The sequence below is a fragment of the Dermacentor andersoni genome, chromosome 4 (assembly GCF_023375885.2).
Source record: "Dermacentor andersoni chromosome 4, qqDerAnde1_hic_scaffold, whole genome shotgun sequence".
In the NCBI taxonomy this organism is placed as follows: domain Eukaryota; kingdom Metazoa; phylum Arthropoda; class Arachnida; order Ixodida; family Ixodidae; genus Dermacentor; species Dermacentor andersoni.
Genome location: NC_092817.1, coordinates 170,001,518 through 170,073,606, shown reverse-complemented (window position 1 = coordinate 170,073,606; position 72,089 = coordinate 170,001,518). Strand labels below are relative to the sequence as shown.

Here is a 72,089-nt window from a genome sequence, read left to right as displayed (position 1 = left end):
CAAAGGGTGGAAGTTGATCGCGTATTCTTGGAACGTTAGAAGTGAGACTAGGCGCCGGCGCGCTATTTCGGGTCTCCAACTCTTTCATTTTAAGCTCGTGCTCACGACTCTCTCTCCTTTCTTCCTTTTCCTCCTCGCGACGTTCCTTCTGCCTTTCCCGACGTTCATTGATATCCGCCCAGGCCTCTTCGGCTTCCTCAGCCGTTACGTTCCCAGTCCTCATGACCTCAAGGATCGCATTCTTTCTTTTGGTTGAGCCCAACTCAATGCCCAACTCCTCACAAATTTGGAGAAGTTCATTGACCTTGTACTTCTCCATCGTTCACACTGTCCTCCTGCTGTTTACCCTTCTTCAATATACCTGCCGTACGCTACTATAATGCTACTAGTAAGACATCCGCAAGTATTTCACACACTGCCCTGTTTACCCCCTCAGTATCCCCTGGTTTTCAAAACACTCTCACTAGGCTTGAAACACACAAGGTTAACACAATGCAACACCGAATCCTTCCCTAAGCTACTATAACCTGTGTCAGAGAAAGTCTGGTGTTTGAGGTAAACTTCAGGCACTCACCGCGCCGAGGTAGCCGATGCCGGTCGATGCCACCGCTGCCATCACTGTTACGACTTTGCACCGGTGCCACCACTATTACGACTTTGAGGTGGTCCCGTAGCGCTCGTCACCCGTTTCGTGACAGAGCGTTGGTAGCGAAGACTCCGAGTCAGGCGTCGGTGAGAATAACAAAAGGGACTTTATACACTATATACAGGTCATTATACAGGACATGAACGGATCGGCACTGGGGCCGAGAGCTCACAGCAAACGCGACTGTTCCCGCACGGCGACGTCCGGCGAAAACGCGTGACACATCTCACTCCAGTCGAGAGCGGCACTGGCTCCCGGTGGGTCGGCGGATCCGGTTTTCCAGGCGGCGGCGGCGGCCCTTATAATCCCCGAGAAACCATTGTCACTTAAACGGCCCAATAAGAAGCCAGCACTCGACGGTCGTCCGAGAGGTCCAACCAGCGACTGCGCTGGCCCCCCGGTTCAATGTTGGCGGGCGCGGTGACCTCCAGGCAAGGGGAGGTGCGGCGCCGGGCTGTCTGGCACTTGATTACAAGTTTGAACATGTTGCTCGCCGATGCTTCTCTGCAGGACACCGCTGCCTGACGGCTCAGCATCTTGACTTGTCAAGGGAGAATTAGGGCGCTGTGCCTTTCGGCGCAGCCCCGGGTTTGTCCAAAGGGCGCTCGCAGGATAAATTCTGCATCTTGTAGATTCGGAATCCGGGCTGGTGGTAATGGTACAACAGTCGGCGTAAAAGCACGGACGGACAGACGTATGTATGTATGTATGTATGTATGTATGTATGTATGTATGTATGTATGTATGTATGTATGTATGTATGTATGTATGTATGTATGTATGTATGTGTGTGTGTGTATGAATGTATGTATGTACGTATGTATGTATGTATGTATGTATGTATGTATGTATGTATGTATGTATGTATGTATGGATGGATGGATGGATGGATGGATGGATGGATGGATGGATGGATGGATGCATTGATGGATGGATGGATGAATCCGACAGCAACGAGAAGAAGATCCAGAGCTGAGGGAGCGGGAGGCCGAAGCGATCCGGCACCGTTACCTCTGGTTTACTCAACCGTGACGAAAGTCAGGTGCACGCAAAACAGGCTTCCCTTACCCCTTTTTCTGGTAGGGGAAGGGTTGGCCATATAATGCTCTATTCACAGCAAGTAGCTCCTGTTCTCCTGACTCCTTGGTCAAAAAGCATGTTCTCGTGGCAAATGATAAATGTTTAATCTGCGTAGCTTCATTACAGCCTCTGTACAAAGTTCAAGCCTTCTAGAGTGTCATACTGCCGTAATTCGATACACTTTCCAAACTTTAAACGAACTGCACAGCACACCAACTTCAATATCGATAAAAATTGTGGGAATGTCAAGTTTAATGTCTGAGGACTTTCGTGTTGCTGGTTTGCTACAAGCGTTGGAAAGAATGTACTGAACCATCGTTCTTTTTTTTTTCCCTATTTTCACCTGCCAAACCAGGATTGAGGTTTCTTCCTCCATTGTCCCCAGTGAACTGGACAATGCACCTTGTTTATATTTTGTGAAAATAAGGGGAAGTTTATGGGTAAAGCGTACTCAAAGGTTGACATATGTGCCCTTATTATGGTATTTACAATAAGTTACTCATAAATATGCTCCGGAGCGTACATTAGTGTGTATTACGAGCGACAAAAAATTGAGCCCGCTGCCCTGACATGGGTACGTATGCCACCAAGGTAAAACGCAGCAAAAATGGGCGGATTTCTCTCGCAAATTTGTGTGCGAAGGTGCATGCGCGTGTATTCAACACACTTATTGCAAAAAGTTCTGAAAAAAAAGTTTAAATTGTCGTTACTAGCTACGTTTCCCAGTGCCTAGAAAGAACTGCGCCTGAAACATTGTTTATAATAGCAGAAACTAGTGGTATATTAGGCGCACCATGTCCCAAAATTTTGAGGTTGCTGAGCCTATTACGAGTGTTATGAAAAAGTCATGAACGCTTTTTTTTTCGGTATTTCCATTCGTTAAAACTGGTTCGCCCTCTGTCGTCGGTAAACTTGATGTCCTTCTTTCTGTATGGGGAACCTAAGGACTAGGTCATGGGCAATGTGTGGACCAAATTCAAAGTGGGTGAGTATTGTGGCTTTCTAAGTAAATTACATGTGCAAGTGCTCCGGAGCGTTATGAATGGTTTATGAGCTCGCAGATTTTACCCCGTTTTCAAGGCAGAACACGGGCCACCAAGCATTAATTTAGCGTAAATGGGGGCAGCGCTATGGCATATCTTCGAACAAAGTTAAACGCGTGTGAAATAAATGCCGTCATAGCACAAAATTTAAGGAAGCCATAAAAATTGACATACTGCCTTCATCAGGCATGCTACCCAACAACATGAGTTAACACTATTGTACAGCAACTTTATGTTTCCTGGAAACGTGAGTTATGTTCACAGCCCCGTAGGACAAAACTTTACCTTTCCTGACCGGATTAGGAGCGTTGCGAATAATTACTGAACTCTCCTTTTTGGCGCTGATTTTTTCGTTATACGAGGTTTGTATTAGGTTCCTACTGTGCCGATAGCAACCAAATGAACATTGTTTATACTTGTTTGAAATTAGAAGCTGGGTGCAGGTAATGTGTAAACTAAACTCAAAGTGTGTGGACAAATTAGAGGCCTTAGCACTAAATTACATATGTAGGTTACCCGGAGCTTTACAACTGCGTTTCAGCAACAACGTGGAGTTTGATATGCTGCGTTGGGGCAAGTGTGATCTGCAACAATATCACATCTTGTGGAAATAGGGGGAATTAATATGGCCAATATTTTCGCAAAGTAAGATGCCCGTGTACGAGTTACTGCAATTGTAAAAATTATTTACCAAGTTCTTAAAGCTTTATATGCTAGTAATGCTTCAAACGAACCAGTCGCCTACATAGTGGCTACTTTTAAACTGTGTGATTAACTTACAGGCAACTGAAATTTTAAAAGTCACTCGTCGAAAGAGACAGGGTTGGAAATAAGTTTGTGATTCTGCGAGGTCGCGCACCGCTGCAGTTTCCCTATTTGAGTCGCGCTTTTAGTCTGGGAAGCTACCTTTTCCGCATCGTTTTATTTTGTTTTTCTTTCTTCTTTTAAATCTTTTCCTAATGGATTCATATCAGATCTGTGTGAATTTAGACCCTTCGTCAGTAAGCTGTAGCGGGAAAGTTATCACTGACGTTTGCGCGCTTCTTTCTTATTCTTATTATTTTTCGTTCTTCGTTAACCGCCCCTATTGCAAGAACGAGCGTCTTCCAGTGTGAAACCAGCGCGCTTTTTGGCGCTGGGTCGCACTGGGTACGCTGGCACTCGCTGGGAATCACTGGGACAGCAGTGAGAACGCTGGATAAGAGCTGGGTCACACTGGAAGAGACGCTGGTTCCACTGCCATGACGCTGGGGCGCACTGGTTTTTGCTGTACAGGCGCTGGTTCTCGCTGCAGTTCGCTGGTTCGCACTGGAAACTGCGCTGGTTGTGTTTGTGCCGCGCTGGTTCCAGTACGCAAGGACGAGCGCTGCTGAATATTAAATGCTTTATACAATTTCATCGCTTGATACTAGTCTCTTGTCCTAAATAACGCTATATCTTGGGGTTATAAAACCCTATTTCGTGTCACAGCTTGGAATAAAGGTGCGTGAGCTGCCCTGTTTATTCATGCACATTTGAAACTGAAAATCACTTTTTTTTTTTTTCATTTCCCCTTTTGACTGGGCGGATAGCTAAATTCTTGAACGAAACCACGTAAACGCAGAAGACGCCGCGTTTTTTAGTAGTTCGCACGTAACGTATGACTGGGATTTGTCGCCGTTGTCGCAGTGTTGTGGAGTGGACATGAAATGCAGAAGTTCAGACGCGCGCGAACCGACCCCGAGTTCGAAGCCTATCGCTGACTGATATTATCGCACCGATAACAAAGCTGAGGTGATTCGTGCGCTTCCACTTTCCCTATTGTACTAAAAAAAAGTTCTGGGGCTAAAATACACACATTTTAGCTTTCGCCAGCTATATATTCGCGCCGAGATCGGTCCCCACCGAAGCTTAGGCCTAGCGTATCCTCCGAGTCCGTCCTCACGCTATCGGCGCGTCAAGGCTCAGGAATCAAGAACTCTAACAAGGATAAATCACTCTATATTTCAGCTTTCGCATCGGTGTTCTTAAATAAACAATTTTTGCATATCTACAGTGCCAGCACAAGAAGCGATGACCGCCGATGTGACGCGTCATAAACACAAGTATATGTGCTATCGCCGAAGGCTCCCAGCACTACTAGCCTGCGCTTCTCTGACGAAGATATATGACTAGACAGGCGTGTTGACTGAAAGGCATCACTGAACTAAGGAAACGTTGCATATGCTTTGCGTGAAGAACAAAAAACGCCTATCGAAATCGGCAGTAACAGCCCATACACCGTCCCGGGTCGGCGGTTCATTTAGGACTTTTTTTCGAAGTTAAAATAGCAATCGCAAGTGAAAATCGATGTTGTGGCACTTCCAGGCATACTGCTGAATACGGACAGCAACTTTTTCTTTCTGGTGCAGGCGTTAGTTTTAGTTGCTGGGCGATAGCGCATCAACCATGCCTGTACGAGACGTAGCTGTGCGAAACAAACTGCTTCTCGGCTTTGACATGGGAAATTATCGGTCTATTTCTGTGTGTTGGCGTGGCGTAGCGGTAGAGTGCCGGGCTTAGGATCTGTAGGTCGGACGATCGAGTCCTAGTCGCAGCAGCTTTACTTTTACGTTTTTTTTAAGTTTTTTTTTTATTGCACTAAAACGCTCTTTGTTGCTTTCTGTATTCAAAAAAATATATACGGCGCCCAGGGACCGCACATTTAACGCGCTAGAGCTGTTTTTCGCGCGAGTAGTCAGTGCCTCCCAGCACGCTGCGCCTTCCCAGCGCCCCAGCATCCAGCGCGTTGCACTGGGCCCATAATCCGGCGCACTGGGTCCCAGTGGCACTGGGTTTTGCAATAGGGGCAGTTGAAGCAGAAACTAGCTTAGAGCATTAGATTGCTACAACTATGTATTCCCGGGCGCAATAGATTGAGTGCGCAGCGCCGTTTTTTCTTGTTCCATATCTCATTCTCTTGTTCTCATTGTAGACACTCTGACGCATCGCTTTCTCGCATAACGGCTACCAGCATTTCCGCTTGTATCATCTCAAGCCTCGCAAAACGCGCGGCGTCTCTGGCAGGGAAGCTACGGCCAATTCTTTATGCGCTTGAGCGCCTTGACGGACAGCTGCTTGCACGCCCTTCAGTTTCGGTGAGCGCTGTTTCTCGCGTAGATATTTTCCTCCTTGCATTTTGTTAGTTTTCCATTCGCCACCTGGAGTCATCGCTTGCGTTTCGGAGTGAGGGCCACGCTTGTCAGCCCTGCTCTCTGCGCCATTATACTGGAACGGCTTTTCGTCTCGCCTCCGCCCTTTCCTTTCTTTCTCTTTTTTTTCGCTTCGTCTGAGCCCCGAGTTGTTTCGTAACACGGGTAGTGCGACGTACGCCTGCCGTCGGATACGGTGCATCGGTCATTCGTACCGCTCCGTGCCTTCCTCCTGCCTTCGTATTCTTCAGCCGTTTCCTCTTCTGACGTCGGCTGTCTGCTGTCCTTTTTACTGAGCTGACCAGACGGTCTCATTCTCGGCGTAGGATGCTGACGTAATATGTTACGAATGGAACGGTGCAATGAGTTGCGAAGCATACAGGATTTAAAAACATTTATTGAAGAAAAACGAGAGATACAATAGTAGAATTGCCAATAGGCGATTTGGTAAGGTGTCATAATTGAAAAAGGTGGAAGGCAATTCAACCTCTACTTGACGTCGACAAAACACTGTGTCTTTCTGAGCAAGTTAGGCGTAAGAATAGGTTGTATGAACCCAAGAATTTATTCCAAGGCCTGCACTGTCTCGAAGTCAAGCGTCTGCGTCTTCGACCAAAGGAAGAATGCGAGAACGCTATCCTTATCCCAGCTACTACCGGTGCTAACGCAGTGCGGTACCACCACTATGCGGTAGTACTGCATGGTGGCGCCGTCAGTACTGATACTACTAGTACCTCTGGTGCTACCGATACAGCATGGTGATGCCACAGGTACCATCGGTATCGGGCCACACTATTAAACTGCCCTATCTCCAGGATCCGCCCACGAAAGAGGCTAGAAGCACATGAACCCGACACCTAAAAGGGGAGTAGCAGACAGAGAAAGACACTGTCTTTTAAAGCCACATCCTGTACCAGATCCCCCTGGCATGTGACGAGAATTACATGTGCCAAAATGGCCGGTATATTAGCCAGTGCCTTAATTGACCACAACTATTCCTTACAATATCCACTGTCTTCCATTTGGCAACGCACTGCACCGGAAGCCACTATTCTCCTGATTTTCTTAGCACATTTATCGTGGCTAGGGATCGTAATGAGGCACCCCGTTAAACTTTAAAAATTAAGGGGTTTACGTGCCAAAACCACTTTCTGATTATGAGGCACGCCGTAGTGGAGGACTTCGGAAATTTCAACCACCTGGGATTCTTTAACGTGCACCTAAATCTAATGCACGGGTGTTTTCGCATTTCGCCCCATCGAAATGCGGCCGCCGTGACCGGCCGGGATTCGATCCGCGACCTTGTGTTCAGCAGCCCAACACCATAGCCCATTAAACTTTCGAGGCACTTGAAGAAGGGGATACCAACAAGACACAAAGGACACGTACGCAAGAAAAAGGCTTTAGGGACGGACGGATGCTGTTCTTTCAACTGTGTTGAAATTCTCATTGCCGCACGTAGCCTCCGACGCATGCGCACCTTCAACACCTCCATAGACCAGGGGCGTAGCTAGAGCGGGGCGAAGGCTTATGGGGCTTCAGCCCCTCCCCCTCCCCTCCACCCCGAATGTTTTTCGTGCTGTGATGCACCGCCAACCAAAACAACCGCCGGCGCCGTAAATCATTCTGGATTTTGTCTAAAATGACTTTTGCACGCTCGAAAAGACATTTCGGCGTGAACATTGAAAACTCGAACTGGATATTGTGGCTACGCCCATGCACCCGGAGTCATATAACCGAAGTAGCCCCGTCCGTGCACAAAGCTTTAAGGCCGTTTTGATGGCGAGCGGACTCGTTGCGGCATCTCGCGGAGGCTGTGGAATCTACGGAGCACATGGACTTCAATTGCGAAACTTTATGGGTATAAAGTTCTCATAAACTTTCGATACGAAAGATGCATTAACATTTCCAAAGTCGTGCTTCAGGTTTCCAATTCCGCAACTTTGTGAGTTTAATGTCCTGATGAACATTTGACGCCAAGGGTACATTGACTTTTCTAAAGTCGTACATACTACCTTACAAGGAGACAAGCCAAATCAACACACTATCAGACATGTTGACAAATCGCGCAGCGAGGTCCGATGAGACGAGCGTTGAGGTGATTCATTGGTGCCGTCATGTCGCAGAAAAGAATATCAACATTTTTAAACGTGCGCAAAAGCATCCATGTCAAGACACTAGAGCCAGGAAAGGTAACTACGCTCTTAATTATTTTTCTATTTTGACTTTCATTCGCGAGGACACATTGAGCCTTTTCAATTTTCTTGTTCTCGCTACCCGCGGACTTCCAGAGCCAGCCAGAGCACATGCGTTTTTCTCGTGTTGCACCGGCCACCGTGCGGCGCACTTGGGTGCACGTTCGCTTTTCTCTGGCCGAGCGGCTTTTGGCCTATCAGAGTTTTCGACGCTTTCTGGCTAGCAGACGAGAAAAAGAGACAATGGCCGTTCGCCGCCATCACTGTGGGCACTCGACTGATTGCAACGCGTTCGCTTGTCTCGCCGGTGTAGGAGACCGAGGAGTATGCGTATGGTTCTCTGTGGCCGACCGTTGCACGTTTTCTTCGATATTCCTTCCGTGGCCACATTAGGCGCCCAAAGTAGGCCTTCGATTGTGACCAACATGCTTTCCTTCGGGTTTTTTTTTTCATTTCGGTGTCCCCGCCCCACAAAAAAATAAAGACATTGTTGCGGCGCAGCGAATTCTCCCATGCCGAAAGTTTGATTTTGTTACTACTTATTTTGCAGAAAGTATTGGACCCTGGATGCTTCAGTTACAGGATACTCTTATTATATTATTTTGATAGAAGCTACATGTACGCTCCAGGCGCATTCCTGCCATCGCCTTCGCCCTCGTATTCACAAAACGACTCGTATTCACTCGTATTCACGACTCGTATTCACAAAACGTTCTTACGCTAAATACGTTCGTGCTAGCCAATATTATGAACAGAGGCGATCAGTCAGTGAAAAACAGAATTTAGGAAAGAAAATCTTTGTGAATTTGCCCCAAGAGCGATAACATCGTCACCGCGAGCCCCATGCCGTATTTGCGAGTGAAAGTATATGTCGGGGGGGGGGGGGGGGGGAAGCGTGGCATGGGTGAGCTGATGACGGTGGCTCAGTCTTGTGGGCGGAAGGGAGAAAAGCGGGGAGGAAGCGCCCGCCTTCCTTCGCGCGCGATGCATCGGGGGGAGTGGAGGGAAGTGGGCGGGCCTTATGAGTTTGCGAATATGTATCTGTGATTGCGCAACATGTTTATTTGCCTTGCTTGACGCTTTACAATAGTGAACTTTCATTAGATGCGTAGTTTATTGCAGACTTATACGTATATTTAAATATCGTGTTGAGAGCTTTTGTGTATACGTGCAGTGAACTTTGTTTCCATTGACACTCTTTTGTGCTTTATCAAGCATTATCTCCACATTTGTTTATTGTATTGTGTCATCGCATTTCTAATGTACGAGGGCGAGTCAAATGAAAGTGGGCCAACCCATGCCGCGCTATAATGGTTCTGTTCATTGTCTGCGAGGCATGCGCCTAGCACACAGGCACTTAAAGAAGTGACACACAGGTGTGAGAATGTTCTTTAACGCTCTCATGCATTAGGTTGAACATGGTTGCGTGACATAATGGACGCTCTAAAAGTTGAACAGCCTGGTGTCGTGAGGTTTCTGACACCTGAACGTGCTTTCCAAAAAGAAATTAGCGCCGTACGCCTGTCGTGTACGTTAAGCATTACATTTCATTGGCCACTGTGGAGCGTTCGAGCGAACGCTTCAAAGAACGACGTCAAAGTTGCAAAGACGATCCAAGACCGGCCAAAGCCACCGTGCAATCACCAAGGACACAATTGCAAAAGTTGATGAACTGATTAGACGAGAATGGAGGATAAGAAGCTGTGAACTGGCAGAGCATGTGAACATCAGTCACGGTTAGGTTCACACCACGATTCATAAATATCTCGTTTATCGGTTCTTGTGTGCGCAATGGATGCACAAGATTTTGAACCACCGCCAGAAGACGGAGAAGTTCGGAGCTGCCTTTCTCATCTGATCCGGTATCGCAATGAGGGTGACGACTTCTTGTCTACAGTTGTGACCGGTGACGAATCATGATGCCGCAACTACAAGCCTGAAACATTATGGCAAAGCTCACAGTAGACACATTTGAATTCACCACGCCTCAAAAAAGCAAAGGCCGTCATTTCCACCTTAAAGATGTTGACTTTTTTTTTTCGATCGTCAGGAGCAATTACTGACAGAATTTGCTAAACCTGGAGAGACTGTCAATCGCTTCTGATATTGTGAAACGCCTGATCGGCTGTGTATCGCAATCAAGAACAAACGACGTGGAACACTGACGAATTGAGTCTTCTTGCTCCACTACAATGCCTGTCCCTACGTCGCTGATGTTAACACAAAAATGGAAAAGTTCAAGTGGGAAACGCTGGAACATCCGCCATACGGCTCAGACCTGCTGCTATGCGACTTCCACATTTTGAGGCAATTGAAAAAAACAGTCCAAGGGAAGCAGATTAGTGTCGGTCGATGACGACAAAGAGTCAGTTACAGACTTTTTGAAGCAGCAACCCAAGGAGTTTTATGAGACGGAAATCACGTGACTAGTTAGTCAGTGGGACATTGTCTAAATGCTCATGAAGACTACTTTTAAATAAAGTACCCCGTGAGTCATATATTCGCATTCGATCACTTTCATTTGACTTGTATTCGTATATTTTGCCCACCTCCTGCTTTTTGTATGAGCTCTCTGCTGCGACTATAATTTCGGTGCAATTAGTCACATTACACAATCGGGGTCAGCTGCTCCTACGCAATACATTGGAACAAAGGAAAGTGTCATTGAGATTTTTTCCTGGCCGTTGCATATGTACAAAAATGTAAACAAGGTTCTTGAATAACAAAGTTTCATCAAAATATTTGTCCTCACCTTATTCATTTCAGGGCCTTTACATTTTTCATACCAGCGGCATGGACTTCTTTGCTGGTTTCGAACTGATATAATGCGGAAGTTCGTGTGATATTTTCTTTACATTTAAATAAACAAAACATGGAAGCATCATTATCAGTTATTTCGGGCACAATTTTGAAGCATTCTTGGCAATGGCAATTCAGTTATTATTCATGTATTTGATCCCTCGACAAGTTCTATAAGGAGGTGGCCAAGCTGGAACGTGAGCCCCACGTCCCCCCTCCCCCGGAAGAAATTTCTGGCTACGCCACTGCATAAGACGTGTGTAAGACGTGTGTAAGACGTGTGCATGGAGCTTATGGCACAAGATGTAGCGCCAATGCACTTTCGAGGCATTTCACCTCAAAAGGAAAGATCAACCGGCGTCAGCCAGGTGTCAGTTTTACTTTTGATACAGAGGTTGCGCTCGCAAAGATGACATTGTCATATTCCCTGAATAATTCCCAATCATTGTTAAGCTACTGTGTCAACCCTTTTCCTACGTCTATCATAATTCTATATAATATGTATTTCTTCCAATATTAATTTAAAAAGAACTGTTGCTACTAGCACTCGAATCGTCGTCATTTCTTTGTGTCCCGGTTTCGTTCGCGCCCTTTTTTTTATTAAGACTGTACAGGCTTGCTAATTCCTTCCTTCTCGCTGTCTACATATCCGTGGAGAGGGTGGGGGAAGGAAGGTCAAGTCCTCAGTTCAAGACACCGACAGCTTTGGGTGTCTTCTGGACGCGCCACAACAGAACAGCCCTCCGAATTCCACCTGCATCATTTTTGCAAAAGAAAAAAAAAAGATTATGGAGACTATGTGGCGTTAGTTATCATGGGAAGAATTTGAATACGTATTTACTGAATCTCGTACATTTCAAGCACCCTCCAACAACAGCACACTGCGCCTGCCGAGTTTATTGTAGGATTGAGACAGAGGGCGTGTGCACAGGGGTGCAAGAGACGCAATGTCGAAAGTAGGATAGCTTCGCACCCCTCCTGAAGACGCGGTCAATTCCATCTCCATTCCACGCGGTGGGCAGATTCTTCCAGTTCACAAATCGCAACCGTCGGACGTGAAGGCGTATTCAAGGAGAGCGCGCTTGTAGTAAATAATAATAATAACAATTATTCTTTTAGATTACTAGGCTGTTTCTAAAAAGTAAGAACTCAGGTTGGACAGCGGAAATAAAACAAGCACATGTGGAAACAAATGCCACAGACAAGCGCTATCTGTGGTATTTTTTTCCACGTGTGCTTGTTTCACGTGTGATGAATTCACAGTAAGTAAATGTGAAACGGAGAGCTGGCCTTCCCCTGAATTCTTTCAAGTGCACTTTTGGCCACCGTGAGATTAGTCCTTGGCCACCTTGTTAACGTTGTAAGTATCAAATCTGACCACGACAAAGTTCGGGCTTTTGAGAACTTCCCCGTTCCGCAGTCTGTCCACGATGTTCGCAGTTTCCTCGGCCTCCGCTCATATTTTGGAAAGTCTCTAAAGAACTTTGCTAATATCGTCCGACACCTTGCCGACCTTCTCAGAAAATATACGTGCCTGTTTCCTAGGATCCATTACTAACATCCGCTTTCACCATTCGGATCACCCGGCTTACGGCCCACCTATTCTGGCTCAATTTGATGAGTCCGCCCCCACAGAAGTCCGCACCGACGCCACAGGCCATGGCATAAGCACTGTTTTGGCGCAATATCAGCGGGAATACGACCCCCTGATAGCGCACGCCAGCTTTTTTTTCAATTTCGAGCTGAACTATTGCATTACCGATAGGGAATGTCTCGCTCTGGTCGGAGCCGTCGTGAAATTTTGATATTGCCTCTACGGCCGACGGCTCTCAGTTGCCACTAACCTGCACGTGCTATACTGGTTTTCCTTTATGAAAGAACCCCCCCCCCCCATCTCATGCTTGGACGCTGGCCTTTACGGCTTCAGGAATGCTCTTATTTCGTAGTCCACAAATCGTGGCGCTTACATCAGGATGCGGACTATTTATTCCTTCGCCCAGTCTAGCCTATCACCCGCCTTTCACTCCAGCGACACAACCGCATGTATTGTGCATATCTCGCATCTGAGTCTCATCGGAGATGAACAAAGGCTTGATATCGACTTACTCCAACCTATTGCATGGCTATACTCTTCGCCTTCTTATGCCAACCTTCGCATACTTTACTCCACGGTGGCATATTGCGCCGTCGCTGTATGTAGTGCTTGTACAAACTTAACTAAGCGTTATGTACTTCGGAAAAACATACTCCGAAGCGTTAACAATGTTTGCTATGACTATCCTTCAGCTCCACGTTTTGTCAAATGTAATATAATTAGGGTTCATACTGACTATTCGTGTCGCTTAGCTTCATCCTATAAGGACGAAAAAAAAAAAGAACGCAATGTTTTTGTCTAACTTACCTGATATCCAGAGAATAGCAGCTACCCGCAAAACGCGTAAAACTAATGAATGGCATATTTGATTGTGTGAAACGAATTATTGATTGCAAACTTGAAACAAACGTTCCCTAAGTTACTACATATTTGTTCTACAAGTCAGGTATGTCTAGAAAGGCAGCAAATGCAAACCTATGTGCATTTTTTTGTAATACCCCTGCGAATATCTAAACATTTATTATTCGCTTTTTTTATTTTGGACCCAGGTTTTGATGTCAATGACAAGCGTCAAGCGCCTATCAGTGGCAATTTTTCTAGATATAGAAGGAGCATACGAGAACGTCAGCCATGAGGCCATACTGAACTCACTTGAGGCTGCGGCAGTTGGTGGCCGGATGTATAAATGGATTGGGGAATATTTGACTTGAGAGGTGCTTTTTCTTACAGACCAAAGACGGCCAACTTGAGAACGTTACATCTGCGGTGGTGTGCCGCACGGTGGAGTGTCGAGCCCTATTTCGTTCATCCTCGTCCTGGTAGGATTAGCTGAATACTTACCGCGGACTGTTCATGTCTCAATATACTCCGACGACATTTGCATCTGGGCTTCTGCGGTGACTCGCCCTCAGGTACGAGCCAGGCTTCAACGGGAGGCAACCATGATGGTGTCGTTTCTCCCAGAACAAGGCCTCAGCGTGTCTACTGAAAAGCGCGCATTCTTTGGCTCTACGCGCAAACAGATGCCATTGTATCCTGTTTCAATAAATGGCCAAGCTGTATTCTATGTTAAGACGCATCGCTTTCTGGGTGTCAACATTGACCGCAACCTCTCGTGGAGCCCTCACTGCGTCCGTCTGATGAAGAAGAAGTTAATTGCCATTGAGCAGGTATTCAAATTTCTGTGCGGGAAAAACTGAGTAGAACAATCTATTCTATGATTCAGCTGTACAGGGTACTGTTTCTCGGACTCCTACGTTATAGTCTACCAATGCTGTCAAATACATGCAAGATGAACTTTCGCGCTTTAAACAGCATACAAGGTCAAGCCCTAGGCACGTGTTTAGGGCTGCCTCGGTGCACCTCAACAGCAGCAACATTTGCCATCGCGGGAAACCATATGTTCCAGGCACATGTAGCTATCGACTCTCTCAGAGCGCACATCCGCCATCTGTAACGTATGCCCGACCATCATTTGGCCTCCCTACCAGCCGAGAGATCTCAAGCGACCTTTTCAAGAATGATTAGCGCTCATCAGGAGTGCATACCGTCATATTTTACACCGGCTGCGAAGCCTTCATTTCGCCTGTGGAGCCTGTGGTAGCCTGAAGTGATTTTTTTCAAAAAAGGCCAATCATCCATCCCCGGCTCTGAAGCAACTTACGCTGCTATTACTGCACCAGACGTATGACCACATACATATATATACCGATAGTTCGACCTCACCTACCAGCTCAACTGCCGCATTCGTCATTCCAGCTAAGCAGGTTACAGTTCGATTCAAATTGCCACACACGACTGCATCTACGTCGGCAGAGCTTGCCGCTCTCCATGCCGCTATGACGTACGTAACCGAAGAGCCAACAGAGAAATGGGTCATATTTTCTGATTCTAAGGCAGCTCCTTATAGTATCAAGTCTCCATTTCATCACAGAACCTACGAGCAGATGATATCTGACATCACGGAAGTGCACCACCATGCTCTGGAAAGAGGGCACAACATTATATTTCAATGGATTCCTGCTCACTGTGGCATTGTCGGCAACAACCTAGCTGACCAGGTTGCCCGGTCTGCCCACGAAGATACCCAGACGCGTCCAACACCTTTGGTAAGGTCGGACGCTGCCGAGGAACTTCGCTTACTTGCATGCAAAAGGTCACAAGATCTCTGGAGTTCAACTGCCTCCGATTGCCGATTACATAAACTGGACCCCACGCTACGGCTACAACTGCCATCTAGCCTTTCCCGCTACGAAACAATCTTGCTGGGCCGCTTGTGGCTGGGAGTGGCGTTGACGAACGCATACTCTTATCGTTTGGGAATGGCCGAGAGCCCGATATGCGACTCTTGTGGGTGCGAGGAAACCATCGAACACCTATTGTGTGCCTGCCCTCGCTACGTGTACAAGGCCGTTCTCTGCGGGCAACTTTAGACCGACTGGACTCAAAACCGTTCACCGAGTCAAAGATACTCGGACCGTGGCCACACCTGTCACTGGCCCGAAAAGGGATTCGTGCACTAAAACAATACTTGAAGTGCACCGGCTTAAAAAACCGTTTATATTTTCCCTGTGCATAGTGTCCCTCCAACGCGCTTAGTGCTTACTTTATCCTTTTTTTCCTCTTTCGATTGCCCTTTCCCCCACCCCGAGTGTAGGGTAGCTAAACGGGTGCTCTTCTGGTTTACCTCCCTGCCTTTGCTGTCCTTTCTTTCTCTCTCTCTTGTTATTCGCACCTCACTTAATTTTCTCAATAATGTAATGCTTGTTTAATTTCTGTTACCCACACGACGAATTGTGTGTTAGCCCATTTTATACACTAGCGAGAAAAATACATTCTATATTAGGGGAAGCAGGAGTTAGACAAGCTTGTTCTTTGCCTGCTAATGCGAGAAGCATTTTTTGCATACTTCAACCGCTTTGAGCCTTGCTACCTATTGACACGTGTGCTTGTCTTCATCGGGCGACACGTTTCACCGCCTAACAAATGTTATGGCACAGCGCAGGACACGCTTGCATGTGTGGGAAATTTCTGGGTTATCGATGGTTCCATCCACTGTCTGTGAGTGAACCTTGTGTAATCTGATTGCATGTGAGCGCGACGCGAATAATGTAGAACTTTGTGGAAGGTCCGCGGGTCCCAGCGACTAGTCTGAAACATTCGACGATTGATGTATAAAAGCCGACACGCTCGACGCCTGTTTTTGATAGCATAAGCCCGCGCAATAAAATGGTAGTTTCGTCTTTCTCAGTTTGGCTGCTTTCTTCACAGTCAGTACGACGTGACACTATCTATCTAGCCTCTTCAGGTGACCCAGTAGCCACATTTTTCTAATAGCTTGAGCCACTAGATATGCGTTCGTGGTCATGATGCCATTGTGATCATTGCATCGTCGTCATTCAGCTTTGTCATCCGACCCTTGTCATGACGGCGTCGTCAGGCCATTCTTGTCATACTGTAGTCATGCATTCGTTGTCACACCACCACAGTGATAACTTCGTGGTCGTTCAATCTTTGTCATTCCGGTTTCGTGATCTGACTCTCGTCATCCTTCTTTCGTCGCGCCTTCGACTCCGACCGAGTGGTCCAAACTTTCTAATAGCTTGGGCTACTAGTTGTTTGTTGGGGGTCATCGTGCCATCGGGGTTGCTGCATCGTCGTCATTCCAGCTTTGTCATCTGACCCTCGTCATGCCATCGTCATCACGTCACCGTTGCGACACAGTCGTCGTTATGCCGTCGTCGTCACAATGTCAAATTATAGCCGTCTTCACTTCAGTAGAGCCGCCCCATAGTCGTTATGCCATCGTTCATATACAACCTTCGCCGTTCCACCGACGTAAATCCTTGTTCGCCATTATATTACAATTATACTGACGTCATTTATTCGTGACTGTGTCGCCCCTATCATGCTCTCATCGTCAGACCATTCCAATCATGCTGTCATTGTCGGACCGTCTTCGTAATGCCGGGGTGGTCATGCCACCACTGTTACTCCAGGTTGGTGATCCGATTCTCGTCACACCATCATCGTCATACAGGTTTCAGGATACAGTCACCGTCGTGCCATTGTCATCACACACTCGTCGTCATCCTCATGTCATTATGCCCTTGCGATGACACTGTCGTCATGCATTCGTTGTCATACCATCGTCGCGATGCCGTCACCGTCATTTCATCGTCATGCTTATAACCTTTACATCTGCCTTTAGTCCCTGCGTCGTCGTCAAGCTGTCGTTTCACCATCATTATCACTTCAATAACGTCATCCAGTTGTCGTAAGGCTGTTGCGTCATCACATTCGTCGATCTGTAGTCGTCATGCCTTGTTCGTTATTATACCGTGGTCATGCTGTCGTCCTTAAATCGTGATTTGACTATGCAGCCATCGTCACACCATCGTCGTCATTGGATCATCGCCACACAGGCGCTATCATGCGTCCATTGTCATACCGTTGGCGTCATAAGGTCATGGTTATGCTATCGTCATTCCCGCTTCGTTCGGTTCTCGTCATACTACCGTCGTCCGCTAATCGTCCTCGTGTTGTCGTCGTCACGTTGTCGTCGTTATGCCACAGTCATAATTTAAACATTGACATGTCATTGTCGCCAAACAGTCGTTCTTATACGTCTTTGTTGTTCCATCGATATGTGATGTCATTGCACTGCGTCAGCGTCATACAGTCGTAGTCATGCCATCATGCTCATGGGCGACCCCTTGGTAGGCGAGTGTCATTGCACAGTGGGACGAGATTGGAGTATGTTGCATACAGCCGAAGCAACGAAAGACTGAGAATTATTGTGGTCTGTTGCTACATTGCACGAGTGCTAGTGGCATTAGCGTTGACAGCCATCTCGAAATTATTTCTGCTGTTATTATAATAATATTAATAATAACATTTATTATTATTATTAATATTAATATTATTATTATTAGTCTCTTCATGTTAGAATATTCCCACCAACTAAACGTGGACTTGCAGAAGTTAAACATCGCTCCAAGTTTTCGTCACGTGCTGGAAGCGAACTATATAATTGAACCTTTAAGAGCTACATGTATGTCCATATATTTGAGAACAGTTTCCAAGGCTTCGAATGAGTTGCCTGATAGTGTCATCGCTTGCTTTCGTGTGTACATTTCATTGTCGTGACAGGGTGTGAAGCGAGACGCAGCTTGATCCGCCCACAGAAGCCTTCCGCAATTACTCGTGTGCATGCATTTAGGTGCACCTTAGAGAACCCTAGGTTGTCAAAATTATGATGCCTCATACCTCAGAACGGTTTGCCTCATAATTATGTCGAGGATTTGCCAGGTGTACCCGACAATGTGTTCTTTTTTTATTGAAATGAAAATAAAAGAACGAGATGTAGTCACCCTTTAACGGTACTGGCTACTCCTTTTTGCATAGCAGAAACAACAGTATAAACAATGTATATGTAGCAAGAAAATGAAATTAAATAAGGTAATTTGGCTAGAAATCCACAGCAAATAACCCTACAAACACAGCAATATATATAACAGGCAAAGGAAAGTCGCACCACAATGAGTTCTTAAACAGCCACAAACAAACAAAAGAAGCCGCGATGAAGGACACTTCGTCGTGCTTTATTCCCAACTGTAAAAACGTCATTTGCCCTTTGAGTCAGAAAATTTGAACCCTGCTTGCGGACGGCAACCAGTGTTGAGCGTATTCACATGCGTCAGCTCCGAAGCGGAAGAATTCAAACTTTTTGAAGGATAATACAAAAAGAACAAAAAAACATTGCTTGTCTACGTGCCTAGCTTTGGCTTTGTTAGCAAACGGACAAACCTAACTCACAGGATTAACTGTGGCAGTCAACAGGCAAATATTGAAGTTGCACCTAAATGTGAAAATCTACAAGGAATATTTGAGCTAAATTTCAGCGACCAACGATTTTTGAGGCTCAAAGGATATAAGTAGTTGCCGCCCACGCAAGCATTACCTGAGGTTAAACAGTAATTAATTAAATTTAGATATATCGAACACAAAAATACTATATTAGCTTAGCCGCGTGTCTGCTTACGGCATGTTTATTTTGTTAAATTTTCAAAATGTACTTGTTTATGAATACCTTACAAGTCCCCAGGAAGGCATTGGGTAAATGGGGAGGAGGGGGGAGTGATTTCAGTTAGGTCCACATAAAACGAGATTTATCCAACGAGGCGAAAAAGAAACGTCAAGATAGCAAAAGCATTATCCGCACAACGCGATAGCACGCAATATCATTACTGTGATTTTCAATTGAAAAAGTAAAACCGAAGACAGCTGCAAACAGGGAAACACAGATACGAGGAAATAATAGCAAACATCGCACGTGAATTACTGCGCTACAGCGTAGGCGTACAAACGCGATAATGGCCAAATCAATTGCTGGATCACCGCAATGCAAAGTGGAGATAATGGAAAAAACAATCATGGACGATTACAATATTCCTAATGCTAAACTTGAGCCACCTCTATACGTGTTTTCGTTTCGCAATGTATTGGGTGGCGCGGACAATTCGTCTCGTGCGCCACTTTGAAAACGTGGCGAAGCATGGGGGGACTACCTCGCTAATTGGGAGATCGCGAGAGGAAGCGAGTGGGAGACGCGTGGGCATGATTCACAGCAGCCACCGCTGACAGACCTTGGTGGATTCAGCGCTTTTGTTCTATGTATGGCATCGGTTGACGCGCTCGCCGCATGCTATCGGTGAACAGACGACGGCGCGTTACTTTGGCGCCATCTTGTAGCGGTTGTCCCCGCAGAGCCCAGCTTGCGCACTACGCTTTTCTTTCCACGCTTTCTGCACGCCCTCTCCATCTGCTTTCCTCCTCGCGCTATCTTCGCTATAGCCTTCTTTCGTGCTCCGCTTTCGCTATTTCATCCTTCGCTGTGCTCGTTCGCTCGGTTCCGCGGTGGGACGACGCCGACGCGAAACGCAGAAACGGGCCCCTAAGAGCTGCGCTCTGGATAGCAAGGTAGGCAAAAATCAAACTCTGCCATCTACTATAAGCGGCAAGTTCGCAGACAATGAATGATGTGTGAAGCCACACGTGATTTGTGATAGGTACAACAAAATCAATCGATACGGATGAAGAAATGTACAGGAAGAATGAAGGCACGAAATGGCTGTACGGTTGACACGGCAAAATGTCCAACCAGTCGACTGCGAAATGCGTTGTGGTTGGAATGCGAAGCGACGGCCGTGACAGCGTTCTACAGACGAGTAGAACGAGGCAGAGCTGCGACATTGTCTAGCATATGTCCAGTGAAAATCTTCCGCAACACTCGCTAAGAGAGGCAGGGCGCACTTTGACATCTCATGAGGTCTGCCTTCTACGGGTGCCTCAGCGAGAGTCGGAGTCGCTCGCGCCGGAATACACATTTATGATTCGGAACGCGCCAAATGAGACTGCCGGAGCCCTACCTACCAGCGCGCGCATTCTCGGAGGTCATGATCGGTATGCCCAATTTTACTGAAGGAACGCTGGAGAAGAGAGAGAAAGCATATTCTTTCTTTATTTGTTTCCATTGCTAAAATACAATGTCACACCGATACAATGTCACATATGATAACACGATGGCGCAGTCGGCCGGCTCCTTGAGTCGAGCGGCGTCAGCCCCTCACAGGAGTGGCTGCAAATGTCGCCTAACAACAGAACAACGATGTCGGCCTTATGTGTGTCTTTCATAACGCGTTCAAGCACTTGCAAAATGACGTTCTTTACAAAGGCTGTGTTTAATCCGATCGCGGGCATTTAATTTCGCACACAAATGTTTCATAGCGGCCTCACCCCCCCCCCCCCCCCCCTTTCCTGCCATGTTGGCTAAGTTTAATCTCTGTACTAGAGCACTGCATGAGGCGCTTTTTAGGCCCGGGACCTACCAAGGCCCGAAAGTTCCATGCATTGGCCCACTCGACCCTGATCTAGTGATTTCAAACCTTGCCTGTATCTGGCACGGGGCTGAAAGATCTGGGCCCGGCCCGACCCAGTTCGGTTCGACCCTTGAGCCTATACGAAGTATGACCGAATTGTCGGTTATAGTGAAAATACTGTCATGTAATTGACGGGCGCTGGGTGGCATTCAAGCTGCATCAAGCCGCTTTTTGGCCCTTCGTTTCCTCTTCCGGTCGACCTGTGTAGTTTTGGGACAAATAAACGTTTCATTTCATTGCACTTCATTGCATTCCTTTCATTGCGATGCACAGTGATGGAACTCAAGTCAAGAAACTTGGCGCGAATGTAAATTTAAATACCCTGATCAACGGACACTCAGGAATACCGTAATACACGGCCCCTAGAAGCCGCTTTCAAGAACTAGAACTTTATGGCTCTCAATGCTAACGCTCACATGGAATCACATTGTCCCACGGAACATACCATTATTATTGCTTTATTTGGCGTCATTATTATGGGGCCAGTTTTTCGTTAGTCATTTCAGGCACCCTTGTTTCGCAACATCAGAAAATTCACACTGTGTCTACTTTATCAGGTAGGGTGTTAAGCCCAGTGCATGTACTGCGTAAGGAACGTACGCAGTTCTCACTTTTTCATCAATTTGGGGAAAAGCCGCTAGGCGGCACGTGAGTACGGCCGTGTTCCGAGTGCACACTACAGAATTTAAAGGAAATTCGCCGAAAATCGCAAGAAACCACCAAAACGTGCCTTACGACGAACATCTGAACCTCCCAGGACCACGTGGAACCAAAAATTCGGCAAGTCGGCAAGTGGACCTCTTTTTTGTACCAATGTTCATCGTTCCCTGTGGTGACCACGTCTCGGTCTATTTAGGGTTTGCACGACCTCGGCCCCTGCCGGCCATCCCGGGAAGCGCGAAGGCCATCGAAGTGAGCCCCGGTGAGGCGATACCGCCGTGCCCCAGCCGCCGCTCGATATGGATGTCGTAGAGCTGCAGGGCAACAAGGTCGCCCCCGAACAAAGGCAAAATCCGGGCTTGATTGCGGTCCATGAAAAGAAACGCAAGAGCGGGGAGACCAACAACGATCTAGGCGAGCAATAAGTGTAAACGGCCATCGCGGCCTATAAACAAGAGTGTTCTGCGCATGCGCCGTCCACTTACAGCGCCGAAGTAGGCGCAGCTGCCGCGCGACGACTTCAACATCATCATCCGGCCGGGCGGCGGGTTCGACACCGCGCGACTGCACGCATTCGCGGTGAGGGACCACTTGTTCTGTGGGGCAGGCGTGGCCCACGACGCTGCTACAGAAGATACGCTCAGAATCAACGCACGACAAAGTACACACTGAGGATGACCACGCTAGCCAAGAACAGCGCCACCAGCTGCAGAAAACTTCAAGAAATATGGATCGGAAGCCAGAGCTGCGCCACACCGCGCACATAATGACCTCGGAGGATACTACGAAAAGGTTATCCACGGAGTGCCCGATAGTGAAAGCGAAGGAATAATCGAGAAGAGCCTGATCAACGACCAAAACCCCACGATATTCCACGCAAAAAGAATGGGCCGTACACGCTCGATCGTTATAGTATTCAAATGATCATATGTCCCCCACTAGCCTACTACCGAGACGCTGAATACCGTTGCCTACTGTACAACGCCAAGTATATGCCCACACTGCGGGCGCATCGGCCACAGAGAAGTCGTGTGCCCCAATCAAAATAATAACAAATGCTGCCAATGCTGTGAACCCAACCCGACGGAAAAATACCAATCCACGTCAAGCTACCAACTATACAACAAGCAGCTCATCACGGCAGACATGAAGTGCACGGAGATCTTCAAGACTCCATACCTAGTAAATAACGGCAGTGGGGGCAAAACCCGCAAACACAGCGAAGACCCAGCGCCGAAGACCGGCTGAGCCGAACGAGAGAGTGGCCGACCAACAACACCGAAGCCGGCAGGAACAACAACCAAGGAGGAAACCAAGGCGATGGCAACAACGGTGGAGGTGGCGGCAGCAGCAGGAGCTGTTCCCGCTCCTACCCGAGACTGCCCCATGGTGGCAGAAGCGGCGACAGGTGATCGAGATCCCGGCCCTTGTACAAGTCCAGGATCCCGTCTGGGTTGTGGGCGGCACCACCACCGCCGCAGCGGCAGCAGCAAGGACCTGGCCCGCCACATCAACAAGACCAAAGCAAGGTGAGCTGGACAGACAGGGTCTCCCCGCCCACCCAACAACAAGAACGTCATAATAGAGGCACATCTACCCTAGAGCTACAATTACCTTAAAGTCAGGTAACCCTAGCTCAGTTAGTGCAGGAGAATAGAGGCCTCGAAGCCAAAATAGCAAAACAGAAGCAGTAGATACATGGGATCAGAGCCGCACTCGATCCGTCAGCGGAGGAGCAGTGACGCCCAACCCCACACTAATGCAGGTAACCGCTCCGGCGACGGCTCCACCGTAGCAGCGGAAGGCAGAGAACAGCCACATACTAACGGTGCCGCTCATGTCTGGCAGACCTAATGCAGAAACAATTCGAAGTGCTCAATACCGACATGGAAGGAGTAGGACAACGCATAAAAGCAATCCAAAACACAATGGAAAAATTCGAAATCAGAACGACATAATTTGAGCACCCCCTAGGACCTATAATGATAGGGACCTATAGGGACCTATAAAGAATATGAAACCATATCAGGTACCTACCGTAGCGCAAAACAGCATGGCCATCGTGGGGCCATCAGTTAGCAACAAACATTGCTTCAAATGAAATTAGCACTGAATATCGGATCTCGCAATGGAACTGCCGAAGGTCTTGTAGCAAATGTGGATACCTGCAACAGTTCTCTCAGGAGAGCAAACCCCAGATGTAATAACCCTGCAGAAGGCAATGGTACTGGTGAAATTATTGGGGTACAAATCCTAGAGAGCCTTTGACGAGAAAGCACTCGCTGTAGCCTGAGTTAAAATAAACGTTGCAGCGATACAGCACAAAACCGTGGTCTCAAACGTAGAGCACGTCCTCTTAGTAATCATACCGACACGCAAGAAGGACGGCAGCCTCTTTTTTCTAAAAATCTACAGTTCTCCAAGACACGTGAGTAAGTTGGGGCCCCTGTTCCGCAAAACCTTGGACATAGCCAAGCGAAACATGGTGGTGGTAGTTGGAGACTTCAACGCACCGCACCTCGCATGCGGCTATTGCAGAGGAGCTATGAAAGGACAGAATCTCTAGACGGAAGCGCAACACAAGGGGCCCACCCTCATTACGGATTACCAACAAACTACGTACAAGAGTAACGGCGTGAACAATACATAGAAATACATCACAAGAAGTACACAGGACCCTAAGTGGGCCAACACACAACACGATCTGGACAGCGACCACTTCATTATAGCCACAACAATACATGCCGGACCCGCAAAAAGATATAAGGGTAGAAAAATGACGATGGTGAAACGGAATATGTTCTGACAGGCACAGGAACACAGCGACACAACGGCAGACAGCGATAACGCAGAAATTATTGCAGATATTGAGAAATAGACACAACAGATACACAAAGTGGTAAAGCAGGCTACTCAAGATATTCCCGACGTAGCGGACCTCGAAGCAGCCGACAGCAAACTAATCTACCTGTGGGAGCGCCGGATGCTAAATCCGGCCCTGCGGTGGAGAATAGCTCGTTTAGACAGGGAGATTGAGGATCACGTGGACTGCTTAGTCCTACGGCAATGAGATTCCACAGACTATAGTATGGAAAGTGAGCTCGGGATAAGCAAAACGTGGAATCTCCTTTTACGTCTCTTAGAATGTGACGTCAGCATAAGGACACAGACAGAAATTCAACAAGATCACGCACACTAACGCGGCAACCGACGACGATCTCATTCGCGAGATACAGAATAGATACATAGGAAATATCACGCGAGTACCTCAGAACGCGTACGCGGGCAAGGAAAACCTCGCGATAGACGGGGAGATCATGGAGGCAGAGGTGAGTGCCGAAATACTTAGACTCCGCACAAATTCGGCGCGTGGCCCCGATGACATCACTGACGAAATTCACCGAAACCTAACCGACGAATTCCTCACGGTAATCACAAAGTGCACGAACGATTTCTGGGAGTGGGGCGAAATACCGTGGCAGTGGAAAACTGCACACATGGTGGTGATCCCACAGCCGGCAAGAAATTGCTGATTGAGAACCCGAGGTCCATTGCTCCGACCCTGTGCGCGGGAATGCTGATGGAGCACGTCGTCTTACTAGATTAAACAACTCCATAGACGCTGTAGTTTTATCGCAGCCTGCCGTTTTTGTCTCAAACACCGAGTACAAATTTTCGTCGTTTCCATGGGTTTCCACTGCTGAATCTTTAAGCACTCTGGGAAAAAAATTACGGCTTGCCAGAGAAGGATATCACTGCGTTTGGCTCGTGTGGATTGTATGCCAGGACATGTCTGTCACCTGCCTTGTTCAATAATCGACCTGCAGTTTTTGTTATTCTCGAAAAAGCCGCTCGTTCCATTGAAAAAGTGCTAGCTTCGTGCCGGGGCCGCTTGGGACGCTAGTTGGTATGTGTCAAGAAAAGCTGGATATGTCCGTGGAACTCTGGTTGTCCCGAGACTAGAGTTCATGATAAGATTGCTAGCGTGAAACCGGAGGTCGCTGACACCATGTAGCTCTGCTGCTGCGACAGCTGCGACATGGCTCGCATGACGTCGGCCGCCAAGCTGCCAGCTGAGCCGCCCGTTAAGAGGAAGCTTTAGCTCGGGTGCTCCTATCTAAATACATGTAAAAGGAGAATTCGTTTTTCTCGGCAATCACTGCACAAAATTTGATGAGGTTTGTTGCATTTAAAAGCAACACTTAAAATCTAGTGACTGTTGGTCTCGAATTTTCGAGTTAGGTCGTCAATATTTTATTGAAAATTGGCAAAGATCAAAAATTTTCAAAAGACGAAACTATCAAGTTTACAACTCTGTAACTCAATAACGAAAAACGATAATACAATTATGTGAATTGTATTTAATAGTACATCTAAAGCGGACAAAATTGATATGTTACACATGAATATAAAAATATTTAGTAATATGAAAATACAACTTTTGCAGAACTCTTCTAACCAACGTAACAAATTTAGGTAACATGTGAAATGACATATGGAATTTGTCCGCTTTGAATGATTTAATGGATGCCGTTTAGAGAACCGCGATATCAGTTCTCTATGCAGAGCTACGAGTTTGTAAACTTCGCGCTTCTATAGTTTTCAGACGGTCAAATATTTGAAAATCCTTTTAACAAAATTCAAGCCCTAAATCGAAATTCCGCTTCCAACAGTCACTAGAACTTAACTTTCTCTTTCAAATGCAACAATTTTCATTAAAATCGGTCCAGGGGTTATCTCACAAAAACGTTTTTGCCTTTTACATGCATTTGAATAGGCCGCGTCAGAGTTGGGCCCGAGCTAAAGCTTCCTCTTAAGTCAGGGGAGGAGTCCTCGCACCACGAGGTGGTGGCAGTGGCGGTAGTACTTACGCCAGTCGCACTATTGACCAAGGGAGCATGAACGGCATCCATGGAGTGAGGGGCACTGACGGCCGTGGCATTCAGTGCAGCCGGAAGCATCACCAGAGGTGTGTAAATGGCATCCGTTGGCGGCTGATACAGGTTGATGATGTCCCAAAAGAGATCCATCGCAAGGGACAAGTTTACGGCGTTCCATCACCGGAAGGACACAAGATGGCGAAAGCCTGGATGACGCTAGGACTCCACAGTGTGGCGCTTAAGAGGTATTTCGTTTGCTGCTTCTTTGTGAAGGGAAGATGCAGACGAGAGGCCTTGCTTGCAATCACCAGTTTTACTCTGAGTTCTTTCCTGGTGGCCGCCATGGGAAGTGCCGCGCCGAAGTGCCGCTTTTCTTCTGAATTACAATATATACAGGGTGTAAAAAAATGCGAAGAGGAGCACACAGAAACCATTTGTCTACCTAGGTTATGCGGCCAGGCCGTTGCAAACTGTGAGGATAATTGTAATCGTAATATCAGTCAGGGGCCTCGCATGCACAATGAAACGGCTCGGGCTGAAATTTCAGACGTGCATATCTCGGGACACAGGAACATTACTAAAATTATACAAAATTGAATAGTCACCAAGTCGCACTACCTCTGAGTTTTCCATATAAACATACGGGCCAACTGCAGTAAATAAAAATTAATGATCGAATTTCATTAAATACTGACATTACCATGATATTCGTCCTCACAGTTTGCGTCCGCCTGGGCGCATAACGTAAGTTGACAAATGGCTTCTGTGTACTCCTCTTCGTATCTTTTTAAATCCCGGAAAGTCTAACTTTGAACACCCTATATATATATATATACATATATATATATATATATATATATATATATATATATATATATATATATATATATATATATATATATATATATATATATATATATATATCGCCATCGCGTGGCTCATACCCAGTTCGTTCACTGCCTGCGCCATAGCTGCTGTTGCCGCGTTGGTCGCTGGTTCTATACGACCCGAATAAACCCCCTTTATAATTGGTGGAGCCGATTTACAACTAAGTGATCTAAATCTAAGTTGTCAAAAAGCATTAAAAACAGAAACAAATACCTTCTTTGGTCTCACACCTGCAAGCGGGAAAAGTGTGTTTGCTTGCGCAATTGTTGTCCATAAGCAACACATGCAAACGGAAGAACAATCGTTTTAAACCAAGTTTTGGCTTTTTATGCACCGGGCTTACTTTTTATTAAAGTAAAGCTTTAAGCGGGCAGTGTCCACTGGGTCACATTTTTTTGTTAATTGGAAGATGGCAGTATTGTTGCGGACTTTGAGGAGTTGTGTAGAAAACACTTATGGTTCGGCCCACCATTTGTACACTGCGGTTAAAATAATTCCGAGGTTTTTCGTGCAAGAGCCATGACCTGATAAAACGCATACCAAATTTAGAATAACTACGCATAAAGTTTGACCATCGGGGCTTCTGTAACGAGCACCTAAATGAGAGTAATCAAGAACCTTTTTATTTATTTATTTTTTTATTTTTTGAATGCTGCGGACACGTGGTCCAAGCAGGGAGGGCGACATATGGTACATACAAAGAAAATCAGATTGACAAAACAAACAGAACAATGAGAAACAAGATTAGGAAGTAGATTAAACTTATACAATTCCATTCGGTTACAGTTCTAGGAAAAAAAGAAAGACATTTACATTGCGCTTGCAGCGAAATACTGTGGCGCCATCCAGAATTGTACCCCGAACTTCGAGCTGTAGCACTCCATGGCGTGTATGCAGGGCAAGAGTTATACATTAATGAAAAATATTTTCTTCTGTAAGTATACGTTCGCTTCATGTTAAAAAAAATGTTATCCTGAGCGCTAAACGGCTGACTTTGCGCTGAACATGGAAATATTTTCGCAATACCCAAGCATCGACGCGTCTTGATGGAAGAAGGTCTCCGATTTCAAAGCTCAAGCTGGCTGTAAAAAGACCCGTTTTAGGTGGGACCAAGTGTATAGATGTCAAAGCCTATTATATGGGTCGTGTCTAAGGGTAACAGTATTCAATGAAAAAAAATCACAAGTGGTAAAGCTCACGTGTTGTAGGCGCCCAAAGTAGTTGAAGCGTCCTGGGTACCGTCACGGCTTGTGTCGTGGTGTTGCTTTGTCGTTCATGGTTAAGTCAAGAGGGATGTATTCGTTGCTGCTTTCTTCAGCCAGGCCTGATGTTTCGATGTCGTATAACTGGCGCCTATTGTCGACTGCGCGTTGTTGAATCACCGCGCTTGCGCACTCAATACCGAGAAAGAACGGAAACTAATAAAACTTTTGTCAGTTCGCGGTTTCGTACAAAATTATACCGCATAACTGGAAAGAAACTAGACGTTTGAGTCCGTCACTATCTTGACACTAATGTACAAATTTTTGAACGCCAGCAGAGGCGCCCCGATTAGCCGTGCTGTCTATCCGCCAAATCACCTAACTAAACCTCACTTACTACGAAAAATAGTACATTTATCGGATGTTGTCGCTACTTTTATGCTCCTCTCAAAGTAAAGTGCACATCTTGCTGGGCAGAAATCCTTGCTCGTGTAAGTGCTCGTGCAAGCGCAGGAGGTATACGAACTTCCATTGCTTCATGAAAATGGTTGCGGTACAAAAGCTTCCTCCGCTGCAACCGCGAGTGAATATTGAGAACAAATCGAGGAAAGTTAAGACGTCCATCGATTTCAAGCCTATACTAGATCGTGGAAGCTTCAGTGCGCTATATGCATTTGCTGTAGCTGTGCCAGTTGAAGAAACATTATACTGAGCATCACCAGGCGTTATTAACACGTTAACGGTTCAGCCAGCGTTAATTTAATGAAGTAAATTATGTCTCTTGTTATTGCGTAAGCAAGAGTGAAAAGTCTCGCCAACAGGGTGAATGGAGCGCAAGAGCACATGCAGCCTCTCAGAAGGACAGCAGTCTACATACGCACTTCACTCACGTCATATATATATAGCCAAGAGGTGCTCAGTAGGTGAAACAAAAGCAGTGGAGTAATTGATTTCTTCAATAAAGACCGACCGGTGGGCTAGTTGGTAAGGCATAACTTCAAGCTAAGCGCTAGAAGGCACGTACGACCACAGAAGTGAAGCGTTGTGTCTTTGTTCGCTTCTATTGTCCTACGTGCCGTTCTGCGCGTTGCCTCAAGTAATTTATTTCTTGCTACTAACAGATACCGGTTATATATTTCGCTTTCCATACCTTTCGGAAACGACACACGTGACAGTGTGTAGCCTTCGTAGAGCATTATATATGCTTTGTGCTAAACGGAAGGTCATTTATTTCCGTGTTTAATATATTCAATGCTTTCTAATTAACGCTGTCAATGAACAAAAATATCAAATGCTAGCATAGCTGGACATTGGTCACGTAATTCCGTAATTCTCGTGAGGTAAAGTCAATTTTCAATTGAACTTACTGAAGACTTTTCCCACTTCGTGACACTGTGTAGCAAATACTTTTCTTTATGAAATATCTTACCCGAAAAATGAATGATAACAGTGTTTCTACACGGTTGCCACAATGCTGATGCTTGCTAAGCGTGTTAAACAGAGTTTATACTTACCTAGTTGAAAAAATGCTTGGTTGTCAAAGAAAAACGCATCGCACTCAAAGTTGCCATTGCAATAACCTGCCCGAATCAACAAAAACATATATTGCGATAAACCTTCACTTTCCAAACTTTCCCCAGCTTGCTCTTCACCCTCCCACTGTGTCAACTACTCTATGACTTACCTTTCTGATTCGATAATATTTTCAGTGCTTGGCTATCGACGATGTGAGCCCAGTGCTTTGTAGTGTTTCTTTAGCGTCTTGTTGCATTCATCATTTCCCCAAGTTACCGGTATTTTGCGAGTATTTTATTTCGTTTATGGAACGATAAATTTTAACAGGAAAGCGTTAAGGGCGTCGCACGTGAAAGAAAATCCGGTATCGGCGTCAGCGTCCTGCGCCGGCGTCCCCGTGAGGGAAAATTCTCGTAAGTTATAGCGCATCGCAGGCGTAATGCGAAGACGTGGGATGCTTCCCCAGCTGTGGCCAAGTTGTTTTTTGATCAGCTTTTAGTTCCATTTATTTTGCATTTCCTTAATTCAATTGGTGAGCAGAAATTTCTGGGAAAGATTCTGGGCATGTGCGTATGTTTGACAGCAACAGGTGCTTCTCATTCCGTTGTCCCTTTTCTTCCTTGTCACAATATGCTGAAATGTTTTGTTATCGGCACCGAATGGGACGCAAACGGCGGAGTGCGTTTCCGAAGCGGAAGACAAAAGTTTATTGTGCACCTTCTGCCAGTCATCAGCATTGAGAGGCGAACACACCTGGTTTGACCTCACCGTTCGATGATGCTGGTGCTTCACTGCGACATTCTCTCTTCTATTCCGTTTCCCTTTACTTTGAAAGTGAGAAAACAGAAACACAAAGTAAGCAGATACGAAAATATAGCAGTTTAAGGCCAGCATCATCGCCCAGTGCAGTAAGACTAGCCGAGGACGCCCACACTTGTTTCATTTGTGATTCAGATACGGGCTCCGCTGTTCGCGTTTCGTTTGGTACAGATGGTGCATCTTTAACTAAAGCAATGCGAAACAACACAGATATCTTCCACCTTGATAAGAGTTTTGTTTTACTGTAGACTACGTTTCCGCTAACCTTCTAGTGACGGTGAGGAACACAGTAGAGAGAACCGGGAGTCACGAAACCAATCCTTTATTGAGCGAAACTGTGCCTACAAAACAAGTTTCGCTCAGTCTGAACGACAGCACAAAGCACATGCGTCGATCCTCGGAAAACACATCTGCGACCCAAGCACGTCGGTTCTGCATAAATGTTTACTCGAAGATTCCAGCGTTATCGCATGTGCTCAAGCGCCTTACAGAATCTGGAACACTATTCTCGTCACGCATGCAATCTGATTATACAAGGTTTCACTACAACATATACAGCAGATAAACTCAGCGAGGTTGACCCCGAATGATCTGATAAATCCAAGTACGTCTTGCGTCGAGCGATAACTTAGCATTTGTTAACCGGTGAAACGCGTACACCGAATAAAGGGAAACACTAAATGTGTCATTGCGCCCATCTTAAAAGGTATAGTGCGATTACTATGAGCGCCAGACGAGAGCTAAAAACTAAAGACGTAGGAAAGAAAGAAAAATAACGAAATTACAGAGTCCGTTACCTATGGGCCTGAGCTTGACTTGACTATGAGCCTTACTTAAGGGCCTGAGCGGCGCCGCTGTGATTGTATGCCGCCCGGCACTATATCGAAATTACGTGCCCATATTCAGTTAATTTTCTTGTAGAGCGTGTAATAACATCGAATTAGCTTTTCACTCAGTTCATGTCCGCTCATAGGTGTGCAAATCCAAACGTGGTCGCCACGATGGTGTTCCGCAAAGCGTCGCCGAAGATTATAGCGTCGGCTGTCCGTCCATCGCTGGTGCTTGATGCATATAGACGAGCGAGTTGTCTCGATTCCTCGGCGCGCCGCACAAATCTAGCATCGCCGATACTTTCTTCAGTGATGATGTGTGGTAGCGAGGCGTTTATGCCCGCAGGTATGATCCTTTCCCTGAACTAGCTTGAACGTCGCGATCTCGATTGATTCTTTCACTGCTGTGTTGTTAGCGCAGGTTAGGCACGCAAGGGTGGCACCGCAGGATTTGCGTTCGACCTAGGTGCAACGTTCCAGACATCTTTATCAGGTGCCAAACGACTTTCTACAGACCTCAGTGCCAAGAATTACATTGAGAAGACAGCCAGGTGGTAGAACACAGCAACTTGATTCTTGTAAGCTGATTGAGCATATAGAGTTGTTGCCGTCATCGGAATGTAAAGATAGCTTCATAAACAAATGCATGGGAAGCGTCATTATGACTGTAGCATGGTAAAGAACTAATTACCGCAGTTCCCGGCAACCTATTTCCACCATAATTAGTCTACCGTGGATCACAAGCCCCGGAAAATGAGCTTCAGGGAGGCAGTGTATTTGGTGTCGTCAAGCTTATTGTACGCCCCCAATAATGTGGAAGTCATTGAAGTGAAGAGTCTCGTTGACAGTGGAGCTTCGGTATCAATTATCAACAAGACTCGAGTGGATGCCGGTCGTCTGCACGCTGGCAGAACATTGCGTGTCCAAGCCTACGATGGGTCAGTGCCCATGCATAGTGAATGGATAACGCTGGCTATTGAATTTCAAGGGCATGCTATTACCAGTGACGTATCGGCAATTCCCAATGTCGCCTACGATTTTCTTATGTTCCGTCCAGACATGAAAAAACTTAAGATAAATCTCTATTGGGAGGGCAAAGTAATGGCCGAAGACACGATAAGAACAGAAGATCCTGGTGAAGAACCTAGAGTATCAAGGCAAATTTTCTACCAGGAAGACATCAAGACTAAGTAACCAGAGCGTACCCTCCCGCAATGAAATCACATAATGTTCCTTTCGAGCTCGCAAATAAAGCAGTGGTTCGTAGAACCCCCTATAATATGTTCGGAGATAAAAAGGTGTGGCTGAAAAATGAGTTGCAAGAAATGTTGGACGCAGGTATCATCCGGCCTTCTGTATCCCCATTTGCTTCTCCTATAAATATAGCATCAAAAGGAGACGGGACATTCCGCCTCTGCACAGACTAGCGGGCTCTAAATCGTCAAACTGAATTGATACCTTATCGAATGCCGAGAATTGACATAATTGATGAAACTGGTGGTTGCCATTGTTTTTCACGAATAGATCTCTGCAAGGGCTTTTGCCAGATTCCACTAAGTGCAGAAACGAAAAATTACACCGCGTTCATAACCCCATTTGACTTGTTTGAGTACAACCGCCTACCATTTGGTTGGAAAAACTCCACTGCCTTGTTTCAGAAGATTATGACGGATATTCTGAAACCTTAGCTGGGCATATTTTGCAATGTGTACATCAACCACAACATCATCTACTCAAAGACAAAGGAACAACAACGTAGTCATCGTTCAAAAGTTCTTCACGCTCTCTGTCTTGCCCAACTCAAAGTGAACTTCAAGGAAAGTGCGTTCTTTCAAGATACCGTAGTATTTCTTGGCAGGGTGTTTGATGGACACACTAAAAGCACTAAGGAAGAATCGGTAGAGAGAATCTCCAAGCTGGTAAGGCCTTATGACGTGCACTCCTTGCGTGTTTTTCTTGGCCTAGCTGGGCACTTCCAGGCGTTTATCAAAGATAAGGCACTGAGAACCAGGTGCCTCACGCGTTTAACTCAGAAAGACGTGCTTTTTCAATGGGACGAGAAGTGCGAAGCTGTCGATTTTGAGCTTGTAAAACTGGTATCGTCGGACCCCATCTTGCGAATACCGCACTGTTCTCTGCCTTTCGTGCTGAACACGGACGCATCACATTATGCTACCGCTGCAGCTCTATAACAGGAACCCTCCAAACAAGCTGATCAAGCCAAACATTACATTGTGGGGTACTACATCTATACCCTGAAACCCGCCGAAATCATTTGCTGTACCACCGAAAACGAAGCTCTGGCCGCCTTAAAAGCTGTGCAATATTTTCGTACTTACCTGGAAGGTGCCAAAGTCATACTTTTCACTGACCATCAAGCACTGACTCAACTTCTGAGCATGGCCCAACCAAGAGGCCGCATTGCTTGATGGGCGAACTATCTGCAACAATTTGATTTCGTAATTTCGCACCGTCCGGCCCCACTCCTCACTGACGCTGACGCAGTTTCAAGATTACTTGTACCCGAATCAAGCAAGCATCCAGAGACAATCAATCACATTAAGCTGTGGGAAGGTACAAAAGAGCTCAAGTTCATCAATGAAATGTATCACGTACCACCAACTATGATTCCAAGGATTATTTATCTATACCACGACACTCCTGAGTCGGGCGGACATGATGGCTTCTGGATCACTTATAAGAAATTGCTCATGAGATTCACATGGCCGGGAATGAAAAACGACATCAGCCATTACATCCGCACATGCCACCCCTGCCAGGTGAACAAAGTTAAATTCAAGCAATTCACAGACGTTATGACAAACCCTGAATATTCAAGCGTGCCGTTTGAAGTAAATGAGGACTTCGCGGAGCTCAAAAAGAAGGTGGAAGGAGTCAAGGGAACGCAAGATTTCTTGATTTCCATAGAGGAGTGCACAAGGACTATTGTGGCTAAAGCTGGTAAAGAAGACGCAAACAGCGTGATAGATCTCCTCAAGGCTGAATGTTTTAAACATAAAGACGCTCGTCTGCGACAACGGGCCGGCTTTCCGGAGTGCCCAATTATCAAAGTGGGCACAGGAGCACGGCATAATGATGAAGTTCTTCTCCCTACCACCCGGCAGCAAAGGGCCCAGCGGAGTGTGCCATACGAGACATCAAACAGTATCTTAGGATGTATCCAGACATTGCCGGTGGCTGGAAGTGCTGTCTCGAGGCCGCTCTGAAACGTCACAACAGATCGTACACCACTAGTTTAGGCTGCAGCCCTGTCATGGATATCGGGGCCGTGCGGATGTTGGAAGAGATGGAGTCGGGAGACACAGGAGAGCACCGCAAACAGATTTTACTGAGAACAAACCCAAAATAAAACATACTCAACACTCAGTTAACTCCACGCAACACTCCTAAGGAATGCAACGCCATAAAGAGCAATCGGCACCTTTGTCACCCAATTAATGGCGACTAACTATGTCCTAATTGCTGGCAACGTCAGTCCTTAGCGCGTTTCGCGTGAAAGTCCGGCAACCCTGGCCTATGGCTGTGCGCTAACAAAAATGAACGCCCTTGCAAAGTTCTGTCGTCGCACGTTAATCCCAGTACGATGCGCGTCGGCTCTTGGTCCCAGTCGGTGCTCCTGCCGAGTCCGCAAGCTTTGTTGCCTTGGTATCGGCCGGCTAGCTCCTCCGTCTCGTATGTCGGCGTCCCGAACTATGTCGGTGACGCAACACTCCGGCCTCCTTGGCTAGGCTTAACGCTGGGTTCCACCGCTACTTCTCCGAGTGCCGACGAGATGCCCCGTGGTCTATCGTACGTGTTGGTCCGCCTCTGAAGGGGGATTCTTCCTAGAGTGCCCGGCACCACCGTAAGAGGACACAGAAGGTCCAAGGAGCCTCACTCGAACGTCGCCGAAGTCAACGGCCGCACCCCGGATCGCCAGCGTCACGGACTTCGCCGAACCTCCATGGCTCTCGTCGCCAGTGCGAAGCTGACGCTCCAACCTTCTTGGCCCAGAGTCACGTCGATAATTCCAGCTCAGCGCCGCTTCTCTCCCGACCACGGCTCGGGTCACGCGCCACGAGAGCTCGTGCCATTCGGACCGATCGAATAGAGCCAGTGGCAGTTCTCACGTTTGACTATTTCCGATCATGAAACTTGTTCTGTACGCTTCACGTGAATGTCGAAACGGGTATCGCGACACGCTCGCTGAGAAAGTTTCAGTATACCTTTATTTCATGCGCCAATGTTATAAGTCGCTTCATAAGCAACTTCCAGCGACCTATAAACTCCAGCATTACCTAGAGTATGCCGAAGTTAATACGGTTTACAACAGTGGCATGAAGCTACGTGCGAAATTTTCGAAATATCTCAATATAGCATGTTATGCTTACATTTATATTTTTTAAGATCATACATTTACCTTAGCCTCTTAACGCGCCTAAAGTCATTTGATTGCATAATAATTCAGGCTGCTTTTGTTAAACATCTCTATATCACATAGCTTTCCGCATATAAGCAACACCGCATAATTTCTATTAGAGCGCCGCATAAACTTGTAGCGCATAAAGTGAACATTGCGAGGTGTACGTACTATCTGCCACCTGAGGATGTTTACAAGGTAAATATTGTCTTTGACGTCGAGTGCAAAAAAATACAGAAAAACCACAGTTTCGCTCGACAGGTGAAGCATTGATCGCGATAGCAAAGTATAAGACAGCTACACGTAGTAAGGTTAGCCATTTTACTAGTTGAGTAAACTGCTGTAAACGTACGCTTTCCAAATAAACTAACGAGCCCGTTGTCACGCGCGCACAGGCAAATACGATCCCATCTTACACGATGACCGCGTACACTCGCTGTCACAACGACGGGGAGAGAAAACGCGGCAGCAGCGGCGAGCGAATACCCCCTTCGTGCTGCCTCTCGCTTCAACACGAACCGGGCGCGCCAGAAGATAGCGCACACGAAGCCACCAGTTGTCTGCGATCGGCTAGTCTTCGAACCCAGCGCAAATCGCGTAGAAGATAGGGAGCACGCGAGCGTGCTCAACTCCTGGAGCTGGAGGGTAAAGGGAGACGTGCACTAAGTTGCCCCCACCACCCCCGCCCCCCCCCCCCCTAGCATGGGTGCATCTCGCAGTTCCGACCCCTGTGTGTGTGAGAAGATGGCGTAAAGCCTCTCCGCCTTCGTACCTTGTCAGCGCGGGAAGAAACGATCGCATTAAGCAATCATCTTTCACGGCTCACCCTCGCAAGCTTTCGCTCGCAGGTATAGCGCAGGGCGCGCGGCCGAGATGTTATCGCACTTGGACTTTATAGGGAACATCACGACAACGCCGACGCACATGGTGTCGACGGCAGAAGAAATTCGCTTGGAGTGTTCATAAGGCGCACCTTACGTCATCATTCGTGCGCGGGTGCACTGCGCTTCAAGCTGATTTGATCCGTGACCCCCTTTGCCTGTTGACACCCGCCTTTTGGGTGCGTCAAACTATGTTCGCCATTAAAACCCTGACTTGCCCACTTTTGTATTTATGCTAAACTGTGCGTTTCATTTTTAAGCTTGCTGTCATAACACCTGAGCCTACCTCTATGTGACGTCATGAATTTCAAAGCATTTTCTCCATTTGGGGTTTTTCTGGGTTATTATAAGGTCTTAAACCTTCTTAAGTTCAAAATATAATGCCTTCAAAACGCGATGTAGTGCAAATTTGCTCAGAAAAAGTTCCTTAGGCCCATGGAGACGCCGTCAAGGTTCATGAAGTCACGATGGTCTGGCGTGCGAATAGGAGCGTAGCGTCGCCACCTGTCACTTTCTTTTTTTTTTCCTGGCTTACCAAGCTTCTTCTTATGGTAGGAGTGGCGTTTTTGTTGTTCTGAAGGGGTAACTTACTAATACACGTTGAATTAGTTATCTCCTCAGTATGCCATTAAAGTCTGTCATGCAGGCCCGTAGACTTTAGGAACTTGAACACTATAAATGTAGTCCTTTTCAGAGTTACTTAAGGAGCACGCCCGTAGGATTTTTCGGTATAAAAGCAATCGATTGCCCCTACTCTCCAGCTCTGTATACATCTCTTGCCTCTGGCCACGACCGGCTTCGTGCGTGAACATTACTCTGAGCGAGTACGCGAGGGTCTGCGCATCTTTAGAAAAAAAAAAAAGCACGATCGCTGGGCTCATTTGCGAAATTTAGCATCGACTAACCGGCACCGTGGTTTAATCGAACTATTATATTTAGGGGACGATTGTAGCCACTTGATGTTGCATAAATTATACTTCTCCCCACAAAAAATCTCTGAATTTCACTGACAAGTTTATCTTGTCGAACATTAGTTGCACCAGGTTCTATCATGTTTCTGTATTGTAAAGTATGCTTTACACACTTTTCTTCGAAATGTATGAAGTATTCTTAGTACTCTAATGCGAAAATATTCCATTTAGTCAGGTTAGCTTGAGAGTATTTCTCTGTCACGCACTTTCAAATTTGCGGAGATTGCTCAGAAAACATCAGTTTGTCAGCATATGAACAAAAATACCATGATTTCTTAAAACAAGCGCAAGAAAAACTATAAGCAATTCATTGCGCGTTTTCACGTACCCTTCTGCCCCACTTCGTTTTTCTGGTGGTCGTGCCTAACCTGTTTGTCGCGAAGATGAACAGGTCAGCAGAGACGTGGGAGTGAGGGAGCTGTATTCATAAGATATCGAGGCATTCTTGCGCGAGATTTGAAACAGCGTCACAGCTAGACAGGCCATCTGCATCCTCAACCTAATTATCATGTATAATTTTTTTCTAAATGTAAATAAAGGCATGCAAAGAGAACGAATTTGGAAACGAAAAATTTTTTGATCGAATACGAAGCTTTTTTTAGGTAAGTGCTCTGCGTTTGGCTGAGTGTCGTCGCCCTTCATATGGCCAATAGCAGGATCTGCTGGAAATGTTTTTTTTTCGAACTATACTAGCGTGGCATTTTAGTGAATGCGGTACCTAGTCCTTCCTTCCTGAGCACAAATGCAAAGGCGGCGAGCAGGACGTCAACTGCAGCAACAGCAACCGGTGTTAGTGGTGTCACTACTGTCATAGGAGAGGGAGATGTGAGCGAAACAACGTCTATTTACAGCCGATTTGAAGAAAACTTGTAGCATTAAGGAAAAAAACAAAATTCGAGCACGCTTAAGCTTCGCCTTTAAGAGAGAAACGCGACAGCATTGAAAGACCCCTGACTGCTTTTCATACTTCCCGGTGACTGCAGCTTCTGTAACCTTAACGCTCACCGGGAAACGCTGGCAACGAACTCTATGCATGAAGCCAGGCTTTCTGGTAGAAACGTGGCCTCTTACGTGGGTCTATCTCCTGTTATTGTTTCGCACTTCCAATATTTCAATATGAGAAGAGCCGACATAAAAGATATGCGCTGTTGGTTTTTTTTTACAGCGAAGCTGTATTCCTCTACCGTCCAAAGCAATTTTCGTGTCGTAAGCAACAAACTCCCCATTCGTGGATAAATCCCGGAGATAGTGCAATGTCGGGCCGTCCCACGGCGGAGGTGAATAAGGCGTTAAACATTGCCAATGCGTGGCCCCATCGCGAAGATGGTGCGATACCGGGGCGACCCGCGGTGGAGGTGAAGCAAGCGTTAAGCACTTCCCATACGTGGGCCGATCCCGAAGATAGTACAATGGCGGTCGACCGGAGAGCGTAGGAGAAGCAGGCGTTAAGCCCTCCCGGTATATGGGGCGATCCCGAAGATTGTGCAATACCAGCCCAACCCGCGGCGGAGGTGAAGCAGCCGTTAAGCACTCCCCATGCGTGGTCCGATCCCGAAGGCAGTGCAATACTGGCCCGACCCGCGGCAGAGGTGAAGCAGCCGTTAAGCACTCCCCATGCGTGGCCCGATCCCGAGGGCAGTGCAATACTGGCCCGACCCGCGGCAGAGGTGAAGCAGGCGTTAAGCACTCCCCATGCGTGGGCCGAGCCCGAAAATTGTGCAATACAGATCCGAACCGTGGCCGAGGTAAAGCCGGCGTTAAGCACTCTCCATGCGTGGCCCCATCCCGAAGGTAGTGCGATACCGGGCCGACCCGCGGCGGAGATGAAGCAGGCGTTGAGCACTCCTCATACGTCGGTCGATCCCGAAGATTGTGCAATACTGGCCCAAACCACGGCGGAGGTGAAGCGGGCGTTAAGCACTCCCCATGCGTGGGCCGATCCCGAAGATTGTAGAATACCGACCCGAACCGCGGCGGTGGTGAAGCAGGCGTTAAGCACTCCGCATTCGTGTGCCTATCCTGAAGATAGTGCAATGCCGTGCCGATACGTGGCGGAGATAAAGCAGACATTAAGAGGGATCTTTAGCTCAGGTGCTCCTATCTCAATACATGTAAATGGAGAATTATTTTTTTCTCAGCAACCACTGCACCAAATTTCACAAGGTCTGTTGAATTAGAAGAAAAACTTAAAATCTAGTGACTGCTTGTTTCCAATTTTTTATTTGGATCGCCAGTTTTTTATTAAAATTGTTAACAGTCGGAAATTTTCAGAAAACGTAACTATGAAGTTTACAACTCTCTAACTTATCAAGGAAAATAGACATCACAGTTCTGTGAATTAAATCTGATAGTACATCTAAAGGGGACAAAATTGATAGGTTACACATGAATCTAAAAAAAATTGAGTAATGTGTAAATACAGCTTTTCCAGAACCCTTGTACACGACTCAACAAATTCACGTAAGATAAAAATTGACGTATCGGATTTGTCCGATTTGAATTATGTTGTGGCTGCCGTTTACACACCCGTGATATCTGTTCTTGATGCCGAGCTATTATTATATAATCTTCGTGCATCTATCTTTTTCAAACTTCCCAATTTTTGAAAATCCGTTTCATAAAATTCAAACCCTAAATCAACATTGCGCTTGAAACAGTCACAATGCTTCAGCTTTTTCTCTCAAATGCAACAAATTTCATTGAAATCGGTCTAGGGGTTATCTCAGAAAAGCGTTTTTGCGTTTTGCATGCATTGGAATAGGCTACGTCGGACTTGGGCCCGAGCTAAAGCCTCCTCTTAAGCACTCCTCATACGTGGGTCGACCCCAAGGTTATGCAATGCCGGGTTGACCCGCAGCGGAGGTGAAGCAGGCGTTAAGCAATCCTCTACGTGGGCCCATCCCAATGGTAGTGCAATGCTGGGCTGATCCGCAGCGGAGGTGCTGTTCGCCATTAAGAGGCCCACTACACAGATTTGCTGGTCATTCTGCTTCACAGGGTGGAAGGACACGGATGTTTTTCATTACATTTCTGTGTGGGCTGCCTTTCTCAATATTCCAAGGAATAGCTTTGTAAAGAATGAAAAACAAGGTATGAGTAACTTCGGTTGTAGAATAGGGGTGGCGTATGCATGGTTCGGAATTTGATTCAAAATTCTTTTTTTGCTAAAGCAACGCCGCACGGCGACGCCAGATTTTCTGCATCTCGGATGCCTTAACGCTATCGCGTTAGAAACTCAATATCACCTACTTCGGTGGTATCTTTGCAAGGACATAATCAGCTCTTTTTAGTTTTATGTTGCCCATTCTGGTTTACATGCTGGCATGTGACGAACAAAAGAAAACCTCAGTGCTCTTCCACTTTATGAAGAAGGATGACCAGCGATATGTATGTGGGCCCCTTAATGGTGAATTGTACCTCCGCCGCGGGTCGGCCCGGCATTGCACTATCTTTGCAATCGGCCCACCTATGGGGAGTGCTTATCTTCTACTTCACCTCCGCCACTAGTCGGCCCGATATTGCACTATCTCCAGGATCGGCCCACATTTGGGGAGTTTTTTGCTTACGACGACACGAAAATTTCTTTGGACGGTAGAGGTATACAGCTTCGCTGTAAAACAATTAAGCCAAATTACCGCTCAGGCTAAAGATTGGATTCGCTCAGCCTAGTCTTAATCGCAGTGAGGACAATTTTAGTTTGTTTCGCACACCATTCTTCATGCAGCTGCCCATCAGTGGAAATCCGTCTGTAGTTTGTTGTCCTGAGTTCCGTTGCATATAGTACTTTCGTTCACGTTGGATTCCTATGTTCTCACGCGGAAATCGGGTTTGTGGCTTTGATTTTCAAAAGAGAATTAAATAAAAGGCGTGTCCTCTGATCGAAAAGGATCTCCGATGTCTTTGTGTATAGTTGCTGCCAATAATATTCTAAAAAACGATTCATCAAATTCCCCAAACATACCGTAAAATTAGAAGAGAGTACTTGCAGTTGTGTGTAGTAGAGCGTGCTACAAAATTTGGCCCCGACAAATTTAGGTTATTCTGCACATGATGTTCTACATAAAATCGTATTTTTCGTCAACTTGAAGTTGGTTTTTTTCACTCTTCTGGTTTCCCGACTACATCCTTCGTGCCTCTCTGAAAAAAGGAAGCATGTCGCACAGATCTCACGCACAGTGCGAATCGATGCATTTTGGAGGTAACTAGCAATCCAGAATGGCTTCGGGTTCCGCAAAGCTTTACCACGTAGACCAAAGCATTGGTGGGAATTGAGTACTGGGCGTGACTGCAGCGTACCTTTGTCGGAAGAAAAGCAGAAAAGGATGAGGAAGGCGGCGACGATGTTTGACCCCAACGGTATTTGTTGATTTCATCTGATAACGATTCCTGCTACAGTAGTTCAATGTGGAGTTAAACGACATGCCGATTCTTGTGTTCCTTGTAAGTACTGAGCGGCCGCAAGCAAAAGATACATAGAGTGTGGCGTGACCTGCGACTAAGTGCTATTACAGCGAAGCTGTCTGTGTCTCACTGATTCTTCTGTGAGCACCGAAAACGCACTGCAGGAAAGCCAACTTACACATCTGCGTACAACACTACAGTTTACATTAGCAGTACCACGCCAGCGTCGACTGGCCGGCCGGTCAATGCCTAATAACGGCGCGAAGCGACGAGCTCAGCAAGAGTAGCGCAGGTGCATAAAGTTCACTGGAAGCACAAGTTGCGCCTGCTTGTCATGACACCACTATTGTAGAGATCTGAAGATCTCGAAAATACAGCCCAAACAAGCAATCAAATCACATATGCATAGCATCGGGTCGCCCAGAATTTCTTGGGTTAGGTCAGTGGTAATTGGCCTTGTACTTCGATTCAATTTGCATTGTGGGAAAACTTCACATTCAACCAAGTTTCTTTAAAAAAGGGGCTTTGGTTCCTTTTAATCTGACGTACCTGTGTATGTGTAATGTTGTCTATGTTAAAACAACGATGACACTCGTACTTGGGAATAAATTCTAAACCGTAGTGAACCTCAGTCGATCATCACGGCCGTGCAAGGCCCCACAGTTGCTACGCAGCGTCAACTGCTACGAGAAGAGAGCTCGGAAATGTGCGGAGAAAAGACCTGTCAGGTCAGGTCAGACCCTGTCAGGAGAAAAGACCACGAGAAACATGAACCTGACGCAGACATCGAATGTTTCCATGAGCTTGTCGGCTTTGGCAGGAGAGGTCTGTGCGTGCGAACGTTACCTAGTGCTTAGAGCGTTGGGCCGATGTGCTCGAAGGTGGAAATTCAATTGGAATACAGGCCATGCATTTCTTTTAAATGTCTCATTCCATACACTAATTGATATTGACACAGGTAGATTTATCTTTCCCCTATTTTCTAGCCTTTGTAATAAATCATGAAATACATGTTGTTTTGTACAATCGAACCGTTACCTTCGAGCACAACAGCCGAATGCTCCAACTAATATGTCACCATCGCACACATAATCCTCTTGTACGGAAATTAACAAGTGCTTTGACGGGTTTGGTGGACGCGCCCTGCGCCAGTTTCTCACGTTGGCTCGTCGTGCCAGTTCGCGCTTTGAGACATTGAGTTAGACTGCGCTTGTCGACGAGATCGACCCATGCTACCGAGCACATCCTTCGAAGCATTTAACGCTGCGTATTAACTGTGCGACGTTGGGCTGCCATCGTAATAGGCCCAGGTTGACCACGTTTTACCATTTCCATGGCATAGTCAAGATACCATTCTCATTTTAACATGCACCGTATGACCTAGACAAAGGTGAGTACGAGTGTATTACACTCAGCAGCACATGTCCTCATAGTCCGTACACTAACATCCTTACGCCTGCTAAGTATCTGTGAAGATCTAAACATTCGGCATGTCGTCTAAATTAACGTCAAACGAACACAGTTGGAATCATGTTGTCGATGTCATACGGTATAAATACGGATGTAGCACCATGTCATATGTGATACGGATGTCATACTGCCTCATACCGAGGTCATACCGTAAAAACTTCAAGGGAGATAACACCGTCGCAGCGCGCCCTACGCTGTATGTGCGAGTGAAGGCGTGAGAGGGGAGCCGACAATTGCGTCTCAATCTCGCCCGCGCGAAAGAGACGATAGCGGGGAGGAAGCGCACAGTCTCCCGTCGCGCGCGAGGCAACCAGCGTTGCGAGGCAACATGGGGAGGGGAGAGAGGGAGTTGCGTTCTACTTCAGGCTGCACTGCGCATTTCGCGGATCCGCGCGGTTGCGCGGCCGCATCATGAGAGCTATATGCGTTGGAGACGCAGGCTAGCTGCACGGACGGCTCCTTGATTTGTGCGTCCTCCGTGTTGTCAGCTCTCACTTGCGTTGAAGCGATAGGAAGCACGAATATCATTTCGGTTGCTGATGCTGCCGCGTTTCCTACGCCAACGTTCTTACAGCGAGTTTCCGCTGCCATCGAGCCAGATGTGTTCATGCTTGCTTGTGTGTGTGTGAGGCCATGTTGGATAATTTAGTTAGTGTGCCTACGTATAAACATAATACGGCCGATAAAACCACTATCGGCCGATAAACCTTACGGCCGATAACATCTTACTTCCTATAGCTGTACACTAATTTGCTATCGCAATTCATACTTTTCTGCAACATTGTTTCTTCTCTGCGGTTTTGGTACAAACATTATTTCGTATGCAACTCTTCTCGACGGTCCCTGTAAAGTTATCGAACCTGCAACCCTCATCTGTTGTCCGTATGTACTAATTCTATATTGGCTAAAATTCTCAGAACATGGCCCCACGCGTCATAGGCTTAGACAGCGACACGGGCACTGACACAATTTATGAAACAGGCGGGCCTCAGTGTTTAAATGTAGGTGCGAAGTGAGGGACAACCACTCGTGTTCACACTGCGAATACCTTCTTCCCTCCGTCTCCTTTCTTGTCTTTCACCTTGAACCGCCTCCCCCGTGTAGAGTAGCAAACCGGATGTGCGTCTGGTTCATCTCCCTACCATGCTTCCTACCTTTCCTCCTCTTCTTTTGGTATCCTATAGCATATCAAGAAAGATTGTTTGATTGATGCTCTACAATGGAGCTGCTGCAGCGGCCGCCCTCCTGTCCGCTTTCTTGGGTACATGCGTGCTTGTCATGACGAGCTGCAATGTGCTGTGTATGTATACACAAAAAGAAATATCAAAAGGCGGGTGAATAAACAAGGTTTGAGCAGTTTGTTCCAGCGTGTTTGTATTCGTGACCGATATGAATCCATGCGGCGGAGAAGAAACAGGAATAGTGGAATGCAAAGCAACTTCAGGGTTCTATGATCGGAGGAGCCCAATACGCTAATGAGGAACTCAGTGGCGTTTGAAACCTACCTTCATTGCATCACGACCGTTCTTTGCATGCCGCAATTACAGACGTAGACGCATGCCTCTCTTCATCCGTCGACGAGCACATCACAGTAAATGCTGCACTGAAAAAGATACACTTGATGCTACGCCGCGATGAAGTCAATGACAGTGTTGCAGGTACTCTCCTAAAACCTCTCGTAGAATCGCTTCCTTGCAACAAAAGCGTTAAGAACCTAACTGTCATTTTAAGTCATGCACAACGTGAACACATCAAACTTCTGGTTGATGCAAAAAAAAACTGCGTACGCTTACCAGAACAGCTCACTTTACCGTGTGAATCTCACGAGATGGACGTCTTTCTTCGTTGACTGTCCATGAACATCTAGGAGAACTGCCGAATGCCTCGGCGTCTCTTCATGTTACACGTTGAGAATATACGTTCAAGATTATGAGTATTAGTGCGCATTTCTTGAAGTTAGATGTTTTTATTCATAGAGGATTAGCACAGACCAAATGGCACATACCCAATGCTCCAATTTGGTGTATGGTATGAAGAACTTTATTTAGGTCCAGAGGGATCAGTCTGGGATTGATGCAGGCTGCTCCCACGTCGGTACAGAGAGGCCGAGCCCCTTTGCAGTCACACGGGCCCTCTGGACAGCCCTGAGTTGGTCCGCCAGCACTCCGCCATTACGGGCCAACGCCAAGCAGCGCCGCAGCATGTGTTCTAAATCCAGCAAACCCCCAATTTGGTGGGAAAAATTAATTGAACAGTGCTATCTTCCCAGTCCAGCATCTACAGTGATCCATGTAGGCGTCAAACAGGTCCGTTGAAAAGTGATACTTTTGTACGCATTCCCGCACTTTCAGAGACCCAAGTTGGACCGACGGATGGTACAGAACCCTGTTCCCTCAAAACATAGGACTGCGGCATTGGTTGGCGACACTCGGCAAGGCAGTTAGGTGCGCATAACATAAAATACTGGCGCTAACTTAAGCCTGCTGTTTACGTCCATAGGTTTTCCGAGACAACTATATCGTCAGAATGCATCACATATCTCTATAACTGTAGTTTCCAGAATTTCGCAATATTTGATCGCTATCCACACCGGCCCTCTTGTTTCAGTGCTTTTGAGGCACACTACAGTTACTTTATTTTACGACAACCATGGGCAATCCATGACTGTAGGGACAGAACGAACTGAATACAGGGTGTCTAGATAAATCGAGACAATCAAATGTACAGCCGTCTAAAACAAGCGCGAATATACGGCAGGGTTTGTTCATGCATAGCCCAAAAGCAGGAGTTAATGTCTCGTCGAATCAAGATGTTTTATAGCGGCCCATACGGAATGGCACATACATGGTTGCCCATATTTGAAGTAGTAACTTATAGCGAACAAAACCACGGAAACAAGAAAGACGGACAAGGACAAGCGCTTGCCCAAGATGGCGTCAGTGAGGTTAATTGAAGAGCAGCACACAGATTCAGGCGCATGCCCAGCCGCATGCCCAGAATTAGCACAGACCAAATGACACATACCCAGTGCTCCAAGTAGGCGTGAAAAAGTTTCATTGAACAGCGGTACCTTCCCGGTCCGGCGCCTACAGTGATCAATGTCAGCGTAAAGGAGGTGTGTAGAAAAGCCGCACATATGTGCACATTGCCACATACTAAACCACCCAAGTTGGTTCGATGAGCGGTGTCGAGGTCAGTTCCCTCAGGACAGCAACCCAATGTCCTGCCCATTCGCCCATTGGCTACCCAGTGACTTAGGTAGGTAGTAATGTGTTCAGAGACAAACATACAGTTAAGCTCCGGGAGATTGCGTCCAGGGCCCTATGAAACTAATGCCCTAAAAGATGCTTTAACTCTCTGTGATGCTGGGCGGAATCGAACCCACGTCACAAGGTCTCCTCAAGGGCAGCAACCCGACTCTATAGCAGGCTGCAGCACAAATGCACTGGGTATGCGCTGCTTTTCATTTAATGACTTTCACGCCAACGCTTCAGCGAGCTACGTCATGAATGCACTGGGGATGTAGCACTCTTGAATAAACATCTCGCAAAGTTTGGTCACTGAGTATGCGCCAGTGCGTGTGCGGCAAGCAAGGCAACAATTCATGCGTTCGCACGTACCGGCGCGCATGCTTCTCGTCAGAGGTCAAGCGCAGACTGCTGGGGAGGGCCACTACATGGCGTAGACTGTGCTGAAAGAAGTGCGGTAAGGAAGGCCGGCTACCGCATGAATTGGTTCTTAGCGTTGGCCACACGCGGACGCACCACGAATTTCGGAGGCTACACGAACGTTTCGCGCCACCGCCGCTAGATGGCACTGAGTGTTCTTGGGGAAGAGCGAAATAGGAGTCCAGCAGCAGTGCATGCCTTATACGCAACTCGTTTCTCCGGTGACAATACGCTGTGTGGCGGCGTTGATTCAGTCCTAAACGCATTACCGCCGACAATCATCCTGAGATGGGTTCCATAGAATTATTTTCTTTATTATGAATTAAAATTTATTTTCACAGAAGCCGTTCCTACCTGAGCCCCCAAAATTTGTCTTGAAACCTCGTCTCTGTTGTCTCGTCGATATTCTTTTGACAGCCTGACCAAGTATATAAGCTCGATGATTCGGTGGCTAGCCGTGTAGGAACATCGGCTTAAGAAGGAACGTTTAGCTTTAAAGATGCAATTGCATTACGCGTCAAATACTAAAGCGTTCTCTCTGTGGGACTGATTGATCAACGTAGCTGAAAAATTTCTTCTGCTTGAATTCTACCCCTGCCTGCCAAATTTTTTGGGAAATCTGACACTCTTTTCTATACACCTTTGAAGTCCTGTTAGCTTGCAGAATTTCGGTAAACTTTTAGTTTTTAGTCCCTGACAGGGCTTTACGCGACATCCCCGGTCCACGAGATACAAGTATGGAGGCTCCATTGTCTAAAGAGTTAGAAGCTGCTACGGTCCACTGTAGGTGTTCTGCTTCTCCAGGGCCCGATGGCATAACATGTACTGCTTTGCGCCACCTGGGTCGAGAAGCACGAAGAGAACTCCTCAGCCTCTTTAATCGTTCATGGCAAGATGGTGTCGTCCCACTGGAATGGAAACGCAGCCGCTTGGTACCGCTACTAAAAGCAGGAAATTCGCGGCTCGAACTGACATCAATCGGCCTATAGCACTTGCCAGCTGCGTCAGGAAGCTCATGGAACGCATGATCCTCATGCGTCTCGAATAGTAGCTAGAACACCACAAAATTTACCCTGATTCTATGGCGGGATTTCTACGAGGCCGTTCATCGATTGACAGTGTCATCGATCTAGTGTCATCTGTAGAACAGCAAAAATCTTGGAAACAATTATCAGTAGCGCTCTTTTTGGACGTGAAAGGCGCTTACGACAACGTTTCCCATCAACCCATTCTAGACGCACTTTTGACAATCGCACTAGGAGGGCGAGTATATCGATGGATCAGAAACTACTTGACACACAGGTACTTGTTCGTACGTACGGAAGATGGTCTGACTACCGACCACTACATATGCCGAGGAGTTCCCCAAGGTGGTGTTTTTAGCCCTATTCCTTTTCAACCTCGCCCTTCTTGGGCTGGCCGAATCCCTACCGGAAACGGTGAGTGTCTCAATCTACGCCGATGGCATCTGCATCTGGTCATCAGCGGTCACTCGCCTGCAGGTTCGCGAAAGGCTACAGAAAGCAGCAACCCAGGCATCTCACTACCTTCACACACAAGGCCTTACCGTCTATACAGAAAAATGTGCGTTAGTCGCTTTTACACGAAAAGCGATGTCTCGTTATCCAGTATGCATCAATGGGCAGCATATCTCCTGCAAAAGAAATCATCGGTTTTTGGATGTCATTGTGGACCGGGACCTCTCTTGAAGGCCTCACGTTGCCCACTTGAAGAAGTTCACATATGTTGTTCATGTCTTAAAGTTTATCGCCGGAAAAACATGGGGATCGCCAGTGGGCTCCATGCTACAGTTATATCGAGCACTTTTTATCGGATTGCTACGTTGTAGTTCTCCCATGCTTGCTAAAACATGCAAGTCAAATATTCGAGAACTTCAGAGCGTGCAAGCACAGGCACTACGTGTTTGCCTAGGCCTTCCGCGGAGCGCCTCAACAGCAGGAACCATTATAATGGCTCGAGACCATCCGATCACGACTTACATTGGCACCGACACGCTTGGGGCCCATGTTCGTCATGTTTCACAGATGCAATCAAGCTCCCTTGTCTGCCTGCCAGAACGACAACCGCAGGCGTCCTTCTCCAACCAGGTCAGCATCCATCGTGCCTGTCTACCATCGGGCTTCACACCCTCGGCACGTTCAACCTCTGCTTTGTGGTGTTTAAAACAACCTCAAGTGCGTCTTACGGTTCCAGGGATAAGAAAGAAGACCGACCTGCCTACCTTGGCCATGAAGCAAGCAGCTCTGGATTGTTTGAACACTTTCTACTTTGACCGAGTCCACATATATACGGACCGCTTTCCCACTCAGACCAGCTCCACCGGCGCAGTTGTTATACAATCACGATAAGTTAACATCCGATACAAGATTTCTCACATGACAACATCTGCCGGGTCGGAGCTTGTTGCCCTCCGAGGTGCCGTTGATTACATTACCAACCAACACGCTAATCGGTGGGCAATATTCTGCGATTTGAAGGGGGCCTTACAATGTCTTTTGTCATCTCTTCGTCGCGGGTCCTGTGAACAACTAGTGTTGGAGATACGAGAAATGCACCATCGTATGATAGCGAAAGGACACGACATCGTGTTTCAGTGGCTGCCTGGCCATTGCGGTATCTCCGGCAACGACCTCGCTGACGAAGCAGCTAGGAAAGCACACGAAGGAGCAACCCTTTCTTCTGTACCTCTATCGCGGACCGACGCAGCCCAACACCTAAGCAAGGTAGCACACCGTATGACATTGGAGAAGTGGCACACACCTGGATTCACCCAAGAACGATTGCATTCCCTCGACCACTCTATGCAACTGCGGCTGTTACCAGGGCTTCTGCGAAATGAGGAAACAATGCTGTGCCGCTTACGCTTGGGCATCGCATTCACCAATGCATGTACGTTCTTGATTGGAATGGCTGATAGCGCCGACTGCCATGCTTGCGGTGTCGAGGAAACTATAGAATATCTACTGTGCTACTGCCCATCTTTTCAAAACGAAAGACATGACCTCTGCACAGCTCTCAATCAGCTAGATAGAACACCGCTCACCTTGAGCAAGATCTTGGGACCATGGCCTCGCATATCGCACCTACAAAAGGCCACAAAAGCGCTGCTGCGATATTTGAAAGATAGTGGATTGAGTCAGCGTCTGTGATCCGGACTGAGTGACCGAACGATATCCCCAGTAGACTTTCTCTTCTTTTATACTTTTCACCCCCTTTTGCCTTTCCCCAGTGTAGGGTAGCCAACCGGGCTCAGTCCTGGTTAACCTCCCCACCTTTCCTTTATCATTTGCTCTCTCTCTCTCGGTAAATTTTTGAACACCATGGTTTCCTTAGAAGACCATGTCTGCCGAAGCGTATCGGGCATGCTGTTTCAGACATTTGCTTCGACCCTGTTTCCTGCACTGATCTCTAAGATAGTGCAGTCTATATACAAGTGCCACGGGGGCCACTGGGCATGGGCTAATTGGGCCACTAGATAAGTGCCACCATACATGCGCCCCTAGTACTACTTTGTGAGTGCCACTGGGTACGTGTCACTCGGTGTGTTCTCTTTAACGAATCTGTTTGACGCCAGCTTCGTTGTGTGCCACCGGATATGTGACACTGGGGCCACCGAATATCTGATGACACTGAAGAATATGATGATCGTGATCGTGATGATAAAGGTGGTGACCATGATTATTACGATGACGATGATGAAGTTAATGATAACTGTGGGGAAAAAACATTTGGAACGAGATCTAGGCTGTAGTTCATGTCGATGACACGTTGCCACTTCGGCACGGCTCCCACAATAAATTATGCGGTTCATACGCCCCGTTCTCGACGCTAACTCAGGCTAGGAAGACATTGTCTGTCATCAACTTCTATACCTTGAATCAGCATTTACCCTTTTTTGCATTTTATGAAAATCGAGTTTGTCCTAAATTTTAATCACGCGTAGCGCCCTAACCTGCACAAGTGAACCTTCTCCTCTTCCAAGCTAAACTATCTGAATACGATGTCACAGCGTCCGTTAAAATAGAGCAGACTCGGAGGATCCACATTTGCTTAGATATCATCGGCAATACCACGACTCAATTTAAAACTCTAGCACTAAAAAAAAAACCAAAGCAAGTATCAACCAGTCATCAAAGGAACAGATATGTCTGGCCTTTACATTTTTCTGAAAGCGTGTTCATGCCATCAAACAGACATAATTATATTGTACAAAAGCACACTTTTAACAGACATGTGCGATACAGGTGAAAACTAACTGGAGTGATTGAATATATGCTTCCGATAATGTACTTTTGTTTTCATATCCTTCAGCGTACGAGCATATATTACAGTCGATATCTTGTAATCCTCCTATCTTGCAATCGATATTTCGCGTTTTGGGCAAAACTGCGACTTTTTGATATCCTTCCCTAATGGAAGTTATTAAGGAAACGCCCTCATTGTGCGAAGAGTTCAATTACTTTACCCGGCCCCTCCTTATGGCTGCGCCTCGTTCCATGACCAGCGAGTTTGGATCTGCCGAACGTCTGTGCACCTGTACGGTGTCACCCTCCGCAGGAAAAGCTGAAAAGGTGGAGCGAGCATTTCTGCGGAAAGCTTAAGTGAAGGAACACTTGATTTGGACCTGGCATAATAGATAGAGTAAATGAAAGAAAGATCCATCCGGAAGAAGTGACCCTTGGAAATGTGGTACTAGTCACTATAGATGAAGGAAGCAAGGAAAATAAATTGTTTGCAGCAGTTAGATTTAATCGCAACACAGACGAAACATGCAAGGGACAGCACATAATATAATTTGGAAGCAAGAAAAAAAAACATGCATCGCAAGTATTCGGTGCGAGATGGCACTCAACCTTCAATATAGCCTTAAAACCTTTGGAAATGGACACAGAAGTACATATATAAACATTAACGCGCGAACCTATCGCGCCTATTCTGCCACTGCAGCGGTCGTCGGCTGCATAGTACATTGTTCTCTCCCATTTTTTTTATCGTCTTCAGTTACCAAAGAACGAGCACTTGGGACCCCACGACATCATGGGAGAGTCGCGACGGCACTTGAATGCCCGCCCGAAGCTGGCCATACGCTTCAGAACTTCGCCGCAACGGCGTCTGCGCGGGTGCAACTGACCGAGCCGGTCGCCGTGCCTGGACCGGCAGGTGGAGCGACAGTAGACCAGGAAGAAGACCATTTCCGGCGAGACGGCCTTTCGCTGACCCGGGAGCCAGATGCTCTTGCGCTCGCCGTCTTCCGCCGCAGTCTGGCCTCCTCGCTTGCTCCCCGCTCCGAAGGCGGCCGCGTAGGCGATCTCAATCGCGGCCACGTGCGCCATCATCCAGCTGCTGTCGTTGACGCAGTCCAGCTTGTTCTCGAACGACTCGAGACTGGAGCGAGACATCCAAAAGCGCACGTTGCGATCCGCGTCGAGCTGCGTGCCGTGCTGGTGCGAACGCAAGAAAGAAGGCATCAGTGACTTTTGGGTTTTTCTTTCGCAGCGTAACGATCATATTCTCGCGACCGAAAGCTGCATCCCCACTCGAACACACGAGATTCCTTGTCAGACAGGCGCCAAGCAACGCGCTCTTCCTAACTTCCATTTGCGTTGCCCGCTGATGGGCATCTCTAATACGCGTGAAGGTATTGCACGAAGGCGCTGAAGCAGGGGTTCGCACGATTGACACGACTTGAGCGACACCGCGGACGAAATGCGAAGAGTCGTTATATGCACAACGTACGCGCAGTTTGCTCTTTCTTTGGCTCTTCTGCGAATTTTTGTGGTGGTTCGTAGGAGGCTAGTGGTGGCCCGTCTTTTTCGACGCCGATTGCAAAAGCGCCGATTCAACGGTCACGCGGTGTCGGGAAACGAAGTTTCGTGGCACGTACGTCGCTGAACGCCAATTTTTATAGCACTTATATAACAACTTTTATGCCATTACGTGCTTGTCCGGCAATACCTTTCGGGCGTCGAAGTGTATGACAGTTTAGATGCGGTGGTGGAGTTAAGAGAAAGACATCCCTCGACTCGCGCCACTCTCACCCGCCATTGTGGTGGTGGAAGAGCGTGCCGGAGCAGGTAGAACATGGCGTCGCCTTTTACGCCGTCACTTGAGTCAGCACACGTGACAAATGGACTCATACAGGGTGCTTCTTTGCGATATGTACCGATTTCTCTAAACATTGCCTTTCGCTGACCACCGCAGTTCTAGCTCTCGAACTAAATTACTTGATGAGGTCACCATTCCTTCTAGAAGAATTCAATATGGCCAATTTATTAAACAGCATAATTACACTATTTATCCTTTTATTTATTTCTCTTACGGCACATATTTCGATTCACCAATTTTAGCCGGTGAGTTCCCAAGGCATTATCCGCTTAAGACGAATTCACAGGACTACACCAGTTTGAATATATTAATTTTCAACGTGTCCGACTAAACCCACTGGCGTTTCTGGGGGCGCTCGACTTTCATGCGACCTCCGATATTGCTTTCCCCGCATGGTTCACGCCTCCCGTAATTGGGCTTCGCTGCGTGGTTTTCTCCTGCAGTGGTCATGGGGTTGCAGAGACGGTGGGAACATTGCGCTACTAACGCCACCTCGCGGCGGGGTTCATCATCATCAGCCTGGTTACGCCCACTGCAGGGCAAAGGTCTCCCCCATACTTCTCCAACTACCCCGGTCATGTACTAATTGTGGCCATGTTGTCCCTGCAAACTTCTTAATCTTCTCCGCCCAGCTAACTTTCTGCCGCCCCCTGCTACGCTTCCCTTCCCTTGGAATCCAGTCCGAAACCTTTATTGACCATCGGTTATCTTCCCGCCTCATCACATGTCCTGCCCATGCCCATTTTTATCTTGATTTCAACTATGTCATTAACTCGCGTTTGTTCCTCACCCAATCTGCACTTTTCATATCCCTTAACGTTACACCCATCATTCTTCTTTCCATAGCTCGTTGCGTCGTCCTCAATTTAAGTACAACCCTTTTCGCAAGCCTCAAGGTTTCTGCACCGTACATGAGTACTGGTAAGACACTGCTGTTATACACTTTTCTCTTGAGGGATAATGGCAACCTGGTGTTCATGATCTGAGAATCCCTGCCAAACGCAGCCCAGCCCATTCTTATTCTTCCGATTATTTCAGTCTCATGATCTGGATCCGCGGTCAATACCTGTCCTAAGTAGATGTATTCCCTTACCACTTCCAGCGCCTCGCTACCTATCGTAAACTGCTGTTCTCTTCCGATAGTGTTAAACATTACTTTAGTTTTCTGCAGAATAAATTTTCAGACCCACCCTTCGGCTTTGCCTCTCCAGGTCAGTGAGCATGCATTGCAATTGGTCCCCTGAGTTACGAAGCAAGGCAATATCATCAGCGAATCGCAAGTTACTAAGGTATTCTCCATTAACACTTATCCCCAATTCTTCCCAATCCAGGTCTTTGAATACCTCCAGTAAACATGCTGTGAATAGCATTGGAGAGATCGCGTCTCCCTGCCTGACGTCTTTCTTTATTGGGATTTTGTTGCTTTCTTTATGGAGGACTACGGTGGCTGTAGAGCCGCTATAGATATATTTCAGTATTTTTACATACAGCTCGTCTACACGCGGATTCCGTAATGCCTCCATGACTGCTGAGGTTTCGACTGAATTAAACACTTTCTCGTAATCAATGAAAGCTGTTAAAGGGTTGGTTATATTCCGCACATTTCTCTATGACCTGATTGATAGTGTGAATATGGTCTATTGTTGAATAGCCTTTGCGGAATCCTGACTGGTCCTTTCGTTGACAGAAGTCTAAGGTGTTCCTGATTCTATTTGCGATTTCCTTAGTAAATACTTTGTAGGCAACGGACAGTAAGCTGATCGGTCTATAGTTTTTCAAGTCTTTGGCGTCCCCTTTCTTATGGATTAGGATTATGTTTGCGTTCTTCGAAGATTCCGGTACGCTCGAAGTCATGAGGCATTTCATATACAGGGTGGCCAGATTTTGTAGAACAATCTGTTCACCTTCCTTCAACAAATCTGCTGTTACCTGATCCTCCCCAGCTGCCTTTCCCCTTTTGCATAGCTCCCAAGGCTTTCTTTACTTCTTCCGGCGTTACTTGCGGGATTTCAAATTTCTCTAGACTAATCTATCTGCCATTATCTTCGTGGGTGCCACTGATACTGTATAAATCTCTATAGAACTCCTCAGCCACTTGAACGATCTCATCCATATTAGTAATGATATTGGTGGCTTTGTCTCTCAACGCATACATTTGATTCTTGCCTATTCCTAGCTTCTTCTTCACTGCTTTTAAGCTTCCTCCGTTACTGAGAACATATTCAATTCTATGCGCGGCGGGGTTACTCTGGCGCAAAAGGGAGTAGTCCGTTTCTCTTTCGGGTTGGCATCAGCGAGCTGTGCGGACGTTCCACGCGCTCGCCCACCGACCGCGGGACCATCCCAAGAAAAGCTTCGGAGCGAGGCACTGGAATGGTCGAACCGAATCGTTCGAACGCGTGCCGTTGAGTCGCGGTAAGTCGGCATGTGCTCGACATGTCGCCCGACCATCGGGTGTCCTTATGGTAATAATTCGGCTGGCTAGATTGGGGTATAAAAAGCAGAATATATGCCCCTGTGACTGTCTACACTACTGTACTGTCATTCCTTCGTCCCAAGTGCAAGTGTGAGACTCCACACGTTCCAGTTACTTTCACGTTTTAATGCATAACACATCGTTTTCTTTAAAGGGCCTCACCAGGCAACATAGGAAATTTGGGTTATACGATGGAAGTTCTTACGGGCCCTCTATGAAAAGCTATGCCGCAAGATTTTTTTTTTCAATATGGTTACGTCAATAGCCGAGATAGAAATATTTCAGCGCCAAAAACCCACGATTTCAGGAGGCGAGAGCCAGTGCCAAGAGCGACACACTATCCATTTGGCCCGTCTAGCCTCCGCAAGCGAAATTCCTGCCCTGGGTTCTTCCCTACCGGAGCTCGAAGATCGCCTGACACGTACGTCACGGGGTCCCGCCTTCATTTCTTTTTCTCGTTTTTTTTCTGCGCGGCGCACATACACTGATGGCGTCGCTCGCGCACTGTTGCATTTGTCTCGTTTTGTGCAGGAAATGGTTTTAAGCGCCGTGCACGAGAACACCCGGCTACCGGTGTAAGTCAGTGCTGCGCGAATACTGAGGTAGATACAAGCGGGTCATAGAGCCTGATTGCGTGCTGGAACACGGTAGAAAATGACAAACTGTCGTTGACTGCGCGCGCAACTGCACGACGGGAGAACAAGCAGACAAAACGGAAGTACATGTCTCTTGCTGCGGTGCGATGCAAAACAAGAACACGCAGACATTCTGTTTGTGTGTTGTATTGTCTATTGAAGCAACAGATTACACAAATACCCAGATGTTGCCTTGAATAATTCTCGAAGTGACGTATGAAGCGACGTCACAGCGTGACGTAGGCGCATTTGTGCGATATACGTCGACTCTCCGGCTGGGAGCGCTGATGGTTCGACGAATGGGGAACATTCGACATGTTCCAAAGAGGCCGCGCGACTCTAGTAAGCACCAACGAAACGTCGTTAAACGGAGCAAATCGCGCGGCTGTGAATAGTAGTACTTATTTTGGTTAACATACTACGTTAAAAAGCCTACTGCATTGTTTTTGATGGTTTTGATATTTCCCTTTCTGGAAGGGGGACTGCCATTACGGTACGTGATATACATATGTCGCCTCATATCAGTCTCGAAAGAAAGAAACAGCCAGTGCAACCGGTACACAACGGTAGCCAAGCATGTTTGCTGCCATGTCAAACGAACTGACTGCATATCCTTTAGAAATCCCTTTTATTAGTGGCGATTTGCGTTTCTAAGTGACTATATGAGCAACGCAGGTCAGAGTAACATCGATAATGATTTCCACAAATGATGAACGAAGGTATTCAGGACATAACAGCGGCGTCATGCTTTTGCGTCAAAGTTTCTTCTGGCTCTGCGGCAGTGTCTCCCCTCCATAACGTTTTAAGAAGAGGACACTGTTTTATGGAGAGGACTACCCAAGTGGTGAGCGTCGAGTGTATTGATATCATCGCCGCACTTGCGTACTTGTTTTGTGCTGACAGGAACAGCATTTTCTTCCACTAAGCTATCCGAATGTCTCGTTCAGCCCAGATGCACACGGAGCCGCGGAATGTACTTCGGAAGTTGAGCTAGAGTGAACGAGGTGTTTCCTGTTCAGTAGATTCTTTTGCTCGACGTCTGCTACAAACCAATCTACCGCTTCCACGTCGTTCCGCATATCCCAACGTTCGGCTTCAACCAATCAGCATCGAAGAGCATCTTTTGTGTTATTTAAAACGTGGACACGTTGACCGCGCATTTCGTGGCAGCAGAGTGCCGCCGGGCAGCCAGCCCACAGGATATGGGGAAGAGAAGGTCCGGCGTTTCGCTGAACTCACCGCGTAGTCGTACGCCTTGTAGAGGTGCCTGGCAAGCACCACGCCGAGGCCTCCATAGTTGGCGGACGGCGGGCCGTCCAGGTAGAAGAGAGGCTCCGCGAACGCCGCCATATGGAGGAAGGCGGAGTTCCACCAGTGGTCGTACTGGACCAGTGTGGCGTACGACAGATGTCGGTGCAGCAGGGAGTCGTCCAGGGGCCAGTTGGGGACACGTAACTTGTATCTCCTCGCAGAGTCGACCCAGCCCTCAACCACCGTCGTGTACGAGGACGTACGCCTCCTCTCCCGCTCACCGATTCGTGGCAGTGGCGGCGCAGGCAATTCCGGACGTGCGTCAGATATTCGGTTTCCGACGCCGCCTTCGGTATCGTTCGCATTGCTGCCGCTGACCTGGGACTCCTTCCGTGCGCTGCGTCCTCCATCACCTGCGCTCCTGTGTGCAACGAATACCGTGTTTTTCGCACCGAAAACCACCGGCATGCAAGACGTACATGGGCTCTTATATATTATTTCCTAAGCATGGCACCCATGGCGTATTTCGGGATATTGAAATTGCCACCGGCGTACGCATCCGCTAAAGGCATGACCTATGAGATTAGTTTCCATTATCAACAGGAAGTCTTCGCTATAGGACGAATTTTCGACGTTTCCAACTTCCGCCATTCTGACGTTGGACTTGAATTAAAGAAGCTTTAGCAGTCACGTGACCAAATAAGAGTTGACATGACTACGGATTTGACAATATGGCGGAATATGACGTGGTCAAAATAGCACCACGGGTATACCCTTGCTGAGCAGGGTCGAATCATTGCTTAATGAAGGAACGAAGCGTTCTCGATAGACGAAATCACCTGTAAGTTGTTAGCAGCATCCTAAATAGTATCCCCCATTTTCAGTGATCTTGTCCATAATCTAACTAGTACTGATTAATTAAGAAAAGAATAACCTTTAGCAAATAAGTCCTGTGGAAGGCCGCAAGGTGCATGAAGGTACGCGAAGACTAAAAAATTTAATGGGAATTCCTGAGAGAGAATTTTACCCTTCCCTGAACTTCGCGCCACCTTGCGGGTTTCTGTGAAACGGATTTGCCATATCTGTGAAAACGTGCTTCGAGTTATCGACTAATTCGTACTCGCTCAATTGATCTGCTAGCCTCCTGGTTAGCTTTCCTGGTAGAGAGGCAATACAGGGAAGATGTATGTCCCGGGTGCGCTTTCTGGACCTGGACAAGTTCTTGTTCAACTAAGACTCTCTAATTCTGAGAAATTCGTATAAAAATTATTAGCGATCGTGGTCGCACGTGTCAGTGTAAAGGTGCGCACTGCACATTCAAAAACATAATCCCGGACTGGTTACTGCGCGCTACGTTCTCCATAACTGTTATTTCTATTCTGCGCTTAAAATAAAGGTGAAGCGCAGCCAAAACGGCGAGCGAAGGAGGACAGAAAGGAAGAGTTACTCTAGCTGCAAAGCGCCGTAAACATTGATGATATGTAGTGCCAAGTGGCACTATGTAGGGCCAGGTGTGGCCAAAGAGCGCCAAATCAGTGGTGATGGGCACTGAATTGACTAATGGCTGATGTGACGTGGCTGTAGAGAGGCCTAAAACTGTGAGCTATAAATTGCCTGAAATACACAAGGAATAAAAATATGAGAATGACTGAAGTAGGGTATGGTATAAGTATGGGATGTATAACAATGGTGTTATAGCGTTACATGAATATAAATCGACAGGTAATTGTTGTTGACGAGTAGCACAATAACCTCAGTGGATACCTTGAGCACAAGGGCCCGGAGACATGTGCTATAACAAAGGTTGACATCGCAACCGTGGGCTCTCGCAAGAGGCCGTGTAACGAATTTCTTGGACAGAAAACATGGAGCGTGTCAACGTCATTTAAAAAGGCAAAGGTAGATTGCATGTCAAATAGCGGTTCTCTGCCTAGGAACAGTGCCAGGTGAAGTGGTATACAGTGACTGTATGCTAAAGGGAAGTGTTTTTCCCTCTCGACTTGTATTTCGCGGCATTCTAGGAAGACATGCTGAACAATGAGTGTCTCCCCACATCTACTACACATTGGACGTTCACCGCCAGTCAACAAAAAGCTATGTGTACCGTAAGTGTGCCTTATTCTGAGACGACAGAATAGGACATCACTTCGTCTGGACTTGGTCAGTGATTGCCAGTATCCTAAATGTGGCTTAACTATGTGGATTTTATTAAGGGTTTCAGCATCCCACTTATGCTGCCAGTAGGTTCTCAGTTTTTTTCGTAAGTATGGCTTTAGGTCTGAGACCGGAACGGCTACGGACATGTTGCAAGCTTTTGTGTCTAAGGAGGTAGCAATTCGGTCTGCCAGGACGTTACCTTCAATACCTATGTGTCCAGGCACCCATATCGTTACATGTTGACCAGAGGCATAAATAGTACATCGGAAAGGGAAAAGACTTGCAATTACTGGATTTATGTGGTTGACGCATAACATCAATGTTTTCACAACGATTAATGAGTCTGTGTATATGACCGCGTTATGTAGTTTTAACTGTGCGACCACAGTGCATACGCCTCCGCTGTAAAGATGCTTGTTTTAGGGTGCAGAACATCGGCCTCGGAAAAGAATGGGCCGATGGCTGCATATGACACGCCAGCATGTGATTTAGACGCATCTGTGTAATACTCTGGAGAAGGGTACTTAAATTGTAATTCCAGAAAATGCATATGAATGTGCGCCTCCGGAGCGTGCTTCGTTACCTCCACAAATGACGTGTCACAGTCAATTATTCGCCACAACCACGGCCGAAACGGCTTGGCAGAGGCCATTAGACGATTTTCATGAATAGGAACATCCATCTCCTTGCTCAACTTTCTCACACGGATCGAGAATGGCTCTCTGGCTGTAGGTTTGTTATGAAAGAGTGTTGCAGAGGTCATATCGTTTATCGTGGGAAAACAAGGATGGTTTTTGTTAGCATGTACTTTCAGCAAATAATTAAATTAAATATGACCGCTGCAGATCGAGCGACCATTCATTCAATTCGACATAGATGCTTTGAATCGGACTCGTCCTAAAGGCACCGGTGGCGAGGCGGATACCAAGATGATGCACAGGGTCCAGCATCTTGACAGCACTGAGTGTAGCTGAGTGATACACAACGGCGCCGTAGTCTAACCGCGATCGTACAAGGCTCCTGTAGAGATTCATGAGGCGTTTCCTGTCGCTTCCCCATGTTGTATGTGACAGTATTTTCAGGATGTTCATTGTTTTAAGGCATTTGGCTTCCAAATACTTGATATGAGGAATGAAGGTTAGTTTTGAGTCGAGTATTATGCCTAAGAATTTATGTTCAGTGTTGAGTGGTATATGTTGTCCATGCAGCATAATATCAGGATCTTGTATCAAGCCTCTCTTTCTAGAAAAAAGTACACAGGAGCTTTTGAGGGGGTTTAGCTTGAAGCCATATTCATTTGCCCATTTTGAGACCTTGTTCAGTCCGAGTTGGACTTGGCGCTCGCACACTGCAAGGTTACAAGACTTAAATCCTAGTTGCACATCATCTACGCATATTGAATAAAACATGGAGGATGGAATGACTTTGTGAAGGGAATTCATTTTCACAATGAAGAGGGTGCAACTAAGCACGCCCCTTTGTGGCACACCATTCTTTTGAGTGAATAGCCTGGATAGGGCATTGCCCACTCTAACACGGAACGTGCGTTTAGTCAAGTAGTTTTCTATCATATTTAGCATATTGCCTCGTACGCCCATTGCATATAGGTCTCGGAGGATTCCGAATCGCCATGTTGTGTCGTAGGCTTTCTCCCAGGTCGGGAAACACAGAGAGAAAAAACTGTTTGTGTACATAAGCATCTCTAATGTTGGCCTCAATGCGAACAAGGTGGTCTATTGCGGACCTACCCTCGCTGAAACCACATTGAAGGGGATCAAGTAGACGGTTGCTTTCCAGGAAATAGATTAGAAGCCGATTTACCATCTTTTCATATAACTTACACATAGAGTTTGTTAGTGGTATTGGCCTATAACTACAGGCTAATGCGGGGTCTTTGCCTTGCTTATAAATTGGGATGACAATCGCTTCTTTCCCATGAGGATGGAATACGCCCAGATACCCACATGGTGCTGTAAAGAGACAGAAGTGTGTTCAATGTTTCTGGATGCATATTCTTGATCATTGCATACATTATGCGGTCACCACCTGGTGCTGAGTTGCTGCAGGAAATGAGAGCAGCCTTCAGTTCAGCGAGGTTAAAGGGACAGTTGTAAGGTTTATCTGCTGGGCATTTTTGTTCAAGGCGCATTCGCTCTATGCGTTCCTTGAACTTTAAGAAAGTTGGCGCATTTAGGAAAGTGTCATGCACTAGAAATATTTTAAAAATCCTTGCCCAGGAAATTTGCCTGATCTTTCATGGTGTCGCCTTGAGCGTTTACTAGAGGAAGCGGTTGTGTTTCCCGGCCCTTTAATCTGTTCACGCTGTTCCATACCTTACCCTCATCCTTGTACGAATTGATACTACACATGTACCTTTCCCATCTTTCTGGCTTAGCACGTCGACGTGTTCTCCTGCCCTGTGATTCTGCCTTCTTGAAATTAATGAGGTTCTCCGCAGTTGGAGAGTCACGAAGTAGGCCCCAAGCTTTATTTTGTTTTTTCCGTGCCTCTTTGCATTCGTCATTCAACCAAGGCAAACGACGCTTATTGCTTTATGCATTCTTCAGCGGCGTCAATTATAAAACGAGTCAAATATGCCACAGCATCATCTATGTTTAAATAGCTCAAATCATCGTGCTGTAAATATGTAATCTCCTGAAACAGTTCCGAATTCGACGAGTCGATTTTCCGTCGGGGAAACTTTGGAGGCAATTCAGCGCGTTTTGTTAAATTTAAGAGAATAGGAAAGCGGTCATTTCCGTAGGGGTTTCTCAGGACCTTCCAATGAATGTACGGCATTAGAGGTGAAGAGGCTATGGGTAGGTCTATTGAAGAATATGATTTATGTGTAGTGCTATAAAAGGTGGGTCCTTTTTTATTCAAAAAAAAAACTGCACCGGTACCTAAAGTCTTCTATAGTGCGCCCTCTTGCATCACAGTGCGAGTCGCTCCATGGCGTATTATGGGCGTTCACATCACCAGTTAAAATGAATGGCTCCGGAAGCTGATTGACTAGCGTTTCAAGTTCCCTTAGTTGCAAGCGATGTTCGGGTGGTATGTAGAGGGAACAGATTGTAACCAACCTGTCGAATAGAATTGCCCTAACCGCTACTGCCTAAAAATTAGTTTGAAGGTGGAGGTGTTGGCAAGCAACTGACCTCTGAGCTATAATAGCCACGCCACGAGACGCGGCATGGCCATCGTCGCGATCTTTGCTGAATAATGTGTATTGTGTTAAGAAATTTGTATTTGATGTTTTCAAGTGCGTTTCCTGAACGCAGAACAGCCTAGGGTTAAATTCTCATGTTATTTCCTTGGTGTCATCTAAGTTGTATAGAATGCCACGGGCATTCCAATCAATAATTTGTACAGCCATTTTATTCGGATGAGAAATGTTCTGTGTTCAGGTGTGTAGTGGTGTACCTCAGGTAACAGGACCGTCGTCTGGCCCTGTTATGGGTTTTTTGTCTGTATTGGCGAGCTCGAGAGAGCCACGCCGGTTTTTCGGCACCAAACGTGCCGGTGTTGTGTCCATTGCCTCTTGGGAAGCACTGGATGCCGGCGCGTGCGGGCTCCTAGTTTGTTTACTAGACCTCGCCTGGCGAGGCGTGGTCTTGAGGCCCGACGTACCCGGGGTAGCCGGCCTCTGTGTCGTGGTGGGTGGAGCAGGTTTGACTGCTGCCACCTCGGGGGCGGGGGATGCCACAGCCAACGACTCACTGTGCGCGGGCCGGGCAGGTGGCGCAGGCCGGTGCGACGCTGCTCCCTGACGCGTCGCATCGGCATACGTTGTGGTGTGGAACGGCGAGCACGTTTTACGTGCTTCCTTGAAAGAGATGTTTTCGTGTACTTTTAGGGTGATTATTTCCTTTTCTTTTTTCCAGTTAGGACAAGTTTGTGAGTATGCTGGATGGTCACCATCACAGTTCACACAGTGCGGTGTCGCTTCACACTTGTCTGATGCGTGACCTTGAACTCTACATTTCGCGCATGTGAGTTTACCACGGCAGCTCTGTGCTCCGTAGCCAAATCTTTGGCATTGGAAGCATCTTCTTGGATTAGGAATATGTGGTCTGACAGCTATCTTTGTGTATCCGGTTTCTGTTGTTTGTGGCAGGTTGCAAGTGGCAAAGGTGAGGATCAGGTGCTTCTTCTGATGATGATGCGCTGCACGTTGGTTACATTTTGCTCTTTCCAGCCTTCTAAAAGTTCTGTTTCGGACAAGTCGATGAGATCTGCATCAGGTACCACACCGCGTGCTGTGTTCATAGATCGATGGGGTGAAACGGTAACAGGAATATCTCCAAATACCACAAGTGTGTTTAGTTTGTTGTGCTGTTCTTCATCACGGATCTCAAACAGAAGGTCTCCGCTCGCCAATTTAGTGACCTTATAGCCTGGGCCAAGTGCATCAGTCAAGCCTTTTGAGACAAGGAATGGGGATACAGTTCCAGCTGGTTTTTCAGTTCTTTCGCTATGCACAATTTGGAATCAGGGGAAAATTTCTTTTGGTTTGAAAAGGCTTATAATTTCATCGGTGCGTCCCCTTTTTTGAGGGTGAGGATCAAGTAGACGTGGAAAAGCAGGTGTTCCCATAATATTTTGGTCATTTTCGGCGGCAATGGCGGCCACTCACCACGGAGCCCAACATGATGACGCTGTAGCACTTAACGTGTAAGGCTGCAGACGCCAGCGGTGCATTGCTGCTATAACCTAATATTACATATTAAATTATGGGGTTTTACGTGCCAAAACCTCTTTCTGATTATGAGGCACGCCGTAGTGGAGGACTCCGGAAATTTCGACCACCTGGGGTTCTTTAACGTGCACCTAAATCTAAGTACACGGGTGTTTTCGCATTTCGCCCCCATCGAAATGCGGCCGCCGAGGCCGGGATTCGATCCCGCGACCTCGTGCTCAGCAGCCTAACACCATAGCCACTGAGCAACCACGGCGGGTAATATTACATATCCAAGGGAGGGCACATACACAAGGTTAACCCTAGCCACCTAGGAAAATTAGGAAGTGACGGAAGAGAAGAGATGATAGGACAGTAAAAAGAAAGAAGATAGGAAAGAAAAAGATTGAAGAGGGGGACAGGAAAAGGCGACTGCCGATTTCCCCCGGATGGGTCAGTCCGTGGGTGCCGTCTGCGTGAAGCAGAGGCCAAAGAGTTGTGTTGCCTCCGCCGGGGGACCTTAACGGTCCGAACACCCGGCATCGGCTCAACCCCCAGGATCCCCGTTTTCCCGAACAAGGCTAAGCCGCGCACGGCTACACGCGGGAGGGTCCAACCCCCATGTGCTCGGATACGTGGTGTCACAACACACCAAACGCCTGCTGACGCAGACGCCCCTGCGGGGGCGCCGTAAACATTAACTAAATTGGTGGGAGGTCAAATGCCCACCACAGAGCTCGTATATAGATGCATTGGGGCCGTAAATTATTTTAAAGGTACTTAAATGTACTTAAGCACGAGTCACATATGATGATTTTTGAAGGGGTAATTAACAAAGTATGAGTTCCTTTCACCCGGCCTTCGTTGTCGCTTTGCCTTGAGACAAGCTCCGTGCAAAACCGGGACATCTTGCGCGCGCCTAGAGGGCCCCTCACCCGGCCGCATCGCAAATTTTGGACACACGCTTGAAATCGTGGCGTGCTTTATAGGGAGGTTTCTAACGCAACAACTTTTTAAATAGAATAACTAATAGCAGAGATGCAAACATTTCAAGTTCCGCGAACCTAACAATTGAACAGCCCAGCTTCACCGCCAACATGGGCACTCTATCGAGTGGACACCGCGTAGCCTTCGCAAGAAAAATCCCTTCCCTGCGTTATCCCATACCGGAGCTGAAGGATAGCGTAACGCATTTGTCATGGGAACTATCTGCTTCTTTTTTTTTAACGCGATAGCGCTAAGGAGCGCTTGTCGCTGAAAACCCCGTGTCGGCGCCGACGGCGCCAGCTCCTACCGAGAACATCGAACCACGCAACCCGATCCACGCAGGTCCTCGATGCGCGTGGAGTATAGGTATGACTGAAATAAATGAATTTCTCGAAGTGAAATACGTCAAAAAATTCGTAAAGTACGACTTACACACAGCCTACAGACATGAGAGTGTCGGATCGTAATTTGAGCATGCGAGAAAACGTAATTATGTTACGCGGAACCTCAAACACAAACCCCTTTTATCGCGACAGTGTTTTCCAGCTGCTGTTTGAGGCCTGTCTTACTAGGATCGAGGCGACTCGCTTTGTTCCTTGCAACGCCATAACAAAAAGAACCACATAGCTCACCGTCGTAAATACCATTCACCGCCAGCGTTTCCCGGTAATTACGGTTGCACAAGCTGCACTTGCCGGGAAGCGTGACAAGCAGTCAGGGATCTTTGAATGCCATATCGTTCCACTTCTAAAGGCGAAGCCTTAAGCGTCCTCCGAAATTTTTCCCGTGTCTCTTCTATTGTCGCTGCGAGGCGCAACTCCGGCGGTGGTATCTCGCCCGAACAGTTGCATTTGCATCGTGTCGCACAGCGTGCGAGATTCTGCGCAGTGCGCGCGAGAACACCCGACTTGTGGTATAGGTCAGCGCCACACTGGCACTATGGCAGGCGCAAGCGTGTCAAACGTTAACACCGCGTGCTGGAAGCCACTAGAAAAGTGGCAAATTATTTACCTTCCGGTGCGCACGACTACACAACGCGGGACCACGCAGACGAAACGGAAGTGCGTCCCTCTTGCTACGGCACAGTACAAAATGAAGGCTTGCACAGACATTCGAGTTGCAGGTTTTATTCATGTACTGAACTTTAAATCTTATAGTGAAGCAATAGACCCAGCAAATAACTGCTGTAGCCTTGAATAATTCTCCAAGCCACGTGTCAGGGCGAGTGACGTTTCAGCAATGCCAATTAAGTAGTGCCTCTGACATCGACTCTCCTTAGAGCATGGTTCGCTTGAGAAAAAGGGCGCGCGGCGTTTGGTTCGAAATTTCTGTTGTTCTTCGCAGCGCACAGCGCTGGAATACTTTGCACTTGCGATCATCGTCGTTCACTCTATGTATTGGCCTGGGGCGTTTAAATGTCCCAACCTGCTCAGGGGCCTTTCAAAGCCCGACACGCGTAGTGATGATTTCTACGACAAAGCACCAACTGACTGGAGACACTGCACAATTAGGAACCGACGTACTATAACTTACCTTGCCACTACCTTTTTCTGGCGGTCCTCACCCTCGCGGTTGTCTGCGATGTGGGGCTTCCATGCCTCGAATTCCGTGCGCCCTACAATGGCGGCTGCTTCCTTGCGAGTCTGCTCGTCCATCCACGAGGTGGAGCTGCATGAAGCCAGGCAATGAAGCCAGGTGCAAGAAAAACGAAAAGGTGAAAGTGAACGTTGGTTGTCAGAAATAGGTGAGAGAAAGAAGGCCGCACCTAGAATATTTTGGAACCACATAAAACTGTTAGAGATGAAATCGACAACAATACAACATATCCTAGACGAAGATGAAAACAGACTGGAAGGAGAAGCGGCAATAAAATACATCCGAAAAGTAACAGCCGAATCTTTCCAAGCCAATGACGAGGTTCTATTTGAAGAAAAAAAAGAGCATGAAAGAGACCCCAATGGAAAAGCAGCTGGTGCTGACAATTTTAACTGGAAGAAAGCGGAAGAAAAAATTCCTAAGCTCATAGCCACGGGGCTAGACGAGATTCCCGTTAGGCTAATTACTGAACTAGGACCAAAAAGTAAGGAAGCTCTGGGGAAAGCAGCGGAAAGAAACATTAAAACATAGACGAATACCAGAGAGTTGGCGACAAAGTAGAATGAATTTATTTTATAAAGGTAAGGGGGAGAAAGATAGAATTCACTCGTACAGACCGTTGACCATTGCATCGGTAATATACAGAGTAGCAATGCAGACAATCAAATTAAAGCTTGAAGCATGGGCAGAGAATAATGGCATTTTGGGAGAACTTCATAATGGCTTCCGAATAGGTAGGCGTTTAGATAACTTATTTGTTCTTACTTAGTGTATTGAAATATCAAAAGTAGAAAGCAGACCGTTATATGTGGCCTTTTTAGACATTACATGAGCCTATAACAACGTAGACCGCAACATATTGTAGGATATCCTAGAAGAGGAAGGCTTAGGTGACGATTGCCTACAGCTTTTGAGAGAGATTTACCTAGAAAATACCGTTTCGTAGAATGGGAAGGGATGAAGAGCGAGGAGAAAGTTCATATCACCAAGGGACTAAGGCAGGGGTGCCCTTTATCCCCGCTGCTGTTTATGATGTACATGGTGGGGATGGAGAGGGCGCTAGAAGGAAGAAATATCGGTTTAATCTCTCATATAAACAGGCGGGTACAGTAATAGAGCAGCAGCTCCCAGGATAATTTTATGCGGACGAGATTGTGTTGATAGCTAACAAGCAAAGTGATTTGCAACGTCTGGCTAACATCTGTGGGCAGGAAGGCAATAATTTAGGTTTGAAATTTAGTGTTAGAAAATCAGGTGTTATGGTATTCAATGAAAACAGTGAACAGACAGTGGAGATACAGGGTCAGGAAATACCTCTGGTAAAAGAATACAAATACCTTGGTATATGGATAAACGAAGGCAATAGATATATGGAAACACAGGAAAAACAATAACAGTGAAGGGGAAGAGAAATGCAGCCATAATAAAGCACAGAGCGCTATCGAGATACAATAGGTACGAGGTCCTCCGAAGTATGTGGAAAGGTGTAATGGTTCCAGGACTTACTTTTGGAAATGAGGTTGTTTGCTTTAAATCAGGGGTACAATCAGGACTCGACGGGAACCAAAGGTCAGTGGGTCGACTCGAATTGGGCGCTCACGGGAAGACTACAAATGAAGCTGTGCAGGGTGATATGGGCTGGACTAATTTTGAAGAGAGGGAAGCTCGCAGTAAAATTGAGTATCGAGAACGGCTGAGGAATACGGAAGAAAGTAAATGGGCGGCATGGGAGAGTGTTCAGGTATGTGTACAGGAAAAACATTGAGTTACAGTGAAGGAAAAGAACTAGGAAGCTTACCAGAAAGTATGGGGCCTGTAGGGTGGGCAACACAACAACAAAGAAGGTGAAGCGGAAAGCCAGAGAGGCTGAAATAATCTCATGGGTGGCGGCAATGGAAAAGAAACCTGCCATGAGTAACTACTTAAGGGGAAAAAACGAAATCAGGAAAGATACAATTTATGATAACTCAAAGGGAAGCTCATTACTTTTCGAAGCGAGATCGGCATGCCTTAGAACACGCACCTATCAAGCGAGATATAAGACAGAAGAAGAAGCATGTGCTTGCTGCGGTGAAGCTAGGGAGACTATGGAGCATGTTTTATTAGAATGTGAAGGCGTCTACCCAGCGGTTGATTTAAGCACCACTGGCCTCCTTGAAGCTCTTGGGTTCAGCGAGAGCAGTGGCAAAGTAAACATGTCCGGCAATGGGCATTAGTAAGAGGCCATTGGAGGATTGGTGCAAGAAAAGTGGGGAAACGACAAAGAATGGAGACGTACAAAAGCACAGTTCGAAATAGGGGATCAGAAAATTTCGGTGTCAGATTTCGTAGTGTTTTTTCTTCTTTTTTTATTGTTTAACCTAGGTAGGACATTAGGCAGTATAATAGAAAGGGCATGGTGGCGCAACACATCACCCCGTTCCAAAGGGGACGCTCATAACATCCATCCATCCATCCATCCATCCATAGATGAAGGCAAGCCGTTAATAAACTGCAGGTCGAGAGGAAAGAGGGAAATTAAAGGAGACACGTGTTTTTTTTTACTATGATTAAAAGGAAAATAAGTACCGCTAGGACCCGGATACGGTTACATGGGAGAATGTGGCTTTTACGCAAGCGACCTCGAAAATGGTATTCAAGCGTAGCGTGGAAGAACGAAAGACACACAGTGCAACGCGATCTGTACGAACTGAGATGGAGGCAATCGTGAGCCATTCCACTCTGTAAAGGTGGATGACCAGCGAAGCTCTTAAACACACGGCAGTGGTGGCACAGAATTTTGAACAAAAGTACGAACACACGTTTAGTTGCACATATTAGCGTGGACGGCCATTCTATATAAATTTTCTCTGCATTACGATATGGATGAGCCGTTGTATTTTTTGCTTGCTTGTGTGGGTATGAGCCATTGCTGACGATGATAGTTTTGTTGACGCAGAACAAAAATGCACGGAAAATGGTTAGCGTATTCTTTTAGCACGTCCCTGCATCTAGTCGCAGTGGACAGTACTAAAGAGGGCTGCTATATTGTCGGCGTAGAGGTAGCGAGCACAAATAACGAATAGTAAAAGAAATTATCTATTTCACAACTAAGGGGTTACTTAATACACACTACGGATCTTAGGAGGATGCTTTAGCTCGGCCGCAACTCCTACGCTGTCTACACAAATACATATAAAACACGGAAATGCTTTTCTGTGATAACCAGTTTTATTAATTTTAATGAAATTTTGGATCTTCGAGAGAAAATGTTTAATTCAAGCGACTGTTGTAAGCAGAATCTTGGTTTATGCATAAATTTGTTTTACGAAAATTGCTAAAATTAAGTTTGAAAAAAAATTTGGAAGCACGAAATCACAAATCCGCAACTCTGCACCAGGAACAAATACCGCAGTTTTGTTAATTGCATCCGTTAGAACATTCGAAGCGCTTAAATTTTATATGTTCATTTATAATTTCGACCAATTTGTTACAATGTTAACAAAGATTTTGCAAAAGTTCTATTCAAGTTAGAGTGGTGTACGTGAGACCTATGCATAATACATCAAATTTGTTCGCTATCGATGTAATATTGAAAGAAGTATGCAGAATTGCGATATCGTTGTTCATTGATGAGCTACAGAATTCTAAACATTATAGTTTCGCTTTCGGAAAATTGGCAATATTCAGCCATTTTTATAATCAAATAGACGGCCTAAATCGAAGTTTTGCTAGCAGCAATCACTAGATTGTGACTTTAATTTCCTTTCGATGCAGCAAACCTCATCAAATTTGGTGCAGTGGTTGCCGATAAAAACTATTTCTCCTTTCCCATGTATATAGATAGACGCCTTCGAGCTAATGCTTCCTACTAAGGATGGCACAAAAGGAACCAAAAAAAAGGAAGCAATAACCAAGCCTAATGGCATGGATGGCGTTTTGGGAAGGACAGAAAGACCGGCATATAGCGCTGCAGCTGTCATAATAGCTCAAGAATGCAAGTACACAAAGAAGGACACTGCAGCTGATTACCTTTATTAGGCTGTACCGATGAATATTGTCACTAGCTGGTTGAACTTCAGGTTGACTGCATTTGTACTCACTGTGCACGTCACTTACACTGCCTACATATATATACAAGATGCTACTGGAGACCATACATCAAGTTTTATGAGGAGCATCAAAACCAAGAGGTGCGATGTGCGCATTATAAAAAAATTGCTATGCGACGTGCTCATTTCCAGTATACTTGCTTACTTGCTCCAAGGTGACCAGCGCATTGATCGGTACTTGGATTTGCATCAGCCTAATGCAGACTGGTCCTTGTACCCTTATTCCGCAATATATATGTACAAGATCGAAGACGTCTCTCGGTCTTAAACACAGTTCACGATATGACACAGGTAACGCGAACAAAGGAGAAATTATCCCTTAAAAAGAAAGACATGCCGGAAAGTCTAGACAACAACGACTAAGGTATTCAAGCAGCACATTTTGTTGGGCTAGTTGGTGCATGTTACTGAAGTACTAAAGCGCCAAACAGACAACACAAGAAGAGACACGGCCGAGCACTCGTCCATGTCTCTTTTTGTGTCGTCTGTTTGGCGCTTTGGTACTACAGCAACGACTAA

At 46.7% G+C, this 72,089-nt stretch overlaps 1 protein-coding gene across 1 annotated transcript; it reads right to left on the bottom strand.

The window, feature by feature from the left end:
* Positions 1-52,322: 52,322 nt before the first annotated feature.
* LOC129386632 (neprilysin-11-like) lies at positions 52,323-63,998 on the bottom strand. The gene is made up of 4 exons (XM_072287665.1): positions 63,849-63,998; positions 61,967-61,971; positions 58,050-58,482; positions 52,323-53,035 (listed from the first exon to the last, which is right to left on the bottom strand). Exons 1-4 carry the CDS (start codon positions 63,996-63,998, stop codon positions 52,592-52,594), a joined length of 1,032 nt encoding a protein of 343 aa, XP_072143766.1. The 3' UTR covers positions 52,323-52,591.
* Positions 63,999-72,089: the final 8,091 nt, after the last annotated feature.

What these genes read in the sequence shown, in the direction of transcription:
- LOC129386632 (XM_072287665.1), bottom strand. Translation starts at nt 63,998, where the DNA reads ATGCGACGCGTCAGGGAGCAGCGTCGCACCGGCCTGCGCCACCTGCCC. An exon ending in ACAAGGCGTACGACTACGCG is followed by an intron (nt 53,036 to 58,049) that starts GTGAGTTCAGCG and finishes CGTTCGCACCAG; the next exon opens with CACGGCACGCAGCTCGACGC.